The following is a 72,089-nucleotide window of genomic DNA, read 5'->3' as shown; positions in this document are numbered from 1 at the left end:
ACTTTAGAGGTGCGCTAGGGTTTACAGCACAATAAATACAATAATAATCAAATCTTTAATGACAAGGATGCATGCATGCACCTTATATACTAAACCCTAGAAAGACAAACACGGTTGGACAGGCCCAAAACGAGAGTACATAATGGATCGAGGATTTATTACTTGCTATATATATATATATATATATATATATATATATATATATATATATATATATATATATATATATATTGTAGGGTGTTGTGGTGATACTTGAGACAAATATGGGTAGGTGTGGAAGGTAGTATGGGCCCATACTAATGAAAGCACAGGACCCATACGCGTAGCAAGTAAGTCACAACCCCTGGGGTTTAGTTGGAAGTTGGTTCCTTGTTATGGTATGGGTTGATAGAGACGTTTTGAGACCGGATCCGGATCAGGATCGAGAGCTGGTAGCCAAGAAAGTCCAGTTTTGTTAGAGGATCTTGTTAGGGAGTAGTTTGTAGCCCGGTTTAGGGCAGAGGTTATTTTAGTTGCTGCAGTTCAGCTGTGGGCGTTTGAGCTGGTGAGTGAGTCAGGGTGCGAACCCTGAAGAGAATGATATTTTTGAGCTCGAGAGTGCGAAGCTTTTTTGGAACACCTTTGGAAAAGGGGTATTATGTGGGAGGCCTGCGAATAGGGTTCCACATAAGGGTTATTCAGCATGGTCAGGATTCAGTGGTTAGCAATCGTTAGTGATTGACGGACTAAAGCGCAAATGGAAGGGGTTCGTTACGGAGGTATTAGTTGGAACATTTATCTTTTGGTCTTCAGGACATGAGTGTGGGGTCGTTCAAGCATTTGTGGCTGATGGTTTCGCTAGGATTCAGGAAGAGTTCATCTGGTTCTTAGATGTGTGTAATCAATTGGGATTGGCTAGTAGTGGAGCACTAGTGGGAAATAGTTGGTCATCATCGGATCGATCGTTCGGAAGTGAGAAGGATTGGGAATCCTCCAATTTTCATGTGTTATGAAGACTTAGTCGAATCTAAGTGGGGGAGAGTTACCCCGAGATGTGGAAGCGGGAGAGGTTTTGAAACGGGGATAAGTTGCACAACCCGATAGGGAGGATGGAGGCCCCAGGGGCTGCTTGGTTTGAGGGTTGTGTTATTTGGGGGTTTGGAAAAACTCCCCAACATAATAACACTTCTTCTGGGTGCTTGATAGCAGAAGTTGGTAAACAGGTTGGAGTTCTAGTTAGGGATTGAGTTCAATCGAGCATCCAGTCGAGGGAGCGCTTGACTCTAAGGGTTTCGTTAGCTGTCAGGGATCAGCAGTGAATTCAGCACAAAAGTATGGGTGATTTAGGGTATGTAGTGGACACGCGGGTCAGCGAACAGACCACGGATTTCCGAGAGGGTGGACGATCGACATGAGGCCTAGGTTTAGGTTGGGGATATAGTCCACAGAGTAGATCCGAAGTTCGATGCCCAAGTGGGTGAGAACAGGATGCATGGGAGAGAGCATCAAGAGGGGGGTCCAAGGAGGTGCTCAATAGTTTAGAGCAGTCCAGATAGACTGAAGGCCTGGTAGGGCTGTCCAGTCATGCTGAAGACTCTGTATTGAGTGGGTTGCTATGTTATAGCAATCAATTGGTCTGTTCCAAGTATTGAACATGGTGTTGAAGTAGGTTGAGGACTGCGGTGTATTTTTCTTGATCGGAAGTTGTTATTAGTGGTCGGACGGAGTTCAAAGGATCTTGGTGATCTCATCAGTTCAGAGTGTCTCCGAGGTTTCATCTTCTTGGATCGGGTAATACTCCAGTTGGGGACTGGAAGTGGATCCGAATGGGTATTCATCAGTTTTTGGAAGGTTTGGGATTATAATATCCTATCATTCAGGTTCTAGGAACTGGGTTAGATCCTTCTCATGATCGTCTATGGAATTTGGATAGGGTTGAGGCGGTCCTGCTCCATGCAGTAGGCCAAGATACCCGGTGCGGACCGACAGTAAGTTGTAGGCACGGAGGCTCGAAGGCAGCGGTAGGGTTGAGGCGGTAGGCCAAAAAACCCTAAGAATTTCGACTCGATTTTTGAATTGATTAAACATGTTGGTATCCTAACCTGAAGGGAGTGATATGGGTCAGATATGAGTGTCGTGCGGGTTGGCCAGTAGTGGTAGGTATGTTGATGATGGTTTGAGTTATTGTGATTTGTTTTGGGATTTGTGTGTGGTAGTAGTTTTTTGTATCATATGTTGTTCGTTGATTAGAGGAGCGTCGATTAGGCCCTTCAAGTGGCAGAGGAAAGTGGATATCTTCAAGGTCAGTGTGTTGGGCAACTGAAGTGGCGACAGTAGTGTCGATCGGTCATCGGGAGCAACCCAGTCATGAGCTGAGGGCCGTGGAGAGCATACTAGACTCATGTTGTGGGCTCAGAGGCAATCCAGACCTATGTTGAGGACCACATAAGGGTATTCCAGTCATAGGATGTTGACATAAAGATGGTGTGATTATGTCTGTTGTAGGAACGCGTTCGGATTGGATGTATTGTTGAAGATTCGGGGGATTGCACTCGGTTGTGACAAATCTGAGGAGGGTGGATGAGGCACAAGGATAGATCCTTGGATCTCCGGTTATGAGTAGACCCAGGTTATATTCATAGAGGTATTCCAATCTAGGGTAATCCATCCTAAGGATGATCGAACCCTATGATTGACTGGACCTGATATGTTTGGTATTCCAACCCGAGGGTTGATTAGGCCAAACATGTGTGGGATGCGAGGGTATTCCATCCTAGGGATGACTGGACCCGTCGTAGGCATGCCTGGTATTCCAGCCCGAGGCTGATTGGACCAGGCATGAGTGTTCATGTTTTAGTGGGTTGATTTGTATGATATTGTGGGATAAATGTCCTGTCAGCACAAAGGGTTCGCCTCGGGAAGAACGAAAGTTGGGTTTCCAATTCTTTGGATCATCAGGATTTTGTCCGTTGGCAGAATGGCATGAAGGATATACCTTATGAAAAGGTTCGATTGGTATTCTCATCATCTTTCACGTTTCGCAGTTGCGAAAGTGCATCATGGATCAGGGGCGGTGGTATCGATGGACGACATTCAGGTCGTTGAGCGCCTGGATCATGTGAAGAGGCCTGTGGCCATTTGGGAGAGAGGGGTGAAGGATCTGCGGGACAAGGAGGTACCATTGGTAAGGGTACAGTGGGAGCACCAAAGAGGGTCCGAGTGGGCGTGGGAGCCGGAGGCAGAGTTGCGGGAACACTAACCGAGGATGTTCGACACAGCAGACTTCGAGGACGAAGTCTAGTTCAAGTGAGTTATCCTCACTGTACTCAAGGGTCTAAGGAACCAAGGTCGGCCTTTTGTTTGTCAATTGGATTATTACTGTTGTAATATGTTAGCTAAGTATCCTGGTAGATAGGATGGTTATATGCTAGTATGATCTGTTAGATCGGTATCCTGGTAGATCGGAGGTGGTTATGCTTAGTGATCCATAGTTGGTCCGACTGTATGCATGCTAGTTGTTATGCCAGTTGGGTAGGTCTGTAGGACTACCTGTAGTATTATGTGATTATCTGTATATGCATTAGTTGTGTTATATGTCAACATATTATGTGGGATGGGTTGAGGTGAAACTGCTCCGTGCGGTAACCAATAAACCCAGGAGCATTCCAGATACGAGTTGAGGGAGACTCGTACTGTGGGCTCGATGGAAATCCAGATGTGAGATATGGGCCTGGAAGGCAATCCAGACTCATACTTTGGGCCCAAGGGCAATCTAGTCTGTAAAGTTGTTGACGCAGTACATGCTGTTAGTGGTATATGTGTCATGTGAAGTGTATTGGTATGTGTGTATTCCAACCTAATGGTTGAGGTCCTGGGATATTCTATCTCGATGGATGATTGGACCCATAGTAGTTGTTGTATGTGTAGGTGTGTGGGCATTCCAACCTGATGGTTGTGGGCCAAGAGTATTCCATCCCGAGGATGATTGGACTCATAGTCTGCTGGCAGTCAGACCCGATGGTTGAGGGCCACGGGTATTCCAACCCGATGGTTGACTGGACCCATAGTATGTTGTTCATTACTGTATGTGTATGGTTGTGTGTATGGGTATTTTGGGGGGTAACTCACTAAGCTTCCGGGCTTACAGTTTCAGTTTCTTGTTTCGGGAACATCAGGAGATCGTGCAAGGAAAAGGCATGATCGTACATCTCCTCACTTTTATGACTTTGTTTCTAGGATACTCTGATATGATACATTTTGAAAACAAGTTTTGTAATGGTTAATGGTTTTGGAAATGTTTTAAAAGGTTTAAATTTGCTCGAATTTTTGGGTGTTACAGGATGCGTCGCAATACACCACGAAATCTTATGTCCCTTCTGTGAGGGACAAGATCAGGGCGCTGCATAGATCTTATTTCAAGGTTTGGAAAGAAGCCTCTTGTTTCCTCTCCCAGCTGAAGGTTGCACCTTCTGAGTTAAGGCGGTGAGCATTTAGCGATTTTGGAGAGATTTTGTATGAACCTCCTGTAGTAACCAGCAAGGCCTGAGAATTGCCCGATCTCCATTGGGGTTCTTGGTGTTTCCCAGCCTTCGGTTGCCTTTATTTTGGCAGGGTCCACATGTATCCCTTCTTCGTTGACCACGTGCCCTAAAAAATCCACTCTGCAGATCAAGAATTCGTATTTGGAGAACTTCACATATAGCTTCTCCACCCTTAATGTTTCCAAGACTTGCCGCATGTGTAAACTGTGCTCTTCCTCACTTCGTGAGTAGATTAGTATGTCATCAATGAATACTATCACGATTCTGTCTAGGTAAGGTCGGCACACTGGGTTCATTAAGTCCATAAATGTCACAGGCACATTTGTTAGACCGAAAGGAATTACTACGAATTCATAGTGATGATAACGAGTTCGGTAGGAGCTCTTGGGGGTATCTTCCTCCCAGACCCGTAGTTGGTGGTACCCGAGTCTTAGACCTATCTTGAAAAAATAACTTGATCCTTGTAGCTGGTCAAATAGGCCTTCGATCCGGAGAAGGGGTTATTAGTTTTTTACAGTGATCTTGTTTAGTTCTCGGTAATCAATGCACATGCGGAGCGATCCATCCTTCTTCTTTATGAATAAGACCGGAGCTCCCCAAGGCGAGAAGCTCGGCCTAATGAACTCCTTGTTCAGTAATTCGCTCAGTTAACTGGAAAGTTCTTGCATCTCTACAAGAGCTAGTTGATACGACGACTTGGCTATTGGCATGGCTCTAGGTATCAAGTTGATTCTGAATTTGACTTGTCTTTCGGGTGACACTCCCGGAAGATCTTCAGGAAATACGTCGGGGAATTTGTAGACTTTCGGGATGTCGTTGATGTTCTTTTCTTCCTTCTTCTTATCGACAATGTGAGCTAAGAAGGCATGGTTCTTCTTGTGTAAGCACTTATGGTCCTTGATACATGAGATGATGTGCATGTTCGTTCCGGGTTTGTCACCATATATGACCAAGGTTTCATTGTTTAGTAGGTGAAGGCAAACGACCTTCTCATAACACATAATGTCGGCACGGTGAGGACTTAGTCAGTCCATGCCGATGATAGTATCAAAACTCCTTATGGTAACCGAAATTAAGTCGATTTGGAAGGAGTGGTTATTCAGAGTTAGTGTGCATCCTATGAATACATCGTTTGTTGTTTCGGTTTTTCCCTTGGCCATTTACATGGTGAATGTTTCGTTTAGTGTTTGTGGGTTTTGTTTGAGTAGATGTTTAAACTTATGACTCACAAAGCTTCTCTCTGCACCACTATCAAATAGTATGCATGCATAAATGTTATTGAGGAGGAACATACCGGTGACCACAGTAGGATCTTTCATCGCCTCCTTGTGTCACACTGGTAGGAATTTTCCCGTTCCCCAGTATTTCGGTTGTTGGCCTTTGGGTAGTTCCTCTTGTAGTGGCCCATTTCCCCACAACCATAGCACGCTTGGCTCACCCCAATATTGGTGGGTTGGGTGGCATGTTGTGCTGATGCATTGCAGTATCAGGCAATGTGCCCCTTCTTGTTGCAGGTTGTGTAGTGCAACTCTTGGCAGTCTCTGTCGTGGTGAAAGGGGTACTTGTCTCACTTTGGAAGATTACCAGCATATTGCTTGGTTATTGTTGAAGCGGCGGGGGCGGTAACGGCATGAACCGCCACGATCTGTTGCTTCTTGGAGGGTTCCTGAGTTGGTTGTCTTTTCTTCTTGTTCCCAAACTTCCTCTTATTTCCATTCTCCTTCGTCTGTTCAGGTATGGGAGTCATTACGCTTGTCGAACTTCATGATCAATGAGCTTTTGAGCAAGGCGCTTGGCTCTGTCGAAAGTTGTTGGATTTGCAGCAATTACATTCCCTTGAATTTGTGGAGATAGTCCCAAAATGAAGCGTTCTACTTTCTTGCTCTCCGAAGTGATCATTCCAGCGCATAGGATTGTCAGGTCGCTAAATCTGGCGGTGTATGCTTCGATGTCGGAGCCGTTCATAGTGAGATTCCAAAGCTCCTGCTCTAGCTTCTCTACCTCACCCCTTGGGTAGTACTCTTCGAGCATCGTGATTTTGAGATCATCCCAGCCAATCGAGTTTACTATCGAGAGTGTTAGGGCTTTAATGTGGCCATTCCACCATGAAAGGGCCCTATCAGAAAAAGTGCAGGCTGCAAACTTGACTTTGCTCCCCTCGGGGCAGGCACAAATTTCAAATACTGATTCTGTCTTTTCGAACCACCGTGTCAGAGCAATGACGCCACCGCTTCTATTGAAGGGATTAGGGTTGCAGTTTGCAAAGTCTTAATAAGTACATTCCCTTGGGTACCCTTGGTTTTCACTTTGATTGGAGTTGTTTGTTCCATTTCCACCTCCGTTGTTACTACTACTTATTTTGGCCACGGCAACGGCTACAGTAGCGGTCACTGCAACTTGGAACACTACAGTGTCCATTTGTGGAGGAGGTGGTGATGGTGGTGGCGCTGATATATTGTTCTTGCGCCTGTTATATCTTCAGGGCGGCATTTTCTGCCATAAGGTGGAATGATGATAAGTTTTTGATATGAGTTATGGTTCATACATTACTATAATGGAACACCTTGTTTGAATTGAATCTAGTTGTTACTGAGAGTCGCTTGTACTTTATAATTGAAATTTTACTATGCCAAATGAAAATGAAAGGAAAAGACATAGAAGATAACAGCATCCAATAAAATGAAATATATATTCATTTCATTGAAGATAAGGTACTAGTACATAAAGTTTTGGAAAAATTGACCCCTTAGGGGGGGTCTACAGTACATCAAAAGATAAAAATTTGGAAGCATAACAACCCTCTGAATAGTGTAATCACTTAGTCGTAGGGTCGGTCCTACATACAGGAAAAAGGGTAGCACCAATGCATACCCATAAACCTAGTCTATAACAAATTGTGAGTAGGATGAACCCCACTCACGACAGGTGGTCCTTTGCGGTCCCCGAAGTCGAGGCGCCTTGTAGCTCTGCTAGTCGACGCTCGGCTACCACTACTCTCTCTTCGAGAGTCGCATGCCTCTCCTGATATTCCCTTACCTCCTATCGTGCGGTGGTAAGGTCCTCAATGAGTTGGTCCATGGGATAGTAGTCTCGCTCCATGTCTTGATTTCGTGCGTCTATGACTTCCGCAGCAGCTCTTAACTCCATAACTCGGTTCGTCGTTGCCCTCGTCTGATCTCTAATGTCCATGATTCGCTGAATCATGACTGGGAGGGCTCTGTCAGCCGGTCACCCGTGGCTGAGGTTATAAAAACCTCGCTCCATGCCAAAAGGAGGGCGTTGGTGTTGGTGTCGGCTCCATTTCTCCAGATCTTCCGCCCAGCGGGGCGTAGGTCCGCTGTATCCTACACAATGTCCAGGGACTCGTTCAACGTAAGGAGAGTTTATCACTTCGAACTCCACATCCGATTCCTCCTCTTCCTCTTCCTCTGGCTCTTCCTCCAACACTTCTTCTTTGAGCTCCTCTTCCAGGATCCTCTTCAGGATCCTCTTCTATCCAACCTCCATTTCCCTAGTTATGGAAATAGGGGTCCCCTGGTGCATGGAATCCTGCCATGATGTCTATACAAAAGGGTGAGAAATTCATGAAAAGTCTAAGTGTCTGTATTCTAAAATACTCATATAGTATTTTAATTGTTTATGTTTGTTCCTATAGCTTCTTGGTATGTGTGTGTGTGTGTGTATATATATATACATATATATAGGGTTGGTAAGTTTTAGATTTGTTGTCCACCACAACCACTCCTAAACACATGTTGGTTATATCTTGAATAAATATAGTTGATCAGGCTATATTTATCCCATATATGATTACATAACTGTCTAATTTTAATCGCAATGTCCAACTCTTCTAAATACTTCTTATTATAACCCTATTTCTAATATGCATGCATGTATGTACACTTTTATAAAATACTTTTATTCTTAAAGTATACTTTTAGTCAGAGTGTTTTAGCCCCATTGTATTTACAGTTGTATATCTTGTATGGTTTGATATACTAGTTCACTATAAACAATGCTCTGATACCAACTTTGTCACACCCCCAAACAAGAACAACGGAAACATTTGGGGGCAGATAGAGTGACTTCATGTATAGTATCATAACAATTGAATACAAATGAATCATAGCATCACAAACATTCATATATTGATAATACAAGTTTACATTGTTTATAGACTTCGTTTGCTTAAAATTTAAGTACAAATAATCGAAAAGTAGAAAACATGATGTGGAGACGCATGTCCTCAAAATGTTTTCGTAATACCTGTTCACTGGTTTCCTGAGAATACAAGCAGTTTTGAAAAGCGTCAACATTTAAGTTGGTGAGTTCATAAGTGTTTTTGTATGAATAAAATTTGTAATGTTTCATTGTAAATGATAGTGTAAAGTTTTCCAGAAAATCCAATATTTTCTAAAATTTAAGATGTAGTCTTAAAACCCTAAGACCAAAAATGTAAGTAGTGCTGGATTGTAAAGTATCATATATCTTTATTTATTTTATATAACCAAATGAAGATGCATTAGCCCCCTAAACCAAATGATTGTCAATACCCTATGTGAGTTATTATAACCATACTTAATAATACTAGTGGCATGTACGACATTCTTCATGCATCGAAGCTGGTAGACATTTGTCTCCCTAGACTTCCAGTCTAATTGTAGCGAACAACTTAGGTGCGGGTTTGTCAATCTCGTATAGATTTATACACAACAGTCTTGCCTCCCTCCAGGAGACTCTAGTTATAATGCAGGACTTAAGGTGTAATTTAGGTAAAGTTCATGAGGAGAGTGTGTCTCACAAACTATACCAACGGCTTACATGTAATGTAGTGAAAATCTTTTTTTGTATGTAGAAGCATTTCCTTTGTATAGTAGCTTTATAGAGTGACATAGTGTTAGTTTGAAATATTTGATGGGTTTTGAGCATTATAACATCCCTATGGTGTACATACAACCGTAATGCTTTGGATCTAAGTTTTCTGTAATTTTACATGTAATTTCATTTTTTCCAAAGCATGAAGCCTAACTAGCATACAACTTTGATAAATGAAACATAAAAACAAGTTAGATGATTACCTCTTTGTTGTAGCTTGTAGAACTTGGCCTTACAAGAGCTTTTCACCTCAAGTGTGATGCCTCAAATGTGTCACAAAAACCAAGAACAATGGAGGACAATGAGAGAGAGCTTGGAGGCACCAAAAATCAGCTAGCTTCTTCTTAGAATGCACAAGTGTCGATTTTAGGGCTTAGGGGGTTACATATATAATGTAGAATTCCAAAGGTCATTTGTAAACCCTAATCCATACACTTAGGCTTTTGATCCAATAATTCCTTTGGACTAACACTTCATGGAATCTCACATAAGCTTAGTCCATTACTAATCAATCATGGATCATTAGCCCAAACTATATGTATCACTGATTTACATAATCAGTCCCCATTAATTTAATTAGTCTCTTTTGATCACTAAATTAATTCCAAATTAATTTTTGATCAATACCAATTAAATAATATGATTTCTCAATATATTATACTTATAATATATTAATAAATCAAAAATAACCTCTTTCTCAAATATCCATCCTATCAAATTGCTTCGGCGAAGACAACCCAAAATGGACCATGCTATTATCGGGTCAAGTACATACCAATTATAGTTATTAGCTTAGACACCTAATCCAACAGTCTCCCACTTGGATAAGTCTAATAACTATTATTGCAAGTACAACTTTAGAATCCAATTAGCAATCGTGGCTCTCAAAGCCACTATTGAACTCTCATATAATCAGTAATGCGTCCTTTGGATAAAGGATCATATATTCCTCCATTCTTCAAGATATTGTGTGGACTGAGAAATGGATTATAATCATTCTCTCTGTCCATGTGATTTTCCCGACTTCCGATTAATGACGACTGACAACAGACTACATTGAACACATCAACTTAGTCTAGGCTTGGCCAAGTGCTTAGGGTGTTGAGAAGATTCCAAGCCTAAACTCTTGATTGGAATGGATTAACTTCCTTGGAGATGGCTTTATCCTAAGTGTTTTAACACATTTAGAGTGTGTAAATGGAATGAACTAAACATAGGAATGTAAAGGATGCTAAGAAGTCCCGAATTTACTTACCAAACCTAGGAAAATGCTTGAATAAATAAGCCTCTTTAAAGCTTGAAGCTTGACCTCTTGAGAGCAATTGGAGTTTTACATTAAGTGCAATGGGATTTGTGGTCTGGGAGGGGATTATTTCGTCCTTAATAAAAGAAAGGAGATAGATAAGATATTTACATGGTTATCTGGAGGTTAAAGTATGGATATTGGGTGGGTAATATGTGGGATACTGTGATTTTATTGGAAATGGGTGAAATTTTAAATCCTAAAGTCAACTTTCGTTGCCTTTTTCCTTATCCTAGACCGCAAACCCCTTTAAAATATCCTAGTATGACCAAAATCACATGTGATTTTGGTCCTAGGCTTGACTTTACTTTTTGATTTCGGTCCTAGGCCTTTTCCCATGGTGATTTCGGCCTTAGTGGATCCTTAGGGTGTGTTTTCAGCCTTAGTGGGTCCTTAGGGTGTGTTTTCGGTTTTAATGTTTCCTAGACATTGTGATTTTGGTTTTGAGTAATATAGATCCCAAGGATGATGACATTACAACTCGAGAACTCAAGGTCCTTTCATAAATACATGTTGTTATGTTAAAACTATTTAATTCTTCTTTGATTTGCATTGATCTTTCAAGGTTTATTTCAACATAAATTTCCAAGTGTATATTATCTTTAATCATACACATGGTGCCCTCTTGGCTTTCAAATAACATTATTGTATCAAGTTACATAGATATATATTGTGGATACGCTTATACACAAGGCCCCTTAGACTTGGTTTGACCCAAAATTTTCTAAGGACGAAATACTCATACATGTTATCTATTATATTTTGATTTGTGAATATTTGAATTGCATGCTAGTTAGGGCTAAGGATCTACTCTGGTTTTTTATGTTAGAATGCTAGGAAAGATGCCTTTATATGCCTATTGTATGAGATTGTAGAATTGCATGCTAGTGTTGATCAGTCGGTGATAGGATGGTCTGATTAGGTGATGCTTGGTTTTGATTACTTGATGCCCAAATGCTGCCTTCTTTGTGCTTTTAGGAGTTTTAACTAACTTTAGCTAACTAGTAAGCAAATATGCTAAGTTACATATTATGGGAACTAGATAATTTTAGAAGGTTAGGTTTTAACTCTATTGCGAAACTCTTGTTTAAGTCCAACCGTTCTAGTGTGTGTTGGATTAGTGTCTAAGTCCATAACTATTTTGGTATGTACTTGACCCGATGGTGCATGGTCCTTTTGGGTTGCCTTCACCAAATCAACTTGATAGGATGAATTATGGAGAGAAAGGATTAAATATGACTTATTAATATATTATGAGAATAATATATTAAAGGAGAAATCATATTGTTTAATTAATATTAGTCAAGAATTAATAAGAATTAACTTTGTGACTAAAAGAGATTAATTAAACTTAAGGGACTAGAATTGTAATTATAAGATAATTGCAATTGGGCTATGGATTGCCTTATATTATAAGGTTGGACGAATTCTATGGGGATACCCACTAGAAATCATCCAAGGCCTTTAAGGAAAGGATTCCATGGGTTGCTTAGGGCTTAAGCATCCAAATTAGGGTTTCTTGTTAGATAACCCTAATAGCCTCACTATATATAGAACCCTTATGCTCCAAAAACGTGATGAACTAATTGTCTAGGGTTTCCACAGGTTTTGGGCAGCCTCATTCTTTTCTCTTCTTCATCCGCTTGCTCTTGGTGTTTGTGAACCATTAGAGGAGTGACATTTGTGACTCTAATCTTTCTAAAGTCAATACAAAAAGGATTTGGAATTGTTATTGCTACATAACAATCAAGGTGTGATCTAAACCCTAATTCATATGTTATATTGATTATCATATTCTAGATCTAGGGTTTATTATCTTGGATGAATTGCATGTACAATAGAGAAACCTAGATCCAAGCATTAGGGTTTGTATGAGCACATAGGATGTTCTTATAGCTAAAACCCATCAGTGGTATCAGAGCCTTGATTGGTTTCTATTGTATTGATGCATTATGTAGCTGAAAATCGAATTATGGCTTACTGTTCGACCTGACTTGGCGAGTCACTACTTGGACTCGGCGAGTCAGCCCTACTCGGCGAGTTCCAAAGTGTGACTCGGCGAGTCGGAGCGTCAGACAGAGGAAATTTCGGATTTTGTTGTTGTTTTGCTTAAGGATAATTACCATATTCGTTTCAAACCTATAAAATATGAATTTTATTGTTTCTTAAAGAATATCCTTTCCAAAACAAAAGATAATTACCAATTGATTAGATAATAACTTTCTTATATGATAAAGATTGGATTATTTGTATTAATTGGGTAACTTATTTTGCAAGAAATTGAAAATTAGGTCAAATATAGATAATGATGAAATTAATTGTTTAATTTATATTATTTGTTATTTGATCTTTGTGTTATGAAAAGTTTCAATTTTTCCCCTTTAGGTTTTATAATTTAAATTTAAACTCAAAAGTTTAGTTTTGAAATTTAAATAGTTGAAACCCTAATGTTTTGAAAAAGGTTTCAAAACTTGCCCTCAAGTTTTGGAATTTAAATTTTGATTAAAAGTTTAATTTATATCTATATTTAAATTCTAAACCTAAATGTTTTGAAATGTTTCAAAACTTGCCCTCAAGTTTTGGAAATTAAAAGTTGATTAAAAGGTTTAATTTAGGAATGTTAAATTCTAAAACCCTAGTATTGTTTTGAAAAGTTCAACTCACACCCTTATGGTTTTATTAATTAATTAAGGTGTATAATTAAAAGAGGTTTAATAAATCCATAAAAGTTTAGGTTTACAATTTAATTGAATTAAAAGTATAATTGTTAAATTTGACCTCCTAGTATTTTAAAAGTGTAAAATACACCCTATACTATATATAGCATTAAAAGTCTAAGTAGTTAATCATATCCCATTCTCTAACTATTACATTATATATATGTATGAGTAAAAGTCAGTCTTACCGTTAGTAGGCCTCATTCACGAAGCTGGTCTATAAGGGGTGTTTAAGGAAATTGCCTATAAAATGGCGATTGAATGGGTATCCACTCTTACCCACCGCACTCTTGACTAGTGGAGGGTCGTTAGCCAAACGGGTAGGATAGGACAAAACCTTCCATTATAAGTATAATGAAGTACAAAAGTAACTAAATGTTTTACAAATTCTCAATCTTAGTTACTTAGGCAAAAGTGAATTGATGCAATTCCATGAAATTACACTTTGTGCCCTTGCGAAGACGTTAGTGGAGCGTGTGTGGTTAACCGGCACACTAAATGGTTCTAAGAAAAGGTAGCAAAGGGTGACTCAATGTTTTTCATAGTTCGGTGGAGCGTGTGTGGTTTACCGGCACATCGAATAGGTGACTGTAACATGTGAGGGCACCATGTAAGTTTGCATGGTTATTCACACCCGCTTTGTGATCCTTGGCATCCCAGTCACAAACTAGAGGGGCATATCGAGATTTAAACATGCCATTGAAATTTTCAATGAATCTCAAAGGATCTAGGAGTTTTCATAGATTTAAAACTTCAATTTCTTTTTCGTTTTTCATGGTGGAAATTAGTGAATCGTCATTCACTTACCTTCAAATATTCTGCAACTAGATTACGACATCCCTTTTCTAGGTTGTAGCGTATTGTGTTGGGTCCTAGCCTTAATATCTCATTTGGGTGATTTATTAAGGACTCAATCAATCAACTAACTTGAATTTGTTTTCTCCCATTTTATAGATGTCAAAGTATGACAACTATGGTCTTCCCAAATCCGGTGGAACAAGCATTCCACATGAAGATGATATTTCACCATTCGATCGAGGAACAAGAAATCATACTTCACTTCCTCCACCTCCTCCAATTATTCTCCCTAATCCACAAGTTCGAAGACTTGAAAAGTTCAAACTCACTCAAGCCCTTTTGGCAAATAAATATAAAGAAGGAAAGTCAGTGTGTGCACACGTCCTAGAGATGAAGTCACACATTGATAGGTTAAGAATGTTGGGATCTGTTGTCTGTGAGGAGATGGCTGTTGATTGGGTTCTTCAGTCACTTCCGAACTCATATAGTGAGTTCGTAAGAGAGTACTATATGATGAACTACGACGTGACCCTTATAGATCTCACATATATGCTTATTGCTATTGAATCAGCAATGGTTTGGCGTAATAGAAAAGAAAAGTTGATTGGTGAATCTGCCTTCAAGACCTCTATGGATATAGACAATGGCAACGAAAGACATGCTATGATCGAAAAGTTTGATCATAAGAGAAAGGAAATGTCTGAAGTAGTTCTATGTCATGTTCCAAAAGAGTCAATTTGCTTTTATTTCCAAGAGAAGGGGCATTGGAGACGAAGCTGCCCTATTTACCTAAGAGATCTAAGAGATGGGAGAGTCAAAACGTATGGCTCTGCTTTAGGTAAAATCCATTGACTAACTCTTTTAAGCTCCTATTCTAGATTCTTAATACATAATGTGATAAGATTACAATTGATGTTTTGTAAGATCGAAGAAAAGAGAGGAAGCTTAAGGGAAGAAGTGAGCAGAATCTAACTGTGAAGAAATGGATTTCAATCGCATTACTTGAAGATTAGATTCTTGAGCTACTACTTAGAGTTAGAATTAGATTGCTGAGAAAGATGTATTAGCATAGTTTTTCAATGAAATTGCATTGTAAGGACAAATTTTTTCCGCAATAAAATAAATTTTGATTTTATATTATTTATTTATCCTTGCAATGGCATGCATGAAAATTGATGTTTGAGGGTTTCTAATATTAGCAATAATGGATTTGATTCTTAATTATGTTGTTTGTGGAAATGTCGAGAATTTACCTAATAGGGAGAGTTTCTCATCGCCCAAGTTTCAATTGGACAGAAACTTGGAATCATGCAACTTGGTTGCACGATGAATGAGAAAATTCATATTTGGAAATTAGACTAATTCATTGACAAAGTGTCAAGTGAAGGACTAGGAGATCGACTACACAAAGTTGTGTGTTGATCAAGTCCACCAAAAGAGTAACAAAGATATTCGCCATGATTTACTAAAGGTTTAGTAAATATGATTATACTTATAAGATTAAGTGTAATTCTGAATTGATTGAAAAAGTTTAAATCAATAGCAGAACAAATAAGAAGAATCAAGTAGGCAGAAAAATAAAAGTTTTTCCATTCTAAGAAGAAGGGAGAGTACCTTTTATGCTTTATGATAGGTCTTAATGATTAAGAACCATATTACAATTGATCCTCTAAGTGAGTCTTAGTACAATTGTATGTCTAAGAAGAGGAATCAAGAATTGAAGAAATGGTTAAATCAAAAGGTCAATCATACTTTGTTCCAAAACAAGTCTTAGAGTTAAGATTGTGACATTGAGTGACAAATATTAGGAAGGTTTATAGCATTCATCAAATGTGGAAAGTTGTGATGTCTTGGATTAGACAAAGACCAACTAGGACCAATTTATGAAGTGTTTTGATAAAAACTACACTAACTCTTGAATATTTGTTTGTCAAGAAATGTTTATTGACAAGAGAATCTTATATGTCAAGGAGTCAGTGGGAGTCTTAATCAAAATAAACCTTATCGATCATCACTAGCACACGAGTTGAGGTTTACAACCTATCGTGTTGACACTATTTTGTTTCTGTGCATTTCCAATCGAATTAATTATGCATATGAGTTCTATGAGTTCGCATTTGAATGCATAAAAGGCAAGGACCTTGATCAATGGAAAGTACATTCATAGGAAAAGGTGAGCTGCTTAACTACTTGGAAGACATGGTGGGCAGCAGTGCTACCATAAGGCAAGAAATCAAGATTAAGAAAGTTCGGTCCATATGAGTTTGAATTTGTCGCAAACTTTAGTTTTGACAAATTCACATGGATAGGAACACATACACCATTAAAATCTAAGTGTCATAAGATTCCCTCCTTCATGAAAATGACTGTGAGGAAATGCTTTCACTAATAGAGATTTTAAGAAGATAGTGATTGTGAAATTGTATTCTCGAATTCGATTATGGTTACGGTATCCCTTTCCATGATTCGAATTGTGAGATTTGACAATTAGTCTGAATTGGTTAGACACACATATAAGATATCCAAGACAAAGGTGTATAAGTTCAAGAAGCCTTGATAAAAGATTATCAAAGCATTGGGTATTAGAAATATGAACTTAAAGAAATTCAATAGGCATTGTTTTTCTGAAAGTTAAGTTGTTTCTGAATACATGTCAAAGCTAGTGGGAGCATAAGTGTTATGTTTATAATAATCATCATGATAGTGGGAGCATAAATGTTATGATTGTATGATTATTAAGGCAAGTATTGCAAGTTAGCAATATTAATTATAGAAAAACAAGAGTTACACCTTGCAAAGTCGTAAGGGTTGTAAAGTTGTTTTGCTATAATTAAGGGAGAGAATATTATGCTTCATTTCAAATCTAAAGGCTTAGGTTGTGGAATGTTAATAATTTAGTCAAGGAAACATAGTGTGTTCTTAAAAATTCGATTATGATTACGGCATTCCTCTTCATAGTTCAAATTTTGAGAACGTAGCACATAAAATATTATGGCAGAAGATTGATAAAGTATCAAATCTTTATGTAAGACATTATGCATCGTGTCCCATACGCTTCGGGTATAGGATTGATTGCAAATGCTATAATATTTGACCATTCTAAAATTTTTCAAATGTCTAGCGCATTTAGAGGGAAAAAGGACAAGAATCGGTTTTGACTAAGATAAATTAAACAACTATCAAAGGACAATCCAAAGTTCGTCGAGGATTGGTCGCTTGTGAGTAGTTGGAAGCATGATATTGGATGGACCATATCGACATTATTATGAGTAGATAAGACTCTATTAAGAATGAGTTGTCATATGGAAAATATGGAAATGTTTCCATATTGGGAGTTAGATATTGAGAATCAATGTCTAGATTAGAAACTTTTATGCAAAAGGATGTTCAAAGGAATGTACTTTGAGTGAGAGACATCACATCTAAGGAATTGTATTGTAACAATCTCCGATAGAGTACTTTCTAATTTCATTGGCAATAGTCATTGTGACTTTAGTGCAGTGACATTACAAAAGGATCGTTGCATAAAATGTTAGAATCTAACGTATTCCATAAGTGGCAAGAATTTGATATTCTTTCACTTATGAAAAAGGATTAGGAGTTGTGAAATGAGTATGATTGGAAATGTGTTCATTTGATCTATTTCACAAGGTAAGAACCATAGGTAAACATTGTGTGCATGCTAAGAGCATGGAATAAGTGTAATAATTCAAGTAAGAAGTTGATTACCCGAAACAACAAATAATGAGTAATCGATATGGTGATAAATAAAAGGTGTTTTATTTATGCTCAAAGGTTTGAGGCATATGGGATTAGTATTATTCTTGTGTTTCACTTTGCATGATCTGACTTCCTAAATAATTTAATTGGTTAAGAACAGTCAAATTATTCGAACGGGCCACAGTCGTTCATATGTTGGAAGTAGGTATGAATAAAGACTGTCGTGAATTGGTGTGTGGATTGTCTAAAGAGCGTTAGACAAAAGAAAATGTTTGTTGCAACGTTCATGAGTGCTTATGAATATGATTTGAGCATTGGATTAAACCCACGCTCACTTGGATCACTTCATGAATTGTATCACGAGTGATTGGTGAGACGATAACATCTTATATTCTTGAAACCGAGATGTGTGAGTTGTATCTTGCAAATCGGTTGCACATTGATAATATGTAAACGTACCAGTAATGTAACAGCCCGGAATTTCAGGTATTGTTATATTTATGATTTTGGGTGTTTTAAGAGGGGACTCGGCGAGTTGGAGCTCAGACTCGCCGAGTAGGATCGCGGATCTGGTCGCGGGTTCGCGAATGGACTCGACGAGTCCGGATATGGACTCGGCGAGTCTGCGTTGTTTAGCGAAAACCCTAACCGTTCAAGTTTGGGACATATATAAGGGGCCTTATGGCCGTCATTGTTCACCCTAGTCCTGTGAGTGAAACCCTAATTCGATTGAGAGCATCTGGAGCAAGGTAGAAGACCATTATTGACCTTGGAAGTGTTATTTTGCAAGAAGGAGGAGGCTTGGTTAAGGGAACAACAGGAGAAGCCATATTCTGAGGGTTGGGGACACAGAGCAACGTTATTCAGGTAATAATTTCGAGTTGTTCCCTTCTATGTTGATGTGTATATGGATTTAGGGTTTATTGAACCCTTTTGTGGCTAGATTGAGTGTTTCTTTAGTCCCCCAAACGATTGGAACCCTATATTGGGACCCTTGGAAGTCCAGAATGTCCCATGCTGGAGTTTTTCGGGAATCAATGGAGGTTTTGGATTGGAATCCTTATGCCTTAGGTCAAAACGTAAATTATGAGACATCGGGTGTACTATGAGCACCGAAATGAGGACTTTACGTGATGAACCAGTCTAGGAAGGCCAGGCCTATGAATTGTCGGAGCAGATCTGACCTTAGAAAGCAGTTTGAGCGGTTGCATGGCATGGACTCGCCGAGTCCGATGAACAGACTCGGCGAGTAGCTTGAAGATTAACTGGGACTCGCCGAGTGTTCTTCAGACTCGGCGAGTTGAGTCGGGGTGGCCCCGCGATTCTTCCAGGAGGAACTCGTCGAGTCAGGGGAGATACTCGACGTGTAGAAAGGGAATCTTAGAGAATTGGTGAGAACGTGTAGACTCGCCGAGTCGCCCTAGCGCTCGCCGGGTCCGGTCAAAGTTGACCGTTGACCGTTGACCAGAGTGGACCTGTGTTGACTTCTTAGGGATAGTCAACATTAAAGATATAAAGTATTAACTAGGGACATATGATGTTATAGGGGGATTGTAGCTCGACGGATCGAGCACGAGTAACTTCGGGATTTGCTAACTTTCGATATTCACGAGGTGAGTCTTCTCACTATACCATACCCGGAAGGGTTTGACTGTGTGACCGGAAGGTCGGATATGATATGTGATATATATATGTGCTATATGTGGTAAGACAATTGTTATGCGTGCTATGTATGTTATGTGGGCCGGAAGGCATTATGTTATGGGTCGGAAGGCGTGTAATCTGGACCGTAAGGTTGGCGTGGGTAGGACCGGAAGGTTTACCCAGCAGGGACGGAAGTCCCCTGAGACACATGGACCGGAAGGTCAGGGCCTGGAAAGGCGTATGTGCGTAAGTTGTATTTTGGGGAACTCACTAAGCATTTATGCTTACAGTTGTTATGTATGTGTTTCAGGTATTAGCGAGGACCGTGGGAAGGCGCCGGCGTGATCTGTACACACTGATAGATGTTTTGTGATCTTGGGATTCATATGATTTGTATTTTGACATGACACTTGGAATGTTTATGCCTTGTTTGAATGAAAATACTTTATTTTGAAATGAAAATTTTGTTTGAAAATTTACGTTGTTACAAATTGGTATCAGAGCCTTGGTTTGAGGGATTCGGGTGCACCTTCGGGCGTAACTGAACTCAAACCGAGGATTTGAGGAAAAATTTTAAAACAAAGGCATAAACTTTTGTAAATGATTTTGTGGTAAACGAGAAAGAAGCAGTGTGTACGATCAGTCAACGCCCGAACGATAAAGATCCCCAAAATACCTTACAATGTTATGTTAAGAGATAAGATATGATGTGAACTGTTATGCATGCTAGAAGACTAGGTATCCACGATAGGACTAGAGTGGCCTGATTTGTGATGCCTTAGTCTAGGGAAGTTTGCCGATATGAGAAGCTTTGAGAGCGTGCAGATAGATAGTGCATATCAAAAGTAGAGTACTCACTATCCGGGGTTTGGGGAGGAAGATTTAGGATGAATGCTGATGCGGTGTGGTCGGTAGTATTGGGCCCGTACTACCAAAGACACCGGGTCAGTGGGAGACCCAACTAAGAATCCCTGGATATCGGAGACTGAGTAGGGTTGCGTTATCGAGTACGATTATACTCGATGGAGTCTCTGATAGTTTTATGTTGTATTTCAGACACATCATGGTTAGACCACGCCACGGAACAAGTACGAGCGGTGTGAGTGACGAGGAGATTCGACAGATGATTCATGAGGAGGTGGCTGCAGCGATCCGGGCTGAGATTCCGGAGATGTTTGGGTCTATTAAGACCACCTTGATGTAGACTTTTGATGAGCGGTACGCCGCATTGACTGAGGCTGCAGCCACTGTAGCTACCGCAGCTGTGGCCGCTGCCAGGCCACAGGGGGGTGACTCGTTGCTGTTTCGGGAGTTCAGCAACACGAAGCCACCTGAGTTTGATGGGACGCAGGATCCGATTGCTGCGATGAGGTGGATCGCTGATATTGAGGGGTGCTTCTTCACTTGTTCATGTCCGGAGCATCTGAGGGTACGGTTCGCTTTGAACCAGCTCCGTCTGGGAGCGAAGGATTGGTGGAAGTTCGTGACGGCGAACCTCACTTTGGCAGAGATTTCAGCAGTGACATGGGAGAGGTTTACCTCTATGTTCAGAGACGAGTACGTTCCCCCGGTGGAGAGGGAACGATTGGTTCAGGAGTTCTTGACCCTCAAGCAGGGTACTGATTCGGTTGTGGTGATCACGCGGAAGTTTCATGAGAGGGCGATGTTCTGTCCCGAGTTGGTGTCCATAGAGTAGGCTCGGATGAGCCGGTACTTGGGTGTTTTGAGGAGGGATATCAGGGAGTTTGTGTCAAACTCCACCTATCATACCTTTGCTGAGCTTCAGGCGAATGCCAGGAAGCGCAAGATCGAGTTGGAGACCCAGGCCAGGGAGGAGGCCGAGTCTCAGCGGGTGGACCGGCGGCCGGCTCAGTCTCAGCCGGCAGCCAAGCGGACTAAGTCCGCCGATTCGAGGACGGGAGGTCCGAAGGGCCGCACTTGTGGAAAGTGCGGCAAGGGTCATGAGGGGACATGTCGATCTGGTGCTTGCTACAAGTGTGGCAAGGAGGGGCACATCGCTAGGGATTGCCCCAAGGGGTTTATGGTTTGCTTTCATTGCAACCAGACAGGCCATCGGAAGGCCGAGTGCCCTCAGCTTCTTCAGGGATCTGCACCTACTGCTAGGGCTACTGAGACTCGACCGGTGAAGGCCGAGGCCCCGAGGGCTCGTGGGAGAGCCTTTCAGCTGACTGCGGAGGAGGTCCGCGCTGCGCCCGATGTTGTGGCAGGTATGCTTTATTTCATGTATTTATTTTGATGTCGAGATGTTATGCTTATGTTAGGATATGTGTAGGTACTTTCCTTGTGAACTCTGTGCCTGCTTTAGTGTTATTTGACTCGGGTGCGAGTCGGTCCTTTGATCTTTGGCTTTTAGTCAGCATATCAGCGTTAGTCGTGAGTCGTTGAGTCGGCCTCTGAGAGTTTCTATAGCTGACGAGAGAGTGATTTGTGCCACGGAGGTTCTCCGGGGATGTGTGTTAGAGATTTTCGGGGTTGAGTTTCCGATTGATCTGATTCCTATTGCGATGGGTGATGTCTGTGTCATTGTAGGCATGGACTGGTTGAGCCGATTCGGCGCCGTCATCGACTGTGAGCGTCAGCTGGTGACTATACGAGACCCTAGTGGGGGAGTTCTTTCGGTGTACGGTGAGGGTACCCGTTCGGGATCAGCTTTTTGTTCGGCCGCTAGGGCGAGGCAGTGTCTACAGCAGGGCTGTAAGGGTTTTGTGGCGTATGTGATGGATACGCGGGAGGTTTCCGAGAGACCGAGATCAGTTGAGGAGGTCCCAGTGGTGCGTGAGTTTCCAGATGTTTTCCCCGAGGAGCTGCCGGGAGTACCTCCTGTGAGGCACGTGGAGTTTGGTATCGATCTGGTTCCGGGGGCCGCGCCTATCGCTAAGGTGCCTTATCGTCTTGCACCTCCAGAGATGCAAGAGTTGTCCTCGCAGCTTCAGGAGTTGCTGGGGAAGGGATTCATTCGGCCGAGCAGCTCGCCGTAGGGAGCACCTATTTTGTTCGTCAAGAAGAAGGATGGTTCACACCGGATGTGCATTGATTACCGGGAGTTGAACAAGTTGACGGTCAAGAACCGTTACCCGTTACCGAGGATCGATGATTTATTCGATCAGTTGCAGGGAGCATCTTGGTTTTCCAAGATCGATCTGAGGTCAGGGTACCATCAGGTGAGAGTGCGGGATGAGGACGTCCAGAAGACAGCGTTTAGGACGCGATATGGGCATTATGAGTTTGTGGTGATGCCTTTCGGGCTCACCAATGCCCCGGCTGTGTTCATGGATCTCATGAACAGGGTATGCAGGCCGATGTTGGATCGGTCAGTGATTGTATTTATCGACGATATTCTAGTGTATTCGAGATCTAGAGAGCAGCATGAGGAGCATTTGAGGGAGGTCCTGGAGGTATTGAGATCGGAGAAGCTTTATGCAAAGTTCTCCAAATGTGATTTCTGGTTGCGGGAGGTCCAGTTCCTAGGACATCTCGTTAACCAGGAAGGGATTCTGGTCGATCCGGCCAAAGTCGAGGCAGTGATGAACTGGGAGGTGCCGAAGTCACCATCGGAGATCAGGAGCTTCCTTGGGTTGGCAGGGTATTATCGACAGATGATTCATGAGGAGGTGGCTGCAGCGATCTGGGCTGAGATTCCGGAGATGTTTGGGTCTATTAAGACCACCTTGATGTAGACTTTTGATGAGCGGTACGCCGCATTGACTGAGGCTGCAGCCACTGTAGCTACCGCAGCTGTGGCCGCTGCCAGGCCACAGGGGGGTGACTCGTTGCTGTTTCGGGAGTTCAGCAACACGAAGCCACCTGAGTTTGATGGGACGCAGGATCCGATTGCTGCGATGAGGTGGATCGCTGATATTGAGGGGTGCTTCTTCACTTGTTCATGTCCGGAGCATCTGAGGGTACGGTTCGCTTTGAACCAGCTCCGTCTGGGAGCGAAGGATTGGTGGAAGTTCGTGACGGCGAACCTCACTTTGGCAGAGATTTCAGCAGTGACATGGGAGAGGTTTACCTCTATGTTCAGAGACGAGTACGTTCCCCCGGTGGAGAGGGAACGATTGGTTCAGGAGTTCTTGACCCTCAAGCAGGGTACTGATTCGGTTGCGGTGATCACGCGGAAGTTTCATGAGAGGGCGATGTTCTGTCCCGAGTTGGTGTCCATAGAGTAGGCTCGGATGAGCCGGTACTTGGGTGTTTTGAGGAGGGATATCAGGGAGTTTGTGTCAAACTCCACCTATCATACCTTTGCTGAGCTTCAGGCGAATGCCAGGAAGCGCAAGATCGAGTTGGAGACCCAGGCCAGGGAGGAGGCCGAGTCTCAGCGGGTGGACCGGCGGCCGGCTCAGTCTCAGCCGGCAGCCAAGCGGACTAAGTCCGCCGATTCGAGGACGGGAGGTCCGAAGGGCCGCACTTGTGGAAAGTGCGGCAAGGGTCATGAGGGGACATGTCGATCTGGTGCTTGCTACAAGTGTGGCAAGGAGGGGCACATCGCTAGGGATTGCCCCAAGGGGTTTATGGTTTGCTTTCATTGCAACCAGACAGGCCATCGGAAGGCCGAGTGCCCTCAGCTTCTTCAGGGATCTGCACCTACTGCTAGGGCTACTGAGACTCGACCGGTGAAGGCCGAGGCCCCGAGGGCTCGTGGGAGAGCCTTTCAGCTGACTGCGAAGGAGGTCCGCGCTGTGCCTGATGTTGTGGCAGGTATGCTTTATTTCATGTATTTATTTTGATGTCGAGATGTTATGCTTATGTTAGGATATGTGTAGGTACTTTCCTTGTGAACTCTGTGCCTGCTTTAGTGTTATTTGACTCGGGTGCGAGTCGGTCCTTTGATCTTTGGCTTTTAGTCAGCATATCAGCGTTAGTCGTGAGTCGTTGAGTCGGCCTCTGAGAGTTTCTATAGCTGATGAGAGAGTGATTTGTGCCACGGAGGTTCTTCGGGGATGTGTGTTAGAGATTTGCGGGGTTGAGTTTCCGATTGATCTGATTCCTATTGCGATGGGTGATGTCTGTGTCATTGTAGGCATGGACTGGTTGAGCCGATTCGGCGCCGTCATCGACTGTGAGCGTCAGCTGGTGACTATACGAGACCCTAGTGGGGGAGTTCTTTCGGTGTACGGCGAGGGTACCCGTTCGGGATCAGCTTTTTGTTCGGCTGCTAGGGCGAGGCAGTGTCTACAGCAGGGCTATAAGGGTTTTGTGGCGTATGTGATGGATACGCGGGAGGTTTCCGAGAGACCGAGATCAGTTGAGGAGGTCCCAGTGGTGCGTGAGTTTCCAGATGTTTTCCCCGAGGAGCTGCCGGGAGTACCTCCTGTGAGGCACGTGGAGTTTGGTATCGATCTGGTTCCGGGGGCCGCGCCTATCGCTAAGGTGCCTTATCGTCTTGCACCTCCAGAGATGCAAGAGTTGTCCTCGCAGCTTCAGGAGTTACTGGGGAAGGGATTCATTCGGCCGAGCAGCTCGCCGTAGGGAGCACCTATTTTGTTCGTCAAGAAGAAGGATTGGTTCACACCGGATGTGCATTGATTACCGGGAGTTGAACAAGTTGACGGTCAAGAACCGTTACCCGTTACCGAGGATCGATGATTTATTCGATCAGTTGTAGGGAGCATCTTGGTTTTCCAAGATCGATCTGAGGTCAGGGTACCATCAGGTGAGAGTGCGGGATGAGGACGTCCAGAAGACAGCGTTTAGGACGCGATATGGGCATTATGAGTTTGTGGTGATGCCTTTCGGGCTCACCAATGCCCCGGCTATGTTCATGGATCTCATGAACAGGGTATGCAGGTCGATGTTGGATCGGTCAGTGATTGTATTTATCGACGATATTCTAGTGTATTCGAGATCTAGAGAGCAGCATGAGGAGCATTTGAGGGAGGTCCTGGAGGTATTGAGATCGGAGAAGCTTTATGCAAAGTTCTCCAAATGTGATTTCTGGTTGCGGGAGGTCCAGTTCCTAGGACATCTCGTTAACCAGGAAGGGATTCTGGTCGATCCGGCCAAAGTCGAGGCAGTGATGAACTGGGAGGTGCCGAAGTCACCATCGGAGATCAGGAGCTTCCTTGGGTTGGCAGGGTATTATCGGAGATTTATTAAGGATTTCTCCAAGATCGCAGTGCCGCTCACCAGATTGACCCGGAAGGGTGTTGCATTCTCATGGGGTCCCGAGCAGCAGACCTCCTTTGAGACACTTCGCCAAAGGTTGTGCGAAGCCCCGGTATTAGCTCTTCCGGAAGGGATGGAGGATTTTGTAGTATATTGCGATGCATCGATTTCGGGGCTGGGTGCAGTGTTGATGCAGAGGGGTCATGTGATAGCTTATGCGTCGAGGCAGCTGAAGCCTCATGAGGCGAGATATCCCACGCATGATTTAGAGTTGGGGGCAGTAGTGTTCGCCCTCAAGATTTGGCGTCACTACTTGTATGGGGTTCGATGTACGATATACATGGACCATAAGAGCTTGAAGTATTTGATGGATCAGCCCAACCTAAATATGCATCAGAGAAGGTGGTTGGATGTGGTCAAGGAATATGATTGTGAGATCCTGTACCACCCAGGCAAGGCTAATGTGGTAGCCGATGCATTGAGCCGCAGGGCGGAGAGCACTCCACTGCGAGATGTATGTTTGAGATTGACTGTAATAGCTCCAGTATTGGATGCTATTCGTGGGGCACAGGCCGAGGCTGTGCGACCAGAGATGCAGAAGAGAGAGCGGGTCGTGGGTTTGGTTTCAGAGTTCGTTACGGATGGGCGAGGGCTTATGACGTTTCAGGGTCGGATTTGGGTACCATTCGTGGGTGGTACGCGTATTACTTTGATGGAAGAGGCTCATCGGTCGAAGTTTTCGATCCATCCAGGGGCTACGAAGATGTATTTGGATTTGCGGAAAGAGTATTGGTGGCCCTGTATGAAGAGGGACGTCGCATGGTTCGTTGAGAGGTGCTTGACCTGCCGCAGGGTTAAGGCTGAGCACCAGAGACCGCATGGCAAGTTGCAGCCATTGGAGGTTCCCGAATGGAAGTGGGAACAGATCACTATGGATTTCATCACCAAATTGCCGAGGACTGCCAGAGGCGTTGATGCAATTTGGGTGATTGTGGATAGGTTGACTAAGTGCGCTCACTTCCTTGCCATCAGTGAGAGTTCTTCAGCGGAGAAGTTGGCGGAGATATATGTGAGAGAAGTGGTATCTCGGCATGGGGTGCCGATCTCGATTGTTTCAGACCGTGATGTGCGCTTCACTTACAGATTCTGGAAGAAATTACATGAGGAGCTGGGTACTAAATTGCATTTTAGTACCGCATATCATCCCCAGACAGACGGCCAGAGCGAGCGAACGATTCAGACGCTGGAGGACATGCTTCGAGCGTGTGTAGTAGATTTCGGGGGTAGCTGGGATGCGTATTTACCCTTGGCAGAGTTTTCCTACAACAACAGCCATCATTCGAGCATTGGTATGCCACCCTTTGAGCTGTTGTACGGTAGGAGGTGTCGGACCCCCATTTGCTGGGGAGAGGTGGGACAGAGAGTGATGGGCAGTATAGAGATTGTGCTTCAGACGACAGAGCAGATTCAGCAGGTTAGATAGAGGTTATTGACCGCCCAGAGCCGACAGAAAAGTTATGCAGACAGACGCCGGTCCGAGCTTGAATTTCAGGTCGGCGACTTCGTACTCCTGAAGGTCTCTCCTTGGAAAGGAGTGATTCGATTCAGGAAGAGGGGCAAGTTGGGGCCCCGGTATATTGGGCCTTTTCGTGTGATTGCGAGGGTAGGCCGGGTGGCCTACCGTTTGGAGTTGCCAACGGAATTGAGACAGATCCACGACACTTTTCATGTGTCGCAATTGAGGAAGTGTATAGCCGATGAGTCGGCAGTAGTTCCATTAGAGGACATTCAGGTGGATGCGAGCCTGAATTATGCCGAGAGACCAGTGGCCATCAGAGATCGAAAGATCAAGGTTCTGAGGAATAAGGAGATACCTCTAGTGTTAGTCCAGTGGCAGCACCGGAAGGGATCGGAAATGACCTGGGAGCCGGAGCGTGAGATGCAGGAGCAGCATCCGGAGCTATTTTCAGAGTGAGACTTCGAGGGCGAAGTCTAGTCCTAGTGGGGGAGAGTTGTAACAGCCCGGAATTTCAGGTATTGTTATATTTATGATTTTGGGTGTTTTAAGAGGGGACTCGGCGAGTTGGAGCTCAGACTCGCCGAGTAGGATCGCGGATCTGGTCGCGGGTTCGCGACTGGACTCGACGAGTCCGGATATGGACTCGGCGAGTCTGCGCTGTTTAGCGAAAACCCTAATCGTTCAAGTTTGGGACATATATAAGGGACCTTATGGCTGTCATTGTTCACCCTAGTCCTGTGAGTGAAACCCTAATTCGATTGAGAGCATCTGGAGCAAGGTAGAAGACCATTATTGACCTTGGAAGTGTTATTTTGCAAGAAGGAGGAGGCTTGGTTAAGGGAACAACAGGAGAAGCCATATTCTGAGGGTTGGGGACACAGAGCAACGTTATTCAGGTAATAATTTCGAGTTGTTCCCTTCTATGTTGATGTGTATATGGATTTAGGGTTTATTGAACCCTTTTGTGGCTAGATTGAGTGTTTCTTTAGTCCCCCAAACGATTGGAACCCTATATTGGGACCCTTGGAAGTCCAGAATGTCCCATGCCGGAGTTTTTCGGGAATCAATGGAGGTTTTGGATTGGAATCCTTATGCCTTAGGTCAAAACGTAAATTATGAGACATGGGGTGTACTATGAGCACCAAAATGAGGACTTTACGTGATGAACCAGTCTAGGAAGGTCAGGCCTATGAATTGTCGGAGCAGATCTGACCTTAGAAAGCAGTTTGAGCGGTTGCATGGCATGGACTCACCGAGTCCGATGAACAGACTCGGCGAGTAGCTTGAAGATTAACTGGGACTCGCCGAGTGTTCTTCAGACTCGGCGAGTTGAGTCGGGGTGGCCCCGCGATTCTTCCAGGAGGAACTCATCGAGTCAGGGGAGATACTCGACGTGTAGAAAGGGAATCTTAGAGAATTGGTGAGAACGTGTAGACTCGCCGAGTCGCCCTAGCGCTCGCCGGGTCCGGTCAAAGTTGACCGTTGACCGTTGACCAGAGTGGACCTATGTTGACTTCTTAGGGATAGTCAACATTAGAGATATAAAGTATTAACTAGGGACATATGATGTTATAGGGGGATTGTAGCTCGGCGGATCGAGCACGAGTAACTTCGGGATTTGCTAACTTTCGATATTCACGAGGTGAGTCTTCTCACTATACCATACCCGGAAGGGTTTGACTGTGTGACCGGAAGGTCGGATATGATATGTGATATATATGTGCTATATGTGGTAAGACAATTGTTATGCGTGCTATGTATGTTATGTGGGCCGGAAGGCATTATGTTATGGGCCGGAAGGCGTGTAATCTGGACCGTAAGGTTGGCGTGGGTAGGACCGGAAGGTTTACCCAGCAGGGACGGAAGTCCCCTGAGACACATGGACCGGAAGGTCAAGGCCTGGAAAGGCGTATGTGCGTAAGTTGTATTTTGGGGAACTCACTAAGCATTTATGCTTACAGTTGTTATGTATGTGTTTCAGGTACTAGCGAGGACCGTGGGAAGGCGCCGGCGTGATCTGTACACACTGATAGATGTTTTGTGATCTTGGGATTCATATGATTTGTATTTTGACATGACACGTGGAATGTTTATGCCTTGTTTGAATGAAAATACTTTATTTTGAAATGAAAAATTTGTTTGAAAATTTACGTTGTTACAAGTAACTTGGTGTCATAAAACATATTGTTGTGTGTGATTCGGTGAGTGAGTGCAAACGAGCATTGAATCAAAGTTTATCTGTTCCTTTTATCCAAAGTAGGATAAAAGCGATATCTTTGGGCCCCTCGATGATTTAGTGATGACAAACGTAAATGCTCGGCCGGGCTAGGGCTAATTTGATTTGTTCAATTAGTTAGTCGTCATAAATTGGAAGTCGAGAAATAGTACAGGGAGAATGATTAGAAATCATGTCTCATACGATATCTAGAATGGAGGAATATATGATCCCTTATCTAAAGGACACGCGTATCTGATAGGATCAGAGTTGACAGCGGCTTTGGAAAGCTACAATTGCAAATCAGGATCTGAAGTCATATGCAGAATAGTTATTAGACTTATCCAAGTGGTAGACTGTTGGATTAGTGTCTAAGTCCATAACTATTTTGGTATGTACTTGACCCGATGGTGCATGGTCCTTTTGGGTTGCCTTCACCAAAGCAACTTGATATGATGAATTATGGAGAGAAAGGATTAAATATGATTTATTAATATATTATGAGAATAATATATTAAAGGAGAAATCATATTGTTTAATTAATATTAGTCAAGAATTAATAAGAATTAAGTTTGTGAATAAAAGAGATTAATTAAACTTAAGGGACTGGAATTGTAATTATAAGATAATTGCAATTGGGCTATGGATTGCCTTATATTGTAAGGTTAGACGAATTCTATGGGGATACCCATTAGAAATCGTCCAAGGCCTTTAAGGAAAGGAGTCCATGGGTTGCTTAGGGCTTAAGAATCCAAATTAGGGTTTCCTTGTTAGATAACCCTAATAGCCTCACTATATATAGAACCCTTATGCTCCAAAAACGTGGTGAACTAATTGTCTAGGGTTTCCACACGTTTTGGGCAGCCTCATTCTTTTCTCTTCTTCATCCTCTTGCTCTTGGTGTTTGTGAACCATTAGAGGAGTGACATTTGTGACTCTAAGCTTTCTAAAGTCAATACAAAAAGGATTTGGGATTGTTATTGCTACATAACAATCAAGGTATGATCTAAACCCTAATTCATATGTTATATTGATTATCATATTCTAGATCTAGGGTTTATAGTCTTGGATGAATTGCATGTACAATAGAGAAACCTAGATCCAAGCATTAGGGTTTGTATGAGCACATAGGATGTTCTTATAGCTAAAACCCATCGGTGTGAGACCTCTCATTCGAAGAATTATCTGGTTTTTGTAATATGTAATTGCATTCGTGAGCTAGTTAGAGGAGGTTAGCGGGAGTTCATTCTGCAACTGATGGCGGAGGCTGGTATGGAGTTTCCCTTAGGAAAACCTAGGATGAGATCTAGTGATGGGAGCCTTATATGTGAAGGAAATTGTATGGATATAAAGTGACATGATAGAGTCAAGGAAATCCTTGAGGAAAGTACGGATATATGTGGAAGGTAGTATGGGCCCGTACTACTGGAAGCAAAGGATCCGTACTCGATTCAAGGAAGGCTGCGATGAATCCAGGAAGCTTGTGGAGTATGATTCCCCGATGTAAATATATTTGATGCGCATTCTAATGGTTTGTTTGGCATATTTTCAGTATGGTGACATTGCGAGGTAGACTTGTTGGCAGTTCTAGTGCCTATGAGGGTTCAGGCTCATGTTCTGGAGCCGGGCAGCTTGATAACTAGACGAGGGAGTTCATCTCATCTTAGATTACGTGCAGTATCCTCGAGCAGACTCCTGTGATCTTTGGCATGGTCAAGGAGGGTATCCTGGAGATTCTTGTTGAGCGGTTGAGTGCCTTTCGCGCAGAGATGGTGGCAATGGTTCGGACGCGTTCTTTGACCTTCAGGGAGTTTCGGGCATGTGGAGCTCTGGATTATCACGGGGCGAGGGATTTGATTGTGAGCAAGAGGTGGTTAGCAGATGTTGCTAATGCCTTCCATACCAGCTGTAATTCCGAGGGGGACAAGGTCAGACTAGCATTCTGCCTTCTGAAGGACAGGACACGAGATTGGTGGGAGAAGTAAGACGTGTGGTAGCTAATGATGATGTTGATGTGATGACCTGGGATGGTTTCTCGACTAGGTTCCGAGTTGAGTTTGTACCGGTGATTGACATGCAGCAGCTGGCGCGAGAGTTTCAGGATCTTCGTCAGACTACTATGACGGTGGTTGAGATCACTGTTATGTTCAAGGAGAGGGCACTTCTGGTCCTGCAGTATGTGGCGGACGAAGAGATGACGAAGGCCTAGTACCATGATATGTTGAGGTGTGACATTTGACAGTTTGTGAGACGATCCAGTTGCAAGACGCTGGAAGACATGATAGCGAGGGCCAGAGAGAGATATTGATATGTAGATGGAAAGTAAGAGTAAGTAGGATGAGATTCAGGTATCATGAGGTTCAGACAAGAGGCCCAAGGTTGTGGATACGAGGAGGAAGGGCCAGTAGGGTCGAGGCCGCTACGGCAAGTGCGACAGATCGCGCGAGGGGACGTGCAGGGTGGGTGGTTCTAGTTGCTTCAAGTACGGCTCGACTGGTCATATCAGCAGGGATTGTACTGCTACCACCACCATCACCCTGATATATGATCTGATTTGCTTTCAATGCAATCATAGGGACCACAATAAGGCCCATTGTCCGAGTTTGGCTGCAGCAGGACCGGTGTCAACACCAGCTCGTGCAACTCTACGGATTACTGACGGCCGCCAGGGTCGGGCAGACACGCCTGTGGCGAAGAGCAGGGCTTTCCAGTTGACGGTCGAGGAGGCGCATGCAACTCCCAATGTAGTGATGGGTATGTATCTTCTCCTTATCTCTTTATTTATATTGAATTGCTTGCTTATATTTGTGAGTTTTATTTTATGATCGTTCCTCATGAATGGTATTTCTGCATTGGTATTGTGTGATTCAGGGGCTACTCGATCGTTTGTATCATTTGCGCTTAACAAGAGATTTGTTGGAGCTCTGAGGGAGCTGAATTGTCCTCTCGACGTGTGTATAAACCAAGTTATATCTAGTAATAATTTTTTTGAGCCATCAAATGAATTATTAAGTCTTTCTTAAAGGACTTAAGAGACACTTCAAAAGCTCTTTAAGTTTCCACTTGCCAAGTTAACTCTTGCTTGGAAAAAGAACTTCAAGTCTTCATGCTGTAAAGGTTGTTGCACTTAAACCATTAACACTATAATTAAGCCCAAAACCAAGAGTAGAGGTTCATGGTTGAGATTATAGTCTCAAGTGGTTAAGTCATCTCAAGGATGTCATTTCTTCATCTTGTTACATTTAGAAAGAAATACAACTAGTCTAACTAATTTATTGCAACAAATCAACAAATGAAAAAAAATACATATTTATCTATAACATCTTATGAATAAACAAATATCAATCAAACACAACACAAAGGTCCAAATTGTTTTTTATACAAAACAACATATCAATTATTAGAATAAACACCTCTTTATTTTTTCTAAGGAAACTTTTATATAACCAAAATGCATGAAAAATGATAATATGTAAAAATAAATTATTTTAACCAAGAAGTAGCCAAAGAAGATAAATATGGATTTTTCTTAACCAAAAGAAATCCATGCTTGTTTTCTAAAAACAAAAGATTATAAAACATAAAAAACCATTCTAACATATAAAAGATGTATTTGATACCACTGATAGGTTTTGATACAAAATATAAATGTGTTTTTCATAAAAACCGGTCAACAAAAACGTTGAAAATAACAAATTTATTTTTTGAGTTTATAACAAAACCAAACCATCTAGGATCCATTTACAAATGTTAGAATGATATTAAAACAACCAAAGGGTGTTTTAGAATGACAACCTTTGAAGCCTTTGAACCCATTTGGTTTTGGGGTGTTGATGAAGATAGAAAAATCAAAGAGTATGATTTTCTCTACAAGTATCCACCATCAAGATTAAGGCACTTGAAATGCTAGTTCCTTCTTCAAAGAAGTACTTATTAAGCCTTTAAGTGCTTATCTAAAATAAACACTAAAGGAGAAGCACTTCTAAGCTTATATTCTTCATTAGACTTCAAAAGACAATAAGAAGAGGGAGAAAAGAAGAGAATTCTACCATCACATAGAAGAGTACAAAACTAATAAAAAGACTAGCCAAAAACTCATGTGAAACGCTCTCTTTTATACTCATGCAAAATCAAAAGCAACCCCATATTATAATGTAAAGTAATAACCTTACTTTAGAGGCATGGGGAACAAGGGAGGGAGGTTGACAAGCAACCTCCCATGCCCTTCTTTACTTTCGGCTATACCTTAGAAAATGAGAAGAATTGTTTAAATTTTATTAACTCAAAGTTTATAAAATATAAACTTTATCTTTAGCTAAATGACAAGTTATGGGCTTTTGATTAAACAAATGGAAAGTAAGACATGTCTAAAAGCATGGGGAAACACTTGGACTTTAGGGGACATAATATGCTTAAAGTGCTAAGGACCCAAGGATAAAGCATTGACTTTATGAAGTGAGAAAGACTTTCATTTTGGCATGAAAAATCCAAAATCCTCTCCATCTCTCTCATTCTCACTTGCTTTTGAAGATCAAGAGTTCAAGTTACTTGCACTTTTACTCTCTTGAAGTCCATACTTTGGTTATGAACTTTAAGCTTAAGAGTTTTAAGAGTTTTAAGAGTTTTACGAGACTATCATCTTAAATCAAGTTGATATCTTGTTGGTGTCTCAAAGGTTCTTCATTCTCCATCAACTTTCAAGTCTTCCTTAGAGGATCCAAAGTCTACAAATGTTGTTAAATTCTTTTTCTTCTTTGGTGTTTGTTTTCTTTCCGAACTTTGCAAGAAGATCCATGGTTGGTTTTAACTAGTTTGTAATTGTTCAAAAATACTCAAGTCTTCCGTTGCTAAAATCTTGTTTTTTGAAACTAATTTTTGAATAAAAACTCAACAACCCAGTGTAGGGGTACCAACTATCCTACTATTGGGAAATGTCTCTATCACCCAAATATAAAAAATTAAGATTTAAAACAACTAAATAACTTAAAAATGTTATAATTTTTTTTGCATTAAAAAGTATTATGAAACATAATGGTCATATCTTAAATGCATAGGCAAATCCATGCAATGTATATGTGGGTCTACCACTGAGTCTTGGATGGGTAGGATTCAAATACTCCTCAATCTTATTAAAGACAACAAACAAATGTCTGTAAGTCAAATCTCATATTGCTCTTCTCCCACGGGTACCTGTGTCAACAATTTCATTTAATAACTATAAATTAAAATAATAATTTGATATAATAAAAATTATTTTATAATATATCCATCCAAATTAAAGATGACTATAATTTATTCATCTTGAATTTGTTGCCAAAGGTATCTGCCATAAAAATCCATGCTTTAACATATATAGCAGAGAGACTCGTACATCGTCTCCATTAATCGGTGAAGTGAGGTATTAAAAACTTGAATAATGTCAGGAGTTTCACCGACTCTGAAGCCAAGACAAGTGTAAAGACATATTGTCTAAATTTTGTCGAATATGAAGTAGCTCGGAAATACTCCTCGAACTGTAAGTCGGTAACAATGGAGAGTCAAAGCAAACCCAATATTCATGTACCTGAACTAAAAGCTCCTCCAAGCCAAGTCAACCTGAGGATAAATAGTAGATTCATTGCACGTAAGGTAATGACATAGTAAAAGGTGACATTCTACACCTATTAGCATGTTAATATAAGCACCAAATGACAATATGTTATTATACATGTAAATGGGCCATGATTTCCCGACTGAATTCAAGTTTACAGATTATAGTCACAACTGCTTCATATGTTATCTTATGCTATAATGAAAGGAATTTTAATTAGGACTTTGCTTATGTTTCGGACTATAATGGATGTGTTCCGGTCAGACAACATTTCAAACGATGATGGTTGTGTTCTGGATAGTCAACATTCTGGAACATTTTTACGCATTCTAAAGATGTTTTATATATTCCGGAATTAGTTTTCGTATTCCCGAGTTGTTCCGGACATATTCAAAATTAGTTTTATTTATTTATTTTATTTTAGTTGTTCTAGTACACACATATACCCATATATAATCATACAGAAGCCTAAAAACAACTAAAATTTAAAAGGAAAACAATGTATAGCTATGTAATCGCATCAATGCATACAAAAAACTAAAATTATCATATATTTAATATATATTCATAAATAAAAACATATAATCATAAAATGAATGGTCACATACCCACAATATTTGAATTTTTTCACTGCTAAAAGAAGACATTCTTTGAGTTTGATGTAGTCCAAAACAATGAGTTTGAAATGAAGTATGAGACAGTGATTTCGAACATCAGGTCTGACATGTTATATATAAAAGGACTACGTTACCACGTCGGATCATTTTGTCCATTTCGAAATGTGGGTATGAAATGGACATTCCGGACTGCATGATTATTTTTCAAAATAAAATCTAAATCTTTGTTTTTAAAAATAAAAAAACCCACTAAAAATGGTTATATTACTTAATTTCCCAAACCAAATTATACTAAAATGCTTCGATTCAATCTCTATAAAACAAAAATTACCCCGTACTTTTTATACCAAATACACCATTAACCAAAATTAATAATTAAAATAATAAGAAGGGATAATGACTTAAAAGGGTAATATATTTTTCGATTTGTACACATTTGGTCACTAAGTTTTTTTTCGTCTACATTTACCCCCTTCAACTTGTTAAACTGTACACATTCAGTCCTTATGACCGGTTCCTCCAGGTTAGCCGGGGAAAATGACTTAATAGGGTAATATATTTCTCATTTTGTACACATTTATTCCTTAATATTTTTATACACATTTAGTCCTTAATATTTTTTTTGTTTCAAAATCATAGATTTTTGTTTTTGTACTCATTCAATACTTATGAATGATTTTTTTAGGTTTTTCTCACGACATTTTACGTTGGACAATCATTGATGCGTTGTTTGAGGTTGTCGATGTTTATGTCCATCACGATCTCGATTGTTTTGTTGCGTAGATCTTGTGGTTTGGCTTAGGCCTTGTGTTCTGAACGTCGTAACTTTTTCATATGATATCAGATTTTACGATCTTTATATCCATGTGTTCGTTTTTTGAGTCTACTACAACTTTCGTCAAGATTACTCTCGTTAAAATGTAATATATTATGATTTTATTAATAAAACATCAATACATGCATTCAATAAAAAAGCGTATGGATAAAAAGATCATAAGTGAAAATATATTACTTTTTAACTGGAGTAATATAAACAAAAGTTATAGTAGACTAAAATACGAACGCATTGATATAAAGATCGTTAAAATCTGAGATCGTATGAAGAAGTTAAGCCCCCCAAACATCTCATTAATGATTGTCCCACGTAAGATGTAATGAGAAAAACCTAAAGAAATCATTCATAAGTACTGAATGAGTACAAAAACAAAAATAATTTATTTTGGAACTAAAAAATATTAAGGATTAAATGTATACAAAAATATTAAGGACTAAATGTGTACAAAATGAAAAATACATTACCCTATTAAGTCATTTTTACCGGCTAACCTGGAGTAGTCGGCCATAAGAACTGAATGTATACAGTTTAATAAGTTGAAGGTGGTAATATGGACGAAAAAAAAAATTAATGACCAAATGTGTACAATCAAAAAATATATTACATTTTTAATTATTATCCACAAAACCCTTGTTTTTATTGTTACAGTATTTTTATTTCAACATTTAATTCAATTTGATAAGCGTCCCAATATTTTTCTATATTTAGTTTTTGCAGTCGACGTCCATCTTACTAACAAGGTTCACATTTTGTTGTAATGGATGTGCTTTTTAGAAACTATGTCGCAACATTTTTTTGTTTTCTTGGAATGTTTACCAACAAACATTCGAAAGTTTGTACCTTTTAGTTTTAACAAATATTCAATTTAAACAAAAAAAAAAACTTTGTATGAAGTATGAATGTTTAACTGTTAGTTTAAAACAAACATCAAATCTAAAAGTTACTTAATGTAGTATTTAAGAAAAAATATTCGAATTTTTTAATCAATTTTCAGAATTGCCTCAAAAAAATATTTATATACTTATTCTTTTTGAACAATTGTCCTATTATATATTTCAAAAACTTTCAACTGTTTTTATTAAACACTTATATAACAATAAAAAGTTACAACTATCAATTACCTGTTACACATAATAAAATCCCTAAAACAAAAATAAAAATAATGATATTGAATATTAGAATATGTAGACATGAAGGCTAAAATATCGTTTTTCTTAGTACACAAAATACCAATTAAGTATATTTGTAAATATAATACCAATGAAGTACACATGTGTTCAAATAAAACATTATCGTAACTAATTACCACATATAAACGGAAAAATGACTTAAAAGGGTAACGAAGTCAAAAAATATCATTGTTTTTTAGTACAAAAATACAATTGAAGTATATCATTTGTACACAGAATACCAACGAAATATATATTTTAGTACAAAAAAAAACCATTGAAGTTTCCAAAATGTTCAAAAAAATATCATGGTTGCTTTTCAGAACAACTTTTGTTAACTTTGTTGTTTCCAGATTATGTCTCGGTACCAGTTCATATCGGTTGTGCACTCTTTTTCATTCCATCACTCAATCACTTTGTATCTAAATACAATCATAGAAAAACACATAACTAAGAATCCATCAATTATGATGCAAGTCGTTCAAGCGCTCCAACACATATGCTTCTCTCTCTACTTTGACTAAAATCGTCATCAAATCAACTACATGACGTTGAGTGTCCCTGACTATTCATCTCTCACTGGTCCCGGAGAATTAAACGAACTCCTACTCTCTACATCCAGTGTTAGGAATTCTCATGACATAATGTCACACATGTTTCTCCTTTGTGTCCCTCTTGCACCGCAACACTAACGGCTAACGTTAATAATATGTGTATCTATGTAACATATATATGTTTTAGGTTTTAGACATATAATGCAATTTGGAAGCAAGAACGTTTAACTAATGTTATTAGTCACTTACTTCACATGTTACCACAAGAATGATTGAGTGGGGAAATGAAAGAGATCGCACTACTGTTGTGACCTGATATGACATCTCAGGTGACTGTATTTTACATAATCGGGCAACAACGAAGTTAACATAAAGTATAGTATTTTTTGAACTTTTCGGGAATTTCGTTATGCTATTTTAAGTCGTTTTTTTTATTTACCTGAAGTAACCACTTACCGCAAGATTTTATTTGGACGTATGTATACTTTGTTGGTATTCTATGTACAAATAATATAGTTTACTGGTACTTTTTGTACTAAAAAACAACAATTGTATATTTAAACATTTTGAAAACCGGGTAATCTAATGGTTACCTATAATAGACGGTTCAATTGTATTTTTATGTACTAAAAAACAATGATTGTTTTGTATATTTTGAAAACTTCTGTTAATTTTTTAAATCATTTCCCTTTTTTTCCCCTAAAGAGTGCGATGTCTTTGTTTTGGGTGATATTTTAAAAATCCAGTTAGTTTTTTCTTATAGAAGTTTCTGTTTCAAACTTTTTAGAAGTTTCTTTTTCAAACGTTTGTATTTATACGTTAACAATAAATTGAAGAAAACAAGTATCTAAATTTGGGGATTATTGACAAGAGTCACGTCAATTTGGGTACAAGTATCCTATTTTTATTTTATGCAAGGTATTTTGAGCACGTAATTATAAGCCAAAGGCATAGATCAAATTTATATTTTTTTAATCGACTAAATTTTGGCTCCTTTTTTATTTTTTTTTTAGAATATATCGGAGATACAAAATGATTAGAAAGAGGAAGAAAAAGGGCCCATAAGTATTAAGGGCCAAACTTTTAGGCCCACTTTATCATCAATAAAATAAAAGCACAATATGCTCAGATGCACTACATAGTGCTCCATCTGTCCCGAAATACATTGAATAGTGATTAGTGAAGATCATAATCTAATTTAATAAGTATATCAGTCAATTAATTATCCAAATATAACTAGTTTATATTAAGTAAAAGATCCTTTACAAAAAGAAAGATGCAAAAAGTTATATGAACATTTTTATCATTAAATAACAGAACTCTAATGGTACAACTTAGAAAAATGATACATAAAAAAAAAGTAACCAATAAATTAATTATTTTCAAAAATACAATCATTAGATAACATTATAATAATATATTATTCAAAATAATATAATTATGATAGGTCATAGTCACCTTATATGTGGGTAACTCATGATGGACCTATGGCCTACGTAACCCATATACATTATACATACAATGTTGCCATGCACCCGATGAATAGACAAGACACTCACAACATTTACGAAAATCACAATCTAGAAATAATTTGATTATTCATATTGTATAACATGTGAAATTTTATACCAAAAATCTTAACATATCATAATCAAAAATCATACATAAGAATTTTTATAAAACACTCACAACATTTACGAAAATACAATCTAGAAATAATTTGATTATGCATATTGTATAACATGTGAAATTTTATACCAAAAATCTTACCATATCATGATAAAAAATCATATATAAGAATTTTTTTATAAAACCAACCAATATCATAGCATTGGATTTCACATATATTTGATTAAGACGAGGTGTTAGTGGGATAAAAATATAGTTTGTTGTTCGGCTAGAAAGATGAAATAATTCATACAGTTAAAACTCACTATTCATTCACATGTTTAGAATACGTTAATGTCATTCTTATCCATATCATAATAACACTATTAAATTGTTGAATGACAAATAATATATTATTATTTTTAGTAATCAACAATGAAATTAGAGACAATCAAAACAAAGTTTTTTTTTTCTTAAGCGCGACAAGCCAAAAAAAAAATGTATTTTGTATACACTCGATTATGATATCATTTCATTTGTTACACATGATAAAACACAACCAATTGTATTTGGTATACATAATGTATTGGAGTGTGGATGATATGAATAAGACGAAGTGCTACATTTTGTCTTACCCAAAGAAAGTAGGGCAGAGATTTAGATCTCATCTAGATCCTTCGTATGTGTAAAAGAAATGTAAATGTCTACCTCACCATCATCATCGAAACAAACTCTAAAAAGTCTGTCTGGTTTCATTCAATTTGGGTTTGTCTTATATGATAAGAACAATCTAAAAGACTAGTCATTGTCATCTGATATTACTTCACATCGTGCAAGAGAACTTCGTCAAATTTTGAAAAAGATCAAAAAAAAAAAAAAAAAACGTTGATATGAAAATCTATAAATAAATATACGCAAGCCACATTGTTAGATAATTAGAATTTCAAACTCGATAAGAGGAAAATTGTTGTTATTTATGAAGTTATTAGTAGGTGAAGTGACTTAAAGGCGTCCCCATTTGTCAATACCAAGTCTCAATGTCTCATTAATTGTTCTTTTTTAGTATTATGAAGAAATTAGGAAAGATGTTCTTATTTATGAAGATATTAGTAGATGCCCTCTTTCGTAAGGTCCATGTAAAAGTTGCATATGTTACCAAAATGTTTTTTACTTAACGTACTGAATTGTAGTTTCATCATTTTTGTCACTTAACCATTTTTTATAGTGATTAGACCCTTGTATTTTTTTCATTGCCCTTTAAAGATATATTTTTTGTGGTTTTTGGTTTGATGATATATGTATGGGAAAAATACACAGAAAACACAACGTACTAATACCGATCTATTAACTGAAAAACTAACTGTTAGCTGAAAAGTTAGTTTATAGCTGAAAAACTAGCTGTTAAATAAAAAGCTAGCTGATAAAAAATAACGTTTGACAAAACTAGCTGAAAAGCTAACTGAAATATATAAAATTACATAAAAGGACATGTAATAGTATGTGTTTCTATAATTAATTAAAGGGTGTATTTGGAAAAAATTTAAAAAGCTCCTAAAAAGCTAACTGAAATATACGCTACTTTTTGGTTTACCAAACACAACAACATAAAAAACTCGAAAAATAAAAGCATCCATTAGAACTAGCGTTGTAATATGTGTAATATGTGTAATCGTGAGATACGCTAGGCCTCATAATACTTCAACATCGCTCAAGCAAAACTTCGTTAAATGTTATAAAAAGTAAAAATAAAACGTACAAAATCCCATTCTCATATAATAAATAAATAAAATAAAACCTACGAGAGTCTGTAAATATATAAAAGGTGAGTCTCACTCTTGGACAGATATAAGTTCAAACTCGATAAGGGACAAATTGTTATCTTCTTTAATGGAAATATCATTAGGTGAAGTGACTTCAAGATGACCCCATCTGTCCACACTAAGTCTCATGGAGCCTTTGTACATGTCGATTTTTGCATTTTTAAGGCTCACCGTGTTTCCCTCTTTCATCAGATTTACTGAAAAACTTCCATATATTATATTAGTACTCTTATATCTTATATACTAGGGGGTGTTTGGATAGGAAAAAAAGAGCTGGTTATTGCTTATTCCCACAATAAGCTAATTTAAGTGTTTGGATAAAATCCAGCTTATTAGGCTAAATAAGCTAATTTTAATAAGCATTCCTTCCCATGCTTATTGCTTATTCCCACCACAAATAAGTTATAAGCAATAAGCTAAAAATCTAATCCAAACACCCCCTAGGTGTGAGCCCCGTGTATTACACGGGTTTATTTAAAAAAATATTAAACTTTATATTAAAGTGTAAACAAAAAATATTTTTTAATGTAAACTTTAAAATAAGAAAGAAAGAAATGTATTTATTACAATTTAATATCATATATATGATATTTAATACTTTACATATATAAGTATATGATTTTAATTTTAAAAATTAAAACAAACCAAAAATTGACAAGTGGATAATATTTATTTCAAAAATACCACAAAATGACAAGTGTCAAAACTCATGAGAGATTGACATGTGGCAAAAAAAACCTTCACTTATTAAGGAGGAGGAGGAGGATTTAATAACCGTTATAAATTAAAATTGTATATTATCACATTAAATTTTAAATAATTTAATTAATTAAAAATTCAAATTCATATGCATAGGTTCCTTTTCGTTGTACCCATCCTTCCCCTTAATAAAATATGTGGGGTAATTTAATTTTTTTTTATCACTCGTGGTTTGCTACGAGGGTATTTCAGGAAAAATACATAAGGACATCATTTTCCTAACTTAAACCATTAGGAGATTTTCTTAACATTAAGTTGTTTATACATTAAGTACATTAAATTAAAAGGAAACGACACCTTATTCAAGTAAGCACTATAAAGTATAAGGGTGTTTCGTTTTGGGCAAAAATACAAAAAAGCACTTGTACTTTCATCATTTTTGCCACTAAACTGTTCCTGCACCATTGTACTATTTGACCGATTAAAAAACAAGTTTTTCCCTTAATATTAGGGAATAAAACAACTTAATAGAGAAAGAAGACTTTCCCCATTAATTCCTAACTTTTTAAAAATTTGTGGGAAGTGCACCATCATTTTTATAAATATTTTTTAAACATTATTTATATCGATAGCACCTAATGGAAAAAAAAAATCTTTCGACGATAAAATGAGTCTACACATGGATCCGATCCACATTCAAATATCACAACAATCAGAATTGGGACTGAGATAAATGTCAATAAGACAAAAATTTATAAATTTTTATCCCATTCAAAAAGGTAGAAGAAGGTGGGATAGGAACTCGCTCTCGATCTCTACATTGTGAAAAAAAGACATAAATGCCCTTCTTTCATCTTCAAAACAAGCCCGAGAAAGCTAGTCCAGTCTAGTCATGTGTACCAAACGCAGCCTCTGGCTGCGTTTGTTACACGGGAGGAGATTTGACTGGACTGGATAAGCTTTCTCGGACTATTTTTGAAGATGAAAGGAGGGCATTTATGTCTTTTTCACAAAGCGAAGATCGAGAGCAAGTTCCTATCCCACCTTCTTCTACCTTTTTGGATGGGATAAAAATTTACAAAGTTTTGTCTCATTGACATCTGTCTCAGTCCCAGACATTCTATTGTTATTAGTTTTTTTTATATTGTTTTAATAATATGTGAAGAAATGCAGAGATACCATTTGTCACACGTATAAAAATTATAATCAAGTAATGTAAAAACTAAAAATTGATGAAAATAAAAACACACCTTGATCGTTTCTAGCAGTGAAGATGATGATTCCAGATTCATCACCAACCAAGCATTCAGCAAGACGCATGTTGCTTCCTTGATTCCCATTTCGCCCTCGCAACATTATCGCCTTTGAATTCACCACTTTTACAATAAGGTCGATACCAACAGCTCCAGGACGCAGTTGGTCAATCTTAGTCAAAGCTGGTAGTACACCCATTTTTCAAGAAAACCTGTAATATAAAAACAGTTTCATAAAGAAAAATACTAAAATAGACAATCACTTTTCATTCAACACTTCTTTCAAAAAGAAGGGAATAAATAGTCATTTACTAGGGGTGTGTTTCTTCATGAATTCTACAATAACATTGTAACTATATAATGTAGATCCTAACAATATAGGATTTGTGTCAAACATTAGTGATCCTCACAATCAATGTACACAATAAGGGTAAAAATTTTGAGATTCTTTTTCTCAATTTGATAAGTAATGAAACAACAAAAGAGAAATCATCACCACTGATTCAAAATCTATGCATGTAAATGCTTGAACTTCTAATGACACGTAATCTCCATTGTGAAAGAATGCAACCAACAACTTTGAATTTTGTTTATTCTACATCGAAAACATAACTATGTTCATATAAATTAGATCTTCTATATGATATGAACGCTGATCAAACAAAAAGTAGGTTAAAAACTTAATGTAAGTGTAAGAAACTAAAAACTGAAATCCAAATTCAGAAGATCCTTGAAGCTTAGACCTAAAACTGAACTGAATAAACAGATACCACAAAAGAGCAAGCAAACATCGATTCACCTGAATTGTGTGTGAGATTATTGATCCTCACAATCAATGCTATAAAATTAAATGTTGCTAAATTAAACAGAGTAACCCTATGGGTGAGCAGAAACAAACAACAAACAATTGATAATGATCCAAAATCAGGATACACCTAGTTTCAATTGTAAAACAATGCACCTAGCATCTAAGAATTTCTTCGTACATGCACAATTAGCGTTATGTTCACGTAAATCGGATCTTCAATTAGATATGAACATTAATCAAACAAAAAAGTAATTTAGTAATTAGAGGATCCTTGAGCTGAGACCTAAAATGGAATTGAATAGACAGATACCGAAAGAGAAAGCACCCATTGAGTTACCTGACTTGTGTGCGATTATTGACCCTCACAATTACAATCAATGCTATAAGATCGTAATTGCTAAACTAAATTAAAGCTTAGACCTAAATTTGAATTGAACAGACAGATACCAGGAGTGAAGGTAAAGATTGACTCACCTGCCTTTCGATTTGAAGAGTTCCGGAGAAATCGAGGAGAGAATGGGGGATCCGTTCAGCGATTGAAATCGATCTAAACATAAATGTGCTAGCTACGACTTCATGGAAGGTTGTTGACACGAAAGTCCAGGTTTTGTTTGTTTATGCCTAAAATTTGTTTGTTTTTTTAAATTGTCATTTAATAACATGAAAAAAAAAAAAAAAAAAAAAAAAAAAAAAAAAAAAAAAAAAAAAAAGTTAAACATTATAAATCTTTTACGTCATGTTTTTTATATTATATGTGTTTATGTTTTTATATCTCTATTCTATTAAAAAAATAGTTTTAATCTCCATTTGACATGTATCACTCTAATACAATTCCTTATTAATATTATGTCACATGTCAAAGAGATATATTAGGCACCACTTCAAAATTCAAATTTACTTTTTACTAATTATATATATAATAAATTGAGCGGACGCTTATGTACAGTCACTTTTTGCTTTTCCGATTTTGGCCACACGTCGCTGCCTTTTCTCTATGTTTCCTCCCATAATTTTTGTTTTTCCGAATTCTACCACATGACCTTCACAATTGTAAGTTTTCGATTTTTTGGTATTTTCTGGATACTTTTTTGTTTTGGGTATACTTTTCTTCTGTTATCTCCATATCCTTTTATATATATCTATATAATATATAATTCCGTCGCACGTGTTATTATTTTGTGGATTTGATTTAATTTTCTTGCCTACGTGGTTTTTTCGTGTCATCTACCGGATGCTCCTTGGTTTTCTTGCCTCCGCTTTCTTTCTTCTCCGGTTATCTATCTACTCTAGGTATTTTTCTTCTGCTGCTTCTTCATCATCTGTCGATTAGGGCTTTTGTGACTGCGTCTTTAATTTTTGTTTTCTTCTTGCTTATGGTAAATTTTTTCAGCTTTTAATTTCCTTGATTTCTGATTATGAATAACTGTCGAAAACGTAAGCTTAGTGACTGTGGGTCTCCCTCTTTTGCGTCTGTTGCTCCTCTTTTGCGCAGGAGTCGACGATCTCGATTTTTTACTTCTGTTGCGCTTCCTACGTATTATGACTGTGGGGATTGTATATGTGTTTGTGAATTTTGTGGAGCTTTGTTTTGGTATATTGAAAGGCTTGGAAATCGTCGTCAAACTAATCGTCCTAAGTATAATCACTGTTGTAAAGGAGCTTCTGTTGTGTTACCTCTTCCGCGAATGCCTCCTCCTGAACTTTATAACCTTTATACAGATGCTACTTTTTTGAATGACATTAGAGGTTATAATAGTATGTTTTCCATGACTTCTTTTGGGTCTATTGTTGACGAGGATATTAACAACGGTCATGGTCCATATGTTTTTAAGGTTTCTGGTCAGGTTTGTCATTGGATAGGGTCTTTGTGTCCTGATGAGTCTAAAGGTCCAAGGTTCTTGCAGTTGTATGTTGTCGATACTGCTAATGAGGTTTCTAATCGGTTGAAAGCCTTTCACACCTCTACTAAAAAAGGTTTAGATGGTGCTGTTGTAAAAATTCTAATGGAATCCCTTTCAGTTCATAATGAATATGTTAGGACATTCAAAACAGCTAAAGAAATGGTTGAAGCTATGAAATTAGATTCCTATGCAGTTCGTTTGTTCAGTGACGTCCCTGATCGTAGGTATGGTTGCTCAGCTGCTGGTAGTTTAGGTTGTATTGTTACTGGCGATGACAGTAATTGTAGCAAGTATGACATCATTGTTCACTCGAAATCTGGTATTCCTCAACGAGTAAGTAAACTTCACCCAAGTTATATGCCACTACAATATCCTTTGCTTTTCCCATTTGGTAAGGAGGGTTGGTCTCCACGTTTGAAATTACGTAATGAGACGGGGAACAGTGTTAGGAACCTCACAGTAAACATGTATTATAGTTATCAAATCCATGCACGTCGAGGTATGTATTCTCTTATACTCAATTCCGGTCGGCTTTTCCAACAGTACCTTGGCGACGCTTATACTTGTATTGAAGCTGGTCGGTTAGATTATGTTTTAAACAATCAGGACCATTTACGATCCGAATTTTTGTCCGGTCTTTATGATGCCCTCTCTAAAGGGGATAGAGAGAACCGTTTCGTGGGTAAACGTGTTTTCTTACCTGCATCATTTGTTGGTGGTCCCCGATATATGTACAGTCATTATCAAGACGCCTTATCGATTTGTAGAGTGTATGGGAATCCACAATACTTTATTACATTTACATGCAATGTCAAGTGGCCAGAGATAAGACGACACATGGAAAGTTATGGTCAGCGTGATGCTCACAATAGACCTGACATCATAACTAGGGTTTTCGAGATGAAAGTGGCTGCCTTTATTAACTTTCTAAAAGAAGATAAAACTTTTGGCGAAGTTCAAGCATGTAAGTATCGTTAGTTTTTGTTTCCTACTACTTATATCTTCTGTTTACGGTTTCTAAAGTTTTCTCTCATCTTTCTATTCTCCAGATTTGTACACTATTGAGTTCCAAAAGCGAGGATTACCGCATTGTCACACACTTATGTGGGTGTCGAAATCAGATTCTATCCAAGAACCTGCTGATATTGACAGCTTTATAAGTGCTGAACTTCCAGATCCTGTTTCAGAAGCATTGTTGCATCGGACAGTGACAACGTGTATGATCCATGGTCTGTGTGGTCCGTTAAATAATAAAGCTCCTTGTATGAAGGATGGGAAATGTAGCAAGCGTTTTCCGAAACCATTTCGTGACGCTACAACTTTTGATGACGAAGGTTACGCACACTACAAAAGGGATGCAGTGAGACGTCATACAATGCAAAATGGTATTGTTATCGATAACGGATATGTTGTCCCATATAACAAGCGGTTGTCTAGTCGGTTCGATGCGCATATAAACGTCGAATATTGTGGCTGGAATATGATGGTCAAATATCTATTCAAATATATTTCAAAAGGGGTTGAACGTGTTAGATTTGTTGTTCAAAAGAGTGAGGCGGCCGACTCTGGTGATCCAAATTCACAGGTTCGAGTTTTGAACGAAGTCCAAAACTTTCTAGATGCACGTTATATATGTCCTCATGAGGCCACATGGAGAATCTTTAATTTCGACATCCATCGACGGAATCCCCCTGTCATGATATTGTTTGTCCACTTACTAAATATGCAACATGGTATGTTCAAAGAGGCTGGTAGAATAGAAGATGTCCTTCGCAATCCTGGTTTTGCAAGAACACTACTACTTGGATGGTTTGACAGCAATGCAAGAGATCCACAAGGTCGAGATCTTACGTATATAGACTACCCAAATAGATACGTGTGGGATGCTAGATCAAAGGAATGGGGACAAAGAGTTTTAGAATCTTCAAAAAGTATAGGTAGGCTTGTGTTTGTCCATCCATCTTCGGGAGAGTTATTCTATCTTCGGATGTTACTCTGTCATCAAAAAGGATGCACATCTTATGAAGATGTTCGTACGGTGCATGGTCATCTTCATCCAACTTTTCGAAGTGCATGTAACGCACTAGGGTTAATAGGTGAGGACATGGAATGGCTGACGACCTTCATTGAAGCTTCATCATGGGCTACTTCTTCACAGTTACGTTCCCTCTTCTGTCATCTACTGCTTTTTTGTGATGTAAGTAATCCACAATCACTTTGGGATGTTGCATGGCGGAAGATGATAGATGATTACTTGCTTAAACTAAAAACCGAGTTCCCAGATAAACGATTTCATATGAATGATGATATAGTGCAGCAACAACTGCTTTTTGAACTAGAAAATGCACTCCGATCTTCTACACCTTCTAGATCGTTAGCTGACTTCCATTTACCCGTGCCAAATCTGGATACTATTGTAGTCCTGCAAAATCGTCTCTTGCTAGAAGAGTCAAGTTATGATAAGGAGTCCTTGCAACACCAACACTCACAAATGTTTCTACAATTAAATGAAGATCAGATGCGTATTTATAAGACCGTTGTCATATCCGAAGAAAACAAAAAACAGGTGTTGCTTTTTGTGTACGGACATGGCGGGACTGGAAAGACATTTTTATGGACTACATTACTTGCATACTTCAGGTCTATTGGGAAAATCGTTCTTGCAGTGGCTGCTTCGGGAATTGCATCTCTACTTTTGCCTTCTGGAAGAACTGCTCACTCACAGTTTAACATCCCAATCAATTTGGCTGAAAAAAAATCATGTGACATCAAGAAAAGGACATTACTTGGAGATTTGCTCAAACAGACATCCCTCATTATATGGGACGAGGCACCGATGAGCGACCGCCGATGTTTTGAGTACCTCGATCGATCTCTTAGAGATGTGTTGGAGTGTGAAAAACGACCTTTCGGTGGCATTTCAGTTTTACTTGGTGGTGACTTCCGTCAAACACTTCCAGTTTCCCCAAAAAGTTCCCGAACTGAGATTATTGCATTAACCCTTCCAAATTCATACCTGTGGTCATATTTTGAGGTCTGTACACTGCATCACAACATGCGCTTAACATAGACTACCACTGATGTAAGTGAGGGTCTATCCATAGCTGCTTTCGCTGACTGGCTGCTTAACATTGGGAATGGAACTTTAGGTGTGCCAGATGCAGACAATCCACATACTACAACCTGGGTAGAAATACCACCTTTGCTTTTAATACCAATAGATAGTGAGTCTTTGAAAAACCTAATCCTCTTTGTCTATGGAAATAGACTGCTGGACAATCCCTCACCATCCGATCTATCTGTAAGGGCTATTGTTTGTCCCATAAATGACACTGCTGACAAGTTAAACGCAATAATTCTGGAAATGGTAAAGACCGATGAAAGGGTTTATAAAAGTACAGACGCTATGCAACCTAATGGCAAATATACATCAGAGTTAGAGGGTTTATATCCCATTGAATATCTAAATCAGCTAACCTTTGCTGGAATCCCACCTCACACTCTCAAGCTGAAAATAAAAGCTCCTATTATGTTGCTGAGAAACATTAACCAGAGGGAAGGTTTGTGTAATGGCACACGGTTAATTGTTTCACAACTACTTCCAACCATAATTGAAGCAACAATTATAACAGGAACGTGCACTGGGAAGCGTGTATACATACCTCGCATTAAATTCGTTCACAAACCTGCTAATCTACCGTTTGCCTTTGAACGTAAACAGTTCCCAATTAAAATTTGTTATGCCATGACAATAAACAAAAGCCAAGGGCAGTCACTAAAAAGGATTGGCATCTATTTGCCACAGCCCGTATTTACACATGGTCAACTTTATGTTGCATTATCAAGAGCAACATCACCTACATCCCTGAAAATCCTGATAAACAATGACAAATGTACACCTCATAATCAAACAAAAAATGTCGTTTTTAAAGATTTCTTATCCAAAGTTAACTGTAATGAGGTTGATAATTCCATTACTATCTACCTATGTACTCTTTCCCTGAAAATTCACTTTTACTTGTATTGTGCCTCTTTATATTAATATCATTATATATAATCACTAACCCATCCTTTATTGCTTGAATTAACAGAGACATGACTAACATATTTGACCTGAAGTATGCATGCGAAGGAGGAGCATTACAGGTGCGAATTCTGCGCAAATGGAAACCACAGTACCGTCGGCATGAAACATGGTATCTCGGTGTGGACAAATACGTAAGCAAATCAAACCTCATTAAAAAAATACACTATGATTACTGACCGTTATTAACAGTTAACTGTATTTCAATACATTAGGGAGATGCTATACAGATTCTGGGACAAAGAACAAATCAGGGGTACATAGAATCAATTTTCCATATCTCTAACTGCTACACAATATCAGAGTACACCTGTCCCTATTTAGACGAGTATCAAAAAGTTCTAGAAAACGAAATCTATATGGATGTTGGCCTGATTTCCATAATTGTTCCTCTTCCTGACACTGTCACAATCCCTGCAACCTGGTTCCGGTTTGCCTCGAAAACAGATCTCCTCAACTTAGGTGAAAACCCGTCGTATTATCCAGGTATATACATAAAAGATGTAATATTAATATTACTTCCAGTTTTAACTACATTCTATTTGAACTAACAGATTTCATTGGTGTGCTAAAAAAAATGAGAAATTGCACAAAGTGTAATGGAGAAGAATTCGTTCTTCTAATTCTTGCAGACGAAAGGTTGACAACATTTAACAAAGCCCAGTCTTTCTTATGATTACTTTTACTTTTTTAATGTTTACTATGTATATAAAATTCAATGGTGATAAAATAGCGATCAGTTTATGGAAAGAGTGTATTGATGTTCGTGAGAAATTCAGACCTGAAGAGTTGGCAACCCCTCCTGCGACAACAGTTGTTGCCATTACAAATATAAAGCCTTCATCAATACACATAGCAGGTACTTTAAGGTTCGGATCATCACCTGCCACACACGTATATGTCAATCCCCCCATCCAGGAGACAACACTTCTAATCCACAGGTCTGTTATACTTTACCAAAGATAAGGTAGATTATTATATATTAATATCATACATTCACAACTCAAATCCGGTTGTAGCTTCACTGGCCCTACACCCCCAACTTCCACAGCATCTGGAGCACTAACAACACTGCATTAGCTAAACAACAAGATTCATAGTGAACTGGTGGTATGTTATCTACCTCTATAACAACCTTCTGACATACTATTACCAAAACTACAATGATATAAGAATCTATAAATACAGGATAAAACATTCAATGTAAAAGCTACACTGACAACAATCACATTCAAAGACTGCTGGTTCCAAGTACTATGCACAACTTGCAAAGATCCTATTTTCAGGAAAAGCAATTACTGGAGTTGCAGTGCTCACGGAAAAACAGCCTCACCCATATTCCTGTAAATATCACTATGTCCCAGAAATGTAATACCAGCAAAAGTTATTTATGCTAAGTTTTATTAACACATAATAACCCCATACAGGTATAAACTAATTACAACTCTGACGGACCCAACGGGCTCTCTAACTACAATCATGACCGATGGCGCGTCTCAAAAACTAATTGGTGCTACACCAGAAAAACTAATGACTGATGATCATGAAAGCAATAAAAAGCTCCCACCAACACTTATCAATGATCACGAGGGCACATCAAAGACTATGTCAATCCAAATGCTAAAAGGCTCTACAACTGAAAACATTCGTTTCATAATCGTTGACATACATGAAGTAACCATGGTTAATCAGTCAGTCGCACCGGTCACACCAACACAAGTTTCAACAACTACAACGACAGCAACACCAATCACTCCAGCAGACCTTCAAGGTTCCGCAAATGTTGAAATCAATCCTATACTTGGAATGGCATCTACAACATCACAAACATCACACACAGCAAGAACATTGACATACGACACCGCTGGTACTTACATATCCACTTTACTTGGATAAAAAATGCCGATTTATAACTCAGTTTTTATTACCATACAGCTGAATCTGTACTGAAGAAACAACCGAAGCGAGGACGTAGAGCATAGTAAACACCAACCTCACCTTATGTTGTCATCCCAAATTTCTGCTTATGTACCATCCGATATAAAAGGCAGTAGGTTATATGTAAACCACTTACCCCTCTAACAACTGTACTCTATCAGGATTACAAACATGTAACCGTCATTTTGCACTATGGATTGTAAACACATACTCCACAAAGTAATGAACCTTTTGTATAAAAGTATTATTAAATATTCCAAAAGAAAGTAATATCGTTAAAAAAAACGCCATTCCTACCACACAGTAAATCATTCACAAACAAAACATAAAGTAAGCAATATCAACTCAGAAATAAAATCTTTTTAGTCATCTTATACAAATAAAAACTTACCACATAATCAACATGTAAGAAAAAAATTAAATCATACTCACCTCACTACAAAATCCTTACACACAAAATAAAACTCAAAATAAAAACAACAAATGTTTACTTATCATATGCTACCTTTGAAATTCACGGCAATCCCTTTCATTCATAGCTAATATTTTGAATACTATATATTTTCAAATTAAACTTTGATATCCTTTTCAAAATAATTTTTATAAGTTATGTATGACTACATTCCAATTCGTCTGCTATCACTATTTCTTCAAAGATCAAGTTCACATCATAGTGTTCCAAATCTCTGCATCATCACAGTCTAATACGTGCTTTTCTACATCAAGTTAGCAAAGTCTTTTGAGTTAATAACGAGTTATTGCAAATCATGTGATTATCGAGTTAAAAATGACTTATTCTGCAAATTATGTGATTACCGGTTTAGAACAATTAACTTTAGACTCGGAAATATTGGTCTGCAAAAGAAAATCTTAAAAGTTAATTAATTTACTGCAAATCAATAATTATAGGTTTTTTTTTATAGAAAAATGATGTTGACACAATAAAACTTTAGAAAATATCCATAAAACAACATTGTACTTTATAAAAATATGATTTTTCACATTCTTTACAAGGAAAAGTACAATGTTTTGTTGTGTGAGTATGTGTTGTTTGGGAAAGTTTGTATCTCTGTTTATAGATTCTTAAAAACTGTTTTGCCCCGATTTGATTAAAAAAGTTATTAAATGTGATATGTGTAAATTGTGGGTTAAAAATAACACAAAAAGTTATTTTTCGTCTTTATTTTGGATAAAGGGCATTTTGGTCTTTTTATATAAAAATGAAATTTAACATTAAAACTTTAGAAAATATTCAAAAAATAACACTACATAAAATATGCAAAAAAATCTTAATTTCATTACGGTGACATATTTTATTAAGAACATGTTTTCTAGAATAGTAGACAGGGTCATATTATGGAAGAAGGGCATTTTGGTCGTTTTATAGAAAAATAAAATTTTACAATAGAACTTTATAAAATATACAGAAAATAACATTGTACTTTATAAAAAAAAATATGATTTAACATTTTTTACAAAGGAAACTACAATGTTTTGCTGTGTGACTATGTGTTCTAAAATAAAAATTGCAACGCATGTGACTGTTTTGCCATACAAGAAAAGGTTATTAAGAAATCTAATTTTCATTCAAATGACATATTTCCTTAAGAACTATTTTGCCCCGATTTGATTAAAAAAATTATTAGATGTGATACGTGCAAATGGGTGGTTAAAAAGATAAGAAAAAGTTTTTTTTTTTTTTTTGGATAAAGGGCATTTTGGTCTTTTTATAGAAATATCAAATTTAACAATAAAACTTTAGAAAATCTGCAAAAAAATAGCATTGTACTTTATAACAATATGATTTTTAACATTTTTTACAAAGGAAAATACAATGTTTTGCTGTGTGACTATGTGTTGTAAAAAAAATTTGCAACGGATATGACTATTTTGCCCTGCTCAGAAAACTACTCTTAACTTTAATAAAAAGCAAACAACATGTTTTCTAGAATAGTAGACAGGGTCATATTATGGAAGAAGGGCATTTTGGTAGTTTTATAGAAAAATAAAATTTTACAATACAACTTTATAAAATATACAGAAAATAACATTGTACTTTATAAAAAAAAATATGATTTAACATTTTTTACAAAGGAAAGTACAATGTTTTGCTGTGTGACTACATGTTCTAAAATAAAAATTGCAACACATGTGACTGTTTTGCCATACAAGAAAAGGTTATTAAGAAATCTAATTTTCATTCCAATGACATATTTCCTTAAAAATTATTTTGCCCCGATTTGATTAAAAAAATTATTAGATGTGATACGTGCAAATGGGTAGTTAAAAAGATAACAAAAAGTTTTTTTTTTGATAAAGGGTATTTTGGTCTTTTTATAGAAAGATCAAATTTAACAATAAAAATTTAGAAAATATGCAAAAAAAAATAGCATTGTACTTTATAACAATATGATTTTTAACATTTTTCACAAAGGAAAGTACAATGTTTTGCTGTGTGACTATGTGTTGTAAAAAAATTTGCAACAGATATGACTATTTTGCCCTGCTCAGAAAACTACTCTTAACTTTAATAAAAAGCAAACAACATGTTTTCTAGAATAGTAGACAGGTTCATATTATGGAAGAAGGGCATTTTGGTCGTTTTATAGAAAAATAAAATTTTACAATACAACTTTATAAAATATACAGAAAATAACATTGTACTTTATAAAAAAAATATGATTTAACATTTTTTACAAAGGAAACTATAATGTTTTGCTGTGTGACTATGCGTTCTAAAATAAAAATTGCAACACATGTGACTGTTTTGTCATACAAGAAAAGGTTATTAAGAAATCTAATTTTCGTTCCAATGACATATTTCCTTAAGAACTATTTTGCCCTGATTTGATTAAAAAAATTATTAGATGTGATACGTGCAAATGGGTAGTTAAAAAGATAAGAAAAGGTCTTTTTTTTTGGATAAAGGTCATTTTGGTCTTTTTATAGAAAGATCAAATTTAACAATAAAACTTTAGAAAATATGCAAAAAAAATAGCATTGTACTTTATAACAATATGATTTTTAACATTTTTTATTTCTTTGTAATGTTTGAGTAAGTTTTCTTTGTAACATTTTTTACAAAGGAAACTACAATAATTTGTTGTGTGACTATGTGTTCTTAAAAAAAATTACAACACATATGACTGTTTTACCCCTACTCAGAAAACTAATTTTAACTAAAAATCAACATGTAACCCTTACTCCAAAACTACTTAATAATAATTATATTATTTGCAGATTATGAAGTTTTTACACCCGATTTGATTGAAAAAATTATTAAAAAAATTACGACACATATGACTGTTTTACCCCTACTTAGAAAACTACTTTTAACTAAAAATCAACATGTAACCCTTACTCCAAAACTATTTAATAATAATTATATTATTTGCAGATTATGAAGTTTTTACACCCGATTTGATTGAAAAAATTATTATTTTCTGTGAGTATTTGTTGTAAAAAATATTGCACCCAAAACACTCACACGATTCTTACAAAATTACGGTAAAATTATAAAGGTAAAATAAACATATTTTACCCCCAAACTAATACACCCACCATCATAGCCTACCATACAAAGTATTGCTACAACCATCAGAAAGAGCCACGCCATCATCCAAATAGACTTACACAGCATAGCTAATTTATCCTACAACAATTTAATGACACTCACAAACCGATACATACCTCCACGTCAATTATCAAAACCCACCTCCCAACTTAAAATACTATATAAGAAAATACCCAATCCCCCAGCACATGTTCACAAGAAAATACCAATCCCAGCCAAAAAACCAAGAAAATGAAAAACAAAGAAGTCGAAAACGTCCTGCAGGCGCTTATCGCCTACCTCCGCGATGTAGGAGATTTCATGGAAGCAGTCCAAACCAGAATTGAAGAAGGATTTACCACAGAAGACAAAACAGAGTACAATAACGACAGTTATGAAATTTTGAAAAACATACTTGAAGAAGCCAAAGTTGAGGACCTCTCCATGCAAGACAATATCTCCTTTATGCTTGGATCAATCCACAAAAGGATTGGAAAATACAAACATGTAATAAAGGAGGCGCCGGATAAATAGAAGCTAACACTAGACTTACTTTCTATCAATGTTTTTATCCAGTAGGTTTAAACGAATGTAATGAACTCCGTCTTCACGTTAAATAAATAAGACTTGACGTCACTTTCTGCATACTCCCGATTAAAAAAAAAAATATGAATGCACGTCTTCTAACCCAACCTATTACAGAAATGGCAAGTGAAAACATGAAAAATTCCTCTAATTTTTCGTTAATTCTTAACAAATATTATCAATATATTTCAAAACCACAGCAGAAATAATTGATAATCCAAAGTAAATCATCAAAAACTTACCAACCCCGCAAAGCGGGGGATCCTTTACTAGTTATATATTATGTTTGAAGTTATAATAACTTTAAATTTTTTATATATCTCTTAATTAATGATTTATTTAAAATAATTGATAAATAAGTTTTGAATTTTTATTATGAAAATTTAATTTATTTTGTAACCGTGGTTCCCATGGGTTATAAACTAATATATATAAATACGTTTTAAAAAAAATATAAATATGTATTTTTTTAATCCGATCCATATTTTGTGTTGTTTCATTAACTAAACTACCGGCACTATGACTTTGAGACTTGTTTGATTTTGAGTTATCTTTCTTTGGAAACGGAAAATATCAATAAAAACTCATGAGATTAGCAAGTGATTAAATCACGAGATACAACAATTGAAAAAAAAAAAAAAAAAAAAAACAAAAGCGAGTATATAGAAATAGCTAAAAGGAGAGATCCTCCGATCAATCATACTACACCCGACCTTTAAGATTCTATGCTTAAACCACAAATATGTATGAGTGATAACCTCATCAGTGATCTTAGCTGAATTGATATTTAACCCTTTAAATATCTTGTTGTTTCTGGCCTTCCATATGAACCAGAGAAGAGCATAACACGCGGCTGTGACCTTCTTCTTTTTTCTTGGACAATTGCCCCATGAAGCAGCGAAGTTGAGAAAGGTATTCATATCGATGAATTGTGTGTATTGTAATCCACAACATTTTAGGATCCGATCTATAACCTCCTTCGCAACTGGGCACACCACCAGAAGATGATCAACTGTCTCCTGAGATGAATCACATAAGGGACAAACAGTTGAGTTTACCAAAATACCCCTACCTACAAGATTGGTTGACACTGGAATTATGCCTAGAGAAGCTTTCCACACGAAACAAAGGATTTTTAATGGGATTGCTTTCAACCAAATAATCATCGGACTATTATAAAGGGTAGGTATGGAATCAATCATCTTGCGCAAGATTTTGACCGAGAATCTACCGTCGGAATTGAACTTAAAATGAAAACCAGTTTGTGATTTGTTGACGACACCACCTTGCAGCAAAGATTGTAAATTTCCAAGTCGAGTCGGGTTTCTTCCTCCATGCTTTGAACTTTCCATTTCGAGTCAAAATCGGATGATAAAATTCTTTCTGAAGCATAACATAGCTTTACCTTCTGAAGATCATATAACCTGGGAAATGTTTCTTGTAACCTTAAAGTACCACACCATTTGTCTTTCTAAAATAAGAAATTAATGTTCAGGCTAGGGCTTAGGGAGAATAGGTCCAGGGAATGTCGCATTCAGGGAGACTCTTGATTGCTTTATCTATCTTATCAACGTGTCTTCTTTTTGAGATAGCAGAAATGAGAGGCTTTGAGCAATTTTCTAACACAATATATATGAGCTATCATAGGCTCTGTTAATTCTATCAATATTAATGAGTCCACCGTGTAAGTTCTTGTGGGCCATCAAGGTTAGGATCATTAACAGTTTTGTTATCGTTACTAGCCCATTTCCATTTATAGGCCCACATCCATTAAATCTAGTAGTTTCACCAACTTTATCATGTTTAGATTTTAGGATTCCTGATTTGTGGGCATGTGGCTTAACTTTTAAGTGTCATAATTTAAAGTTGGCTATGGAACTTGAAGGTCGTTATGGATGCTTTGCCTGTGTTTGACGGATAAGCTAGTTAATTCATAAGTTATTCAAATAACTTATCAAAAAACTATATTATAAAATAGTTTATAAGTAACAATAAACTCGTTAAATACTAAATTCCATTAAACTAAAAAAAATAAGTTGGCTTATGTTTGTCAGGAAAATGTGGTATTCAAAGGTGGATTCATAATAATTTTGGTATCGAGAGTTCGAGATAACCCTTCCCGACCAACGGTGTATGTCATTGCCTAAACTACTAGAAGCCAATGATTTGCTTGTTGAAATTCCCAACCTTTTGATCTTTTTTCTAGCCTCTCATCTGCGTGATACTTTTTTAGCCTTTTCCCTCATCCTCTGTTTCATAGTATTTGCTCATTTTTGTTATTCATTGTCGAAAATACATATTTTTCTCATATAACAAAAATTTGTCCTTAAGACGAAGATGAACAACTTGGAATGAACTCCAATTTATATTTACGGATTGACTATGTAATTCTAACTAGCAAAGAACTCGCGGCTACGCCGCTTTTGGGGTAACATGGGGAAAATCGGCAAACTTTAAAAAATATGTACTGAAAGTGTAAATCACCACAAATAGGAGAGAAAGTCGACAACTCTTAAAATTAGATGTAAAAAATATACAACAACCAAAAGAATGGACACGAGTGGAGAAAATCCAAAAATGTTGCGGCAATAATGTGAAAAATGCCAAAGTTGGGAAAATATGGTGGCAAAATTTTAAAGGACGTTTTTTGTATTTTTATGTCAAAATGTAAAAGTTTTTACTACAAGGACGAAAAGTGTCAAATTCATTAAAAATTTGTGGCAAAAACACCAAAATATAAAACTTTTCACTGCAAGGACGAATAGTGTCAAAGTTAGTAAAGATTTGTGGCAAAACTCTAAAAGCACAAAAACTTAATCAAAACACAAAAATGTAAAAGTTTTGACTTTAAAGACTAAAATTGTCAAATTGATTAAACATTTGTGGCAAAAACCTGAAGACATAAAAGTTACTATTGCTAACTTCCTTTATATTTAATATATATACTAGATTATGACTCGCGTTAAACGTGGGGAACACATAAAAAAATATAATTGTATATAGATATTACAAAATAATTATAAGAAAATCAGGGTTATTGGTATTATTGAAATGTGTAGAAAATATACTGAAGTTGGTAAATATATATAATCGTTGAAAGACCTCTTCGTAGACAATATTTTTTGTTTTATTAGTTGAACGACATTGCTCGTCATAAAGTACCTTCTAACCTTTTTTACTTGTGATATGGGAAACAACTATATATAGCTAACCGTGTGCGAAAACGGGTCTACGCAAGTATAATCTAACATTGACAGTGTACTTTCAAAATATATTGTTATTTCATGGTTATATTGCAAAATAGAATTGTTTATTTCAAAAAATAGCAACTTATTTATGTTTATTCGAAAGGAACCACATAAACCCCCCACAATATTAAATATAAAGAAACTCTAACAAATAAATATAAAAACAATTATGTTTGTTCGATTTAGATATTGCCCGTGACTCATTGAAAATGGCAAAATACATAATTGGCATTATGATATCTTTTTTTTTTTTTTATGATAATGATAAAATAATGGAAAAATGAATGCTTACTTCAAGACGTATGTGTACGTTTGAGTAAGGTCGATGATCTTAACTGTTGAGTATTTATATCTTTTACATATAGCTATTAAATGGTTATACAAGATGAATTAAAAGTTTATTGCTATTTCTTACCGATTTAGAAGTATATTTCGACCATTTTTGTATCAGATAAAAAACAAATAAGTTCTTTTAGTATTACTACAATCCTACTTTCATATAAAATTACTTTTTTAACATGAGACCAAGCTCGGTGTTTTTCTAGCATTATTATCATTATATATTATACATTATTGATAGTTTTGAAAAATTCGTTGCAATTTCTCATTTCTTTTGAAATCATTGTTACTTCTTGTTGCTTTTAGAAATAAGTTTTACACCACTTTTTTGTATAAGACCAAATTTGAAGGTTATTTTTTCATTATTAACATCGTATATGTTCCATTTCATTTTTATTATTTGAATATAGTTTTTGTAGTTCAAAAACGATACGAATATAAAAATATTGACTATATATTAACCGACTCTCTATAATGTATAATTAAAAATCAAGACATTATAATCATAATTTATTGATGTTAGTTACAATGTAATTTATTTGGGGATGAGGTTAGTTTTTGGTTATTTATTTGGGAAATATAATATGTATTCTGCATTATAAATGCTTATCTATTAAATTTAATATTTGTTACTTTAGAATTTTATTTTGGGTTGACATAGCCATGATTGTCCCATATTTAATACATTGTGTAACACCGTAAATTTCAAAACAATTTTTCATTTAAAAATAATCGTTTAATTCTTAAAAACACTTTTCTTAAAATCTCATTCATAATCGAATTACAAAACATAACTCCATTTTCACTTGCATAATAAACCAGGATCCTCAAAACATTACTCTTTCTCTGGTGTGTACAATCGAGCCGGTGCCGTCCCGTGATCCTGAGAGAAACCTGAAACACATAATACAAAACACTGTAAGCACGAAGCTTAGTGAGTTCCCCAAAATACCACACATAACACATATTAGCCACTCGAGGCTATAACCCTGTGGGTCCGTGGACCCTACTCTGTGAACCTTCTGGTTCTAACTTTGTAAACAAGCACAACATAAATCACATAGAAATAATGCAGTACAACACATAACATACATAGCATACAAATACTCTATCACATGACTCTGGTTACCTACTCAAGGTAAAGTATAGTGAGAAGACTCACCTGGCAAGCAGGAAGCAGATATCCTCACGCTTGCATCTCGAACTCGCTGCCATCTATCACATAAGGCAAATGCTCTCATGAACATAACTCTCGAGACTAGACTCAATCCTCTCTTGGCACCCTCTTAAGGATAAAAGACCATTTTACCCCCTTCTTGGCCCAAAGGCCACATTGCTGACCAAACCCTAAAAGTCAACAAAAGTCAACGGTCAAACTTTGACCCAACTCGTCGAGTGCACTCCGGTGACTCGACGAGTACACACATGTCCACTAACTCTTTGTCCCGCTTGGTACGTCGAGTCCCTCCCTATGCTCGACGAGTCACACCAGGCATGAATCGCGGGGCCACCCCGACTCAACTCGCCGAGTCCCAAGAACAACTCGGCGAGTACCGCCTTGAACTCCAGTCCTCTAATCCCTTTCTGACTCACTGAGTTATCCCCCAACTCGGCAAGTCCACTCACTGAGTGATTTACGTGAAACCCTAACTCTACTCGCTGAGTCTCAAGAACAACTCGGCGAGTTCATGCCATGCACAAACTCTAATGTCCTCCTGAGGTCAGATCTGTGCCCCTAAGCCTTAGATCTGGCCTTCCCAAGCATGAATGTCACGTAAAGTCCAAATCTTGATGCTTATATACCAACAACAAGGCATCAAATGGTGATTTAGCCCCAAAAAAGACAACATTAGTCCAATAACCCCAAAATGACTCATAAAGCTCCAAGGGTTAAGGTATTTGGACCTCTTTGAGTCCAGATCCAAGGCACAAACTCGAGGAGGGACCAATTGCTCCACATAACCACCCTCAAAAGGGGTTAGAAAACCCTATCACTAAGGATCAACACCAAAACTGAAGAATGTTAGAACTATTACCTAAAAAATGAAATCTCTGAACTCTGGAACTGCTAGAATCGCACCTCATCTTGCTCTTGGTCACCTTCTTCTTGCTAAACCAAAGATACAAGGATCAAATGCGACTTCTCCTTCCACTCAAACGATTTGGCTCACTTAGGGTTCTCTTAAGGGACTGGTAGCCGCAATGGGAGGCTATAAGTGCCCTTAAATAGGCCCCAACCCCCGGGGGATTTGGGTTTCATTCAACAGCGTGGACTCGCGGAGTCCACGAATGGGCTCACGGAGTCCAGACGTGACCTGGATGAAAATCCGCGACCCTACTCGGCGAGTCTAAGCTTAAACTCACCGAGTTCTTCCACAAACTCTACAAATAATTGAGTAAAATAATATACCTGGGAATCTGGATGTTACAATTCTCCCCCACTAGAATCAGACTTCGCCCTTGAAGTCTCACTCTGCAATTAATTCCAGATGCTGCTCACGCATCTCCCGCTCCGGCTCCCAAGTAAGCTCTGACCCCTTCCGATGCTGCCACTGGACCTGCACCAGAGGCACTTCCTTGTTCCTCAGAACCTTGATCTTCCGATCCCTAATCGCCACCGGCCTCTCAACATAGTTCAGGCCCACATCCACCTGAATATCCCTTAATGGCTCCACTGCCGACTCGTCGGCTATACACTTTCTCAGCTGCGACACGTGGAAGGTGTCATGAATCTGACCTAACTCTACAGGTAGCTCCAAACGGTAGGCTACCCTGCCTACTCTCGCAATCGCCCTGAAAGGACCAATACATCGGGGCCCCAACTTGCCTCTCTTCCTGAATCGGATCACTCGTTTCCAAGGAGAGATCTTCAGGAGCACGAAGTCACCGACCAAAAATTCGAGCTCGGATCGGCGCCTGTCCGCATAACTCTTCTGGCGACTCTGAGCGGTCAACAACCTCTGCCTGACCTGTTGTATCTGCTCTGACGTCTGAAGCACGATCTCTGTACTTCCCATCACACGTTGCCCTACCTCTCCCCAACAAATGGGGTCCGATACCTCCTTCCCTACAACAGCTCAAAGGGTGGCATATTGATACACTAATGATGGCTGTTGTTGTAGGAAAACTCTGCCAAGGGCAAATACGGGCCACAATTCCCCCCGAAATCTAATACACATGCCCGAAGCATATCCTCGAGCGTCTGAATCATTCGCTCGCTCTGAAGTGTCCACAGACATCACCATGGTAAACTCTAGCTCATTTCTCATATTCATCTTCGATACCGAGCACCAGGTCAGCTTTTGGCCCCACAGCTGAACCTCCAAAGGTCACACATAACATGATCCAAAATATCTCACTAACTTCCTCCCCGTGACCACTATCACGGCCCAGTGACACGCAAGTCACGAAATTCTCTTCTCCTCAGAAAAAAAATACAATCCAATCGAAGATCGACTCAACTCTAACCTCTGGCGTCTGCTATGCATATTCTCCCGCGCGCCTCGCTGACCCTCCCGACAGAGACGGAGACCCCAGTCTCGCCCCGGTTAACCACTAGGATCCATAAACTCAACACTAGGGCTACTCAAGCCTAAAACTCTTCTGCATCATGCACTTATCGGAGAACACTCCATCATCACACTCTCTTGCCGTCTAGTGAGTACTATGGCTTCCCGCAACATTACGACAGCCTCTGACTAGTGAGTACTACGGTTCCCCATAGTACCACAACGCCGACTAACTAGTAAGTACTACGGCTCCCCGTAGTACCACGACTCCCTCCCTCTGACTTGTGAGTACTACGGCTCCCTGTAGCATCACAACACCCTCTGACTGGTGAATACTACGGCTCCCCGTAGTATCACGACTCTCTCTCTGGCTTGTGAGTACTACAGCTCCCCGTAGCATCACAACACCCTCTGCATGGCGAATACTACGACTCCCCGTAGCATCACGACTCTCTCTCTCTCTCTGACTTGTGAGTACTACGGCTCCCCGTAGCATCACAACACCCTCTGACTGGTGAATACTATGGCTCCCCGTAGCTTCACCCTATACTCTCATTCTCATTACAACGCCACACTATGTTCACTAACTCATGCACCGAAGACTATCATAGATAGTTACACACACACTTGCCCCAATATGCATTACAGACTCTAGCGGCAACCGCCATAACACAGAACCTACCTCTGCGGAGATCCACTTCCTTAAATAATCCCTCTTGATGACAATACACGAAGGGCTCCCACTGGAACCGTAGATACATGATACATCACTAGTTGTCTTAAAGCCAAGACTCTAAATAACTCCGAAATCGGGACGCTATACGCAGAAACCACGGAACACCATAATAGAGCATCAAAATGTCCTGCCTCTACCACTGATTCCCTTACTCCCAGCACCATACACATACAACAATACATTTCCTCAGAATCCCATAAATAATTTCCTATTTCGCTCAATGCGCAACTTCGGTGCATCCAAACACTCAATTGGAATACAAGGAAGGCGCTAACTCTTCAGAACACACTGATGATCCTCCAAAACTCTTTCCACTACTGCTCAAAATCCAAGCAAGAATACACATCCCAACTCGGGAGTTGGCTACTCGACAATCTTCTACCCATATTTCAACCCAGAAGTTCTCAACTGCCCATACCATCATTACGAGCCTTCCACTTGAAACGACTCTGACCACCATCAGATTCCTGACCATTGACCACCCGCCGTGGAGACACCCATCCTTCTCTTAGACATATACCACATGCATTATCTCGCCCTACACCTTTCCTTGATCACCAATGACCCTGATCTCATGAATTCAAGTCGTAGGTTTCTGTATCCAACCCCTAACCGCTCTTGCACAAATCTCTGGTTCTCTCAATAAACCACCCAGTTCTCCCCCACTTAGGGTTCGAACCATCACTATCTGACACATCAACAATTTCACAAACTATTTTCACCAACAAAATCGCACCTGCCCCTGGAAAGTGCTACGCAACGCCCGATAATCCCCTTTAAGGAAATCAATCGATCTCATATACTCTAAACCTCAGATGAAATCCTCAATAACTTCTCGTCACGACTGCCTCTAGTCATTCCAAGTCTCGTACCAATCCAATACCAAACAACTCAACTGCCCAATAACATCACTGACTCATAGACTGAACCACGAAATCATCATACTCCCCCACCTCGACTCATCAACCAACGTTCCAACACATTGATCATCCCAAGAACAGGGACCCACTCCCATATTCAATACCTAACATAGATAGAAAAACCACTGCACTGATAAAATCGACTGGACTCCCCACTGATACCTCTACAATACGCCCTATTATACTCAAATAGGTGTAACGTGGTCCTCGACTATTTCAGTCCCAACTGACTATCTGCTCATGGTAAATCACTGCCTCGCGGCACACATGCTACCTGATACTCTGATGGAAAATCATCATCAATGACAACTTGCAGGGTTTACCCCCAAACCCAAAACTTAAACATCATGCGTCTCATGTTTCGCACACGAACATAAATAGCACCACCCAGGTCATAGAAGGTGACATCTCCTCTATCGACTGATTGCTCAACTCAGACCGAAATTCTCCCCTCCCTCTGACTCCTTACTAAAATACTCTGAAAGGCTCTTCGACCTCCCTCTCAAGGGACGCCTCTTCGAACTCAATCATGGCCCACAGGCCTAAAACCCATAGCGTCCAATCTCTACCTCATCAATCATGACCGGATAACCGGAGAACCACAAGCATCATTCACTACGAACCATGGTACTCATCCCATGACATCTCTTCTCAATATGCTCCGGTGTATGGTACCCGAACCATAGCATCACTCCTCCATCTGCTCCGATGTATGGTACTCGAACCATAACATCACTCCTCCATCCGCTCCAATGTATGGTACTCGAACCATAACATCACTCATCAATCCGCTCCGATGTATGGTACTCGATCCATAACATAACTCCTTAATCCGCTCTGATGTATGGTACTCGAACCATAACATCACTCCGCAATCTGCTCCGATGTATGGTACTCGAACCATAACATCACTCCTCAATCCGCTCCGATGTATGGTACTCGAACCATAACATCACTCCTCAATCTGCTCATTAGAACCTTCAGAATACTCCCTGTATCAAGTATGGGTCCTCTGCTTTCAGTAGTACGTGCCCATACTACCTGCTACATCTACCCATACTTTCCACACGGACTATCCCGGAGCTCCTAAGTAGCTGCTCGACCTTCTCGTTCACCAATTTCGTCGCGCGTGCTCGCTCCCCAGCGAAATTCTCTACTCTGCCAGCGCACTCATCTGGCTAAGGTTACTCTTTAGGCTCTTCCTAGATTCCCACACTGCCATCAGCTGCTGAAGAGCTCCTAATGATGTCAGCCATCTACCTCCTGAATATCGTCATATTCGCTTGGTAGCTGACTCCCATCATCGAGAGTTCCACAAAGCACGAAGCAAGCAGCATTCGAGCATCAAAGAATACATAGGACTCACTCTGGGTGATAACTCCGCTTGCTCTGCTCATCCTCGAAAGTACCACCGAACTCTGCAACTCTTCCCCTCGCGGGTTCTAACTATTCTTTCGCTAAGTACCACGGTACTCATCTAGGCATCTCCCCTAGATTACTCCTCTACTCAAATCCCCTAAAGGATTCCAACTAAATATTCTCACTCATCACATACTCAAAAGCACATTGCATATAACAACAATTCCTAGGCTAAGGCATCACAAATCAGGCCACTCTAGTCCTAAGATATGAAATACCTAGCCTGTCTCTAGCATGCAATAATATCTCATAAAGTGCATCATAATTATCTCATAACACAAAAGTAAGGGTATTTGGGAAATCACCGTTCGGGCTCTGGCTGATTGTACACACTACTCTTTCTTGCTTTCTCTTTGAACTCTTATTCGCTTTAGAAAATTATTTCTTTGAAAACTTTTCTTACTTCCTCAGTTTGAGTCCAGATTTACCCGAAGGTGCATCCGAATCCCTCAAACCAAGGCTCTGATACCAACTTGTAACACCGTAAATTTCAAAAAAAAATTTCATTTAAAAATAATCGTTTAATTCTTAAAAACACTTTTCTTAAAATCTCATTCATAATCGAATTACAAAACATAACTCCATTTTCACTTGCATAATAAACCAGGATCCTCAAAACATTACTCTTTCTCTGGTGTGTACAATCGAGCCGGTGCCGTCCCGTGATCCTGAGAGAAACCTGAAACACATAATACAAAACACTGTAAGCACGAAGCTTAGTGAGTTCCCCCAAATACCACACATAACACATATTAGCCACTCGAGGCTATAACCCTGTGGGTCCGTGGACCCTACTCTGTGAACCTTCCGGTTCTAACTCTGTGAACCCTCCGGTTCTAACTTTGGGAACCTTCCGGTTCTAACTCTGTAAACATACACAACATAAATCACATAGAAATAATGCAGTACAACACATAACATACATAGCATACGAATACTCTGTCACATGACTCTGGTTACCTACTCAAGGTAAAGTATAGTGAGAAGACTCACCTGGCAAGCAGGAAACAGATATCCTCACGCTTGCATCTCGAACTCGCCGCCATCTATCACATAAGGCAAATGCTCTCATGAACATAACTCTCGAGACTAGACTCAATCCTCTCTTGGCACCCTCTTAAGTGTAAAAGACCATTTTACCCCCTTCTTGGCCCAAAGGCCACATTGCTGACCAAACCCTAAAAGTCAACGGTCAAACTTTGACCCAACTCGTCGAGTGCACTCCGGTGACTCGGCGAGTACACACATGTCCACTAACTCTTTGTCCCGCTTGGTACGTCGAGTCCCTCCTTATGCTCGACGAGTCACACCAGGCATGAATCGCGGGGCTACCCCGACTCAACTCGCCGAGTCCCAAGAACAACTCGGCGAGTACCGCCTTAAACTCCAGTCCTCTAATCCCTTTCTGACTCACTGAGTTATCCCCCAACTCGGCAAGTCCACTCACTGAGTAATTTACGTGAAACCCTAACTCTACTCGCCGAGTCTCAAGAACAACTCGGCGAGTTCATGCCATGCACAAACTCTAATGTCCTCCTGAGGTCAGATCTGTGCCCCTAAGCCTTAGATCTGGCCTTCCCAAGCATGAATGTCACGTAAAGTCCGAATCTTGATGCTTATATACCAACAACAAGGCATCAAATGGTGATTTAGCCCCAAAAATGACAACCTTAGTCCAATAACCCCAAAATGACTCATAAAGCTCCAAGGGTTAAGGTATTTGGACCTCTTTGAGTCCAGATCCAAGGCACAAACTTGAGGAGGGACCAATTGCTCCACATAACCACCCTCAAAAGGGGTTAGAAAACCCTATCACTAAGGATCAACACCAAAACTAAAGAAGGTTAGAACTATTACCTAAAAAATGAAATCTCTGAACTCTGGAACTGCTAGAATCGCACCTCCTCTTGCTCTTGGTCACCTTCTTCTTGCTAAAGCAAAGATACAAGGATCAAATGCGACTTCTCCTTCCACTCAAACGATTTGGCTCACTTAGGGTTCTCTTAAGGGACTGGTAGCCGCAATGGGAGGCTATAAGTGCCCTTAAATAGGCCCTAACCCCCAGGGGATTTAGGTTTCATTAGACAGCGTGGACTCGCCGAGTCCACAAATGGGCTCGCGGAGTCCAGACGTGACCTGGATGAAAATCCGCGACCCTACTCGGCGAGTCTAAGCTTCAAATCGCCGAGTTCTTCCACAAACTACAAATAATTGAGTAAAATAATATACCTGGGAATCTGGATGTTACACATTGCACCTTTACTACTTACTTACTTGCATTCATTAAATCAAGATTTAACATTTTTTTTAAAACAAATCTAGACAAGAAACTATTGAGTTACTATTAAACTTAATGGATATGCTAAAAGATACATGAGACTTGTTTTTTGTGAGATCAATAATACCAAATTGGGCAACTTTCTGCAAAATAATTTAAGAAATTAAGAGAACCTGATTGCCCAAATATATAATATCATTATTTAAGTCATAACCTGTTATATGCCGACAAAATTGAAAGTTTTAGCCAAAACTCTGTTACATGTCATCAAAGATGAAAAAATATTCTTTAAAGTTAGATGAGGATATTAATTTTAAAAATCGTCTTTCACTTTTTGTTGGATGTATTTTTTGATGACAGGAACAATTATCAGTCCAAAACATAATCTGTAAAAACCATCATAGCCAAATCATAGATCGCTTAATCAACAAAATAGAATATCACAGTAGTAGATGGTAAGTCAGTTAAAACATCTTTTTCTAAAAGATCAAGAAATTGACAAGTTATTAGAATCTTATCACGCTGATAAAAGTCATAACAAAGTGCAATAGATTGAATCGATAGTTTACAATAATAATAATAATAATAATAATAATAATAATAATAATAATAATAATAATAATAATAATAATAATAATAATAATAATAATAAAAAGAAGCCCTATCAGAGATAGAAAAACCTAAGGACGAGACAAAAAAATACGTAACACTACAAAGTTGCAAACATCAAAAACACATGATGCTAAAAATTTAGAAAAAAAAAAACAAAAACAAAATTTATACCTAGTTGTGAGGTGGGCGTAGAGAACTTGTGTCAGATTCTTTGACACATTTCGTCAAACACCTAAGGTGCATGTTCTAATAACTCATCTTTTGAATGTAACATGACAAAAAAATCCAATGTTATAGGAAAGTATATGAAATGAACTAAATTAACATGTATTTAGATTATGCAAATTATTTTGAACAATGTTCCTTAAAAAATATACTTATTGTTGTTTCATACCTACATACAAAGTTTAATAAAAAAATGTTAATTGTAATTATGCAATTTGAATCTAACATATAAAAACGACCACATAGAAAATTTAAGAATCAAATAAAAATTTTGTCTTAATATAGTAAATCTTATATTTAAGAAAATAAGATCATTCTTAATTTAGATGCTAATTTCTTAGCCTACTTTTGATATAGTTTATGTATTAATATGTAGGCAAGAATGTTGATATTAAGTGTTGTTTATTGTTGTTACCGATAAAAAACTAAGTTGTGGTTTAAATTAAAAGTTCTTTTTTCATGGTAAGTATGCTGTTATAATTTGTAAAAAAAATAACATAGTTATTACAGTTTATAGAGGTTGTTGAGGATCGAGTACAAATTATTAGGTTATGCATTTAATATGAAAAGTTATACATTGTTGTTTTCTTTGACTTAATGATGTAATATGTTAAGCCAAAAAAACCTTATGCGATGTTTTATGAGATTTCAAAAATAGAAACATAATTTTCATAGTCATAGAAATCAATCTTTGAAAGGTTGTATTTACTATACAAAAACATATATAAATTAGAATAATTATAGTTTAACCCTTTCTGGATTAAATTGTTTATAAAATCCATTACCTTAATAGTGAATAAAAAATAAATTAAAAGACATTTACAACACGAAAAAATCACAACAGGTTACTGTTAAAAATGTTATAACAATGTACTTTACACATACATTCCTAAAAATGGTTTAATATGAAGTTATTATATTCGACATTAAAGTCAGAAACAGTAACTAAGTTGAGATAGTCAAACAAACAGAAATAGTAATAACAACCAGTTTGATCCATTTTTAAATTAAATTACCGATTTACCCTTCTGATAAACGTAGTCCATGCTAAATTATCATGCTAAAAAATCATTTTAGTATACGTGTCATATCAATATCTATTGTTGAATTTCTTTTCCGACCCAATGTTTTTCTAGTTTCCTAAGTTGAATTACTCTTTTGCCCTTATGTTTCCTTACTTAAAGGTTTCTGCATCTAATTTGTAATCAAATTAAAATAAATCACATAAATTTAGGTGTTTATTGATACATTCAAAAAGTAAATTCGAATCTTCCTTCTTTATTCTATCACACATAAAATTACCTTTTTGCCCTAAACCTTAAAATCATATTTAACAATTAAAAAAAAATCATCTAACAATATCAATAACCTTTAGTTATAATTTCAATTTAAAGTTAGAAATGTTGTAATGCAACCATCATATTAGGATATTAATTTACATTCAAACACTAAAAAATATCTCTTTATTCCTATTGTACCCTTATCCTTCGTTTTCTATTCAGTATTACCATATATTTATCTTAAAAAATTATTTAAGTTCTATATCAAGATTGCAATCCCTGTAATTCAGCCAACAATTTAATATATTATATAAAATCAAAAACAGTAACCGGGTTGAGATAATCAAACAAACATAAATAGTAGCGACTCATGATTTGATTAATGTTTAAATTAAATTACTGATTTACACTTCTGATGAACATTATACATACTAAATTAATCATTTACCCTTTGGATAAAAAACGGAAGTATCATGCTAAACATATACACAAAAAAATAGATTACCATGAATAGGAAAATGGGTAGGGTGCATTTGTCATTCTATCAAAGTATTTTTCCTATATTATGTTTTAACTGGTTTCCATCAAAGTACATTATTTTTTTCTGGATTAAATGTACGTAATTGCTTTTCCTATTTATTTGAAAAGTTTCACAAAAGTTGTTAATCAATTTCATGTAGGTTGTGACAAAGAAAATCGAAATATATAAATACATATATTTGATACAGCAACAAAAAGATAATCGAAAAAAATATAAAAAAGCAAAAGAATGTAGCGACCTTCTAGTGCACAACAACGAATGTTTGAAGCAGAGAGTGATGATCGAAGTTATAAGCAATAAGAATGATGTTGTAGGAGAAGGTTTGAAGAAAAACAATGATTCAAAATAAGTGTGAGCCGTGGATTCAAGGATGAATCGTATATGTATGTGATAATTTGAATATGATTTTTTGTTATTAACGGTTTCCTAATATAAATGGATTTTATATTAATGATTTGCTAATATAAATGGATTTATATTAATGGTTGATATTTAATGCCTTAATTGAAATGGTTTTAGTAATATGTT

At 38.1% G+C, this 72,089-nt stretch overlaps 2 protein-coding genes across 3 annotated transcripts; one reads left to right on the top strand and one right to left on the bottom strand.

Annotated features, from left to right (window-relative positions):
- Positions 1–41,521: 41,521 nt before the first annotated feature.
- LOC145069014 (uncharacterized protein At4g28440-like) lies at positions 41,522–45,008 on the bottom strand. 2 transcript variants are annotated; one of them, XM_079015983.1, is made up of 3 exons: positions 44,868–45,008; positions 43,583–43,797; positions 41,522–41,830 (listed from the first exon to the last, which is right to left on the bottom strand). In XM_079015983.1, the coding sequence occupies exons 2-3, from the start codon at positions 43,782–43,784 to the stop codon at positions 41,643–41,645; spliced, it is 390 nt and encodes a 129-aa protein (XP_078872109.1). In that variant the 5' UTR covers positions 43,785–43,797; positions 44,868–45,008; the 3' UTR covers positions 41,522–41,642. The 2 variants fall into 2 exon arrangements, with proteins under 2 accessions (XP_078872109.1, XP_078872110.1); XM_079015984.1 differs by having other exon boundaries at positions 44,872–45,008.
- Positions 45,009–45,808: 800 nt separating this feature from the next.
- Positions 45,809–50,182, top strand: LOC145068201 (uncharacterized). The gene is made up of 4 exons (XM_079015176.1): positions 45,809–47,258; positions 47,344–49,332; positions 49,444–49,946; positions 50,057–50,182. The coding sequence occupies exons 1-4, from the start codon at positions 45,809–45,811 to the stop codon at positions 50,180–50,182; spliced, it is 4,068 nt and encodes a 1,355-aa protein (XP_078871302.1).
- The last annotated feature ends 21,907 nt before the right edge of the window (positions 50,183–72,089 follow it).

Source organism: Lactuca serriola, chromosome 8 (genome assembly GCF_051521515.1).
Source record: "Lactuca serriola cultivar US96UC23 chromosome 8, Lser_US96UC23_V15, whole genome shotgun sequence".
NCBI lineage: Eukaryota > Viridiplantae > Streptophyta > Magnoliopsida > Asterales > Asteraceae > Lactuca > Lactuca serriola.
Note: the sequence above shows the minus strand (reverse complement) of the source record. Positions and strands in the feature narration are given on the sequence as shown.

What these genes read in the sequence shown, in the direction of transcription:
- LOC145069014 (XM_079015983.1), bottom strand. Translation starts at nt 43,784, where the DNA reads ATGGGTGTACTACCAGCTTTGACTAAGATTGACCAACTGCGTCCTGGA. An exon ending in CACTGCTAGAAACGATCAAG is followed by an intron (nt 41,831 to 43,582) that starts GTGTGTTTTTAT and finishes GAAGTTTTTCAG; the next exon opens with TAAATCTGATGAAAGAGGGA.
- LOC145068201 (XM_079015176.1), top strand. Translation starts at nt 45,809, where the DNA reads ATGAATAACTGTCGAAAACGTAAGCTTAGTGACTGTGGGTCTCCCTCT. An exon ending in TTTTGGCGAAGTTCAAGCAT is followed by an intron (nt 47,259 to 47,343) that starts GTAAGTATCGTT and finishes TCTATTCTCCAG; the next exon opens with ATTTGTACACTATTGAGTTC. An exon ending in GAACGTGCACTGGGAAGCGT is followed by an intron (nt 49,947 to 50,056) that starts GTATACATACCT and finishes AATAAACAAAAG; the next exon opens with CCAAGGGCAGTCACTAAAAA.